The 72,089-nt window shown below is 35.2% G+C and overlaps 2 long non-coding RNA genes across 3 annotated transcripts; both read right to left on the bottom strand.

Moving 5' to 3' along the window:
- Positions 1-11,086: 11,086 nt before the first annotated feature.
- LOC146399826 (uncharacterized) lies at positions 11,087-26,569 on the bottom strand. Its single transcript, XR_014815103.1, has 2 exons — positions 26,443-26,569; positions 11,087-11,165 (listed from the first exon to the last, which is right to left on the bottom strand). It is a non-coding gene; the product is annotated as an uncharacterized LOC146399826 (long non-coding RNA).
- A 5,080-nt stretch (positions 26,570-31,649) lies between these two features.
- On the bottom strand, positions 31,650-71,641 carry LOC146399825 (uncharacterized). Of its 2 annotated transcripts, none has more exons than XR_014815105.1 (3): positions 66,012-66,148; positions 63,435-63,507; positions 31,650-31,704 (listed from the first exon to the last, which is right to left on the bottom strand). It is a non-coding gene; the product is annotated as an uncharacterized LOC146399825 (long non-coding RNA). The 2 variants fall into 2 exon arrangements; XR_014815104.1 differs by lacking the exon at positions 31,650-31,704 and adding an exon at positions 71,516-71,641 and having other exon boundaries at positions 63,372-63,507; positions 66,012-66,079.
- Positions 71,642-72,089: the final 448 nt, after the last annotated feature.

Below are 72,089 nucleotides of genomic sequence, written 5' to 3'. Positions count from 1 at the left end.
AGAACATCATATACATGGCATCACAAATATGGAAACTGTAAAGTGTGTTCCTTCACTTAGCTGCATTTAAGATCATCCATATTGTTGCATAAATCAGCAGCTCCTTGCTTTCTATTGCTGAGCATCCACTGTATGGATAAAATCACAATTTGTTTATCAGTTCACCTGTGGTAGGAGAGTCAGGTTGTTTTTAGTTTTTGACAATGCTGCTATAAGCATTTGACAGGTTTTTGTGTGAACATAAATTTTCATTTCTTTAGGAGTAGGTATGCTAGGTCATACAATAATTCATGGTAAACTTACAAGAAATTTCCCAAACAGGTTTTCAGAATGGCTGTTAGCATTCCACATTCCTAACAGAATGTTTCCAGTTGCTAGGCATCTTTGCTACTTAATATATATATGAAATATATATGTGAAATATATATGTGAAATATATATGCGAAATATATATATATGAAATATATATATTATTTTGTATATTATAAAAATATATTTTATATATAATATAAAACTATATAAAATATATATAGTATTTTTATTTCAGCCATTCTAATAGGTATATAGTGGTATTCTAATAGGTATATAGTAGTACTGGTGATTTAAACTGCATTTTACTAATGACCAATGATTTTGAACATCTTTTTTATGTGTTTATTTGATTTCTGTATATGCTCTTTGTGAAGTATCTGTTCAAATCTTTTGGGTTTTTTTAAAAGCTGAGTTTTCTTCTTATTCTTGAGTTTTATTGATTATTTTTACTAAAGTATACTTGATGAACAATGTAACATTAATTTCATATGTGCAATATAGTGATCCAACAATCAAATTCATTACAAAACGATCACCATGAGAGGTCCAGTAACCATCTTTCACCTTACAAAATTATTACAGTATTATCCTTTATGCTACATATTATATCCTGTGACATATATTTTTAAACTGGAATCTTCTATCTCTTAATAGCCTTACCTGTTTCACACAAACCTCACCCCCTCCCTCTGGCATCAAAAGGCTGTTTCTCTTTATTTGTTTGTTTGCTTAGATTCTACATACAAGTGAAATCATAAAGTAGTGATATCTTTCTTTGTCTGACATTTCCCTTAGCTTAATATTCTCTCAGCCCATCTATGTTGTCACAAATGACAAAACTTCATTATTTTTTATGACAAAATGATATCCTCTGGTGCATATATATATATATATATATATATATATATATATATATAAATACTTTTTTCATATCCGTTAGTTTATCTATTGATAACCTACCAGATTGCTTTCATAGTTTGGCTATTGTAAATAGTGTGGCAATAAACATAGAGATGCACACATATTTTTGAACTGGTGTGTTTTTTTAAATTCTTTGGCTAAATAGCCATAATTGCTGGATCATATGGTAATTCCATTTTTGATTTTTTGAGGAACCTCCATTTTTTTTTCATAGTGGCTGTAACAATTTACATTTTCACCAACAGTGTACAAGAGTTCCCCTTTTCTTCATGTCTTCTCCAATACTTCTTATTTGTTGTCTTTTTGATGATAGCTATTCTGACAGATGTGAAGTAGTATCTCATTGTGGTTCTGGGGAGGTTTTTGGGTTTTGTTTTTTGGTCCCTGACTATGGCATGTGTATGTTACTGGATCAAGGATAGAACCTGTGCCACAACAGAGACCCAAGGCACAGCACTGACAGTGGTAGATCCTTAACCCACTGAACCACAGAGGAACTCCTCATTATGGTTTTGATTTGCATTTTCTTGATGATTGGTGATGTTGAGTACATTTTCCTGTGTTTGTTGGCCATCTGTATGTCTTCTTCAGAAATTTCAATTCAGGTCTTCTGCTAATTTTTTAACTGTATTTTGTATATATAGAGAGAGTTGTGAGGTTTTTTATTTTTAAGAAAATTTGGATATTAACCCTTATCAAATATATTATTTGCAAATATTTTCTCCCATTTGGTAGGCTGCCTTTTAATTTTGTGGAAGCCTTCTTTCCATTTGCAAAAGCTTTTTAGATTATTCCCATTTATTTATGGTTTTGTTTCCCTTACCTGAGGAGACAGATCCAAAAAATATTGCAAAGACTAATGCTGAAGAGCATACACACTGCCTATGTTTTCTTATAGAGTTTTAGGGGTTTTAAATTTAAGTCTTTAATTCATTTTGTTTACTTTTGTATATAGAGTAAGAATGTAGTTCAGATTAAGTATTTTTCATGTAGCTGTCCAGTTTTTATAACAGCATTTGTTAGAGATTGTCTTTTCCCCATTGCATATTCTTGTCTCCATTGTGGATTAATTGACCATATAAGTGTGGGTATATTTCTGGGCTCTTGATTCTATTCCATTGATCTGTGTCTGTATTTGTGCCAGTACCATACTATTTTGATTACTATAGCTTTGCAGTATACTTATGATATCTCCAGTTTTGTTCTTCTTTTTCAAGATTGTTTTGATTATTTGGGAACACTTGTGTTTCCATACAAATTTTTGTATTATTTGTTCTAGTTTTGTAAATGCCCTTGATATTTTGAAAGTAACTGCACTGAATCTGTAGGTTGCCTTGAGTAATATAGTCCATTTTAACAATATTAATTCCTCCAGTCCATAGCATTATATATCTTTCCATTTGTTTGCATCATTTTCACTTTCTTTCATCAATGTCTTATAAGTGTTCAGAGTAAAATCTTTCATTTCTTGGTTATATTTATTTCCAGATATTGTATTCTTTTTGTTGCAATTGTAAATTTGATTGTTTTCTTAATTTCTCTTTCTTATACTTTATTGTTAGTGTGTAGAAATGCAACAGATTTCTGTATTTTTTTATCTTGCAACTTTACTGAATCTATTATTATTTCTAATAGGTTTTTTGTGTAGTCTATAGTGTAGTCTTTGTTTGTTCATATTTTCTATTTTTCCTGATTCAGCCTTGGGAAATCTTGTATTTTTAGCAATTTGTCCCTTTCTCCTAGCTTGTGCCTATCTCATGTTATCTGAAGAAGTGACAGATTTACTTCTTCCTTTCCAATTTGGATGTTTTTATTTTGTTTTCTTGTCTTATTGCTACGGCTAGGGATTTCAAAACTATGTTGAATAAACATGGCAAGAATGGGCATCATTGTCTTGTTCTTGATCTCAGAGGAAATACTTTCAGCTTTTCACTGGAGAATGATGTTGGTTATAGGCTTGCATATATGCCCTTTATTATATTAAGTACGTTGCCTCTGTACCCACATTGTGGAGGCTTTTTTTTTTATCATAAATGGATGTTGAATTCTATCAAAATATTTTTATGCATCTATTCAGATAATCATATGATTTTTATTCTTCAATTTATAATGTATCAGATTGATTAATTTGCAGACATAGAACCATCCTTGCATCCCTGGAATACATCCCACTTGATCAAGGTGAATGATCCTTCTAATATTTTGTTTTCTAATATTTTGTTGAGAATTGGCCTGTAATTTTTGTTGTGACATTTCTAATTTTTGGTATCAAGGTTATGTTGATTTTCTAGAATGAATTTGGAAGCATTACTTCCACTTTGATTTCTTTTTTTTTTAATTTTGGACAATTTGAGAAGAATTGGGGTTAACTCTATTAAATATTTGGCAGAATTCACCTGTGAAGCCATCTGACCTTGGGCTTTTATTTGCTGGGATTTTTTAAAATACTGACTTAATTTTATTACTGGAAATTTGTTTGTTCATATTTTCTATTTCTCCTGATTCAGTCTTGGGAAATCTTATATTTTTAGCAATTTATCCCTTTCTCCTGGGTTGTGCATTTATTGGCATATAATTATTTGCAAAAGTCTCTTATGACCCTTTGTTTTTCTATGGTATCAGTTTAACTGCCCCTCTTTCATTTTTGATTTAATTTATATGGGCCATTTTTTTCCTTTTTTGTGATTCTGAATAACATTTATTAATTCCATTTTCAAAGAAGCAGCTCTTAGTTTCACTGATCCTTTTCTGTTTCTGTAGTACCTATTTCACCTATTTCCAATAACATATTTATTATTTACTTCCTTTAAGCTTTATTTATTCTTTCTTTTCTAGTTCCTTTAGATATAAGATTAGATTTTTTTTGAGATTTTTTTTTTGTCCCAAGAGTTATGTCTGTATTTTTACAAACTTCCTTCTTAGTCCATTTACATTTAAAGTAAATATTAATAGGTATGTAGTTATTGCCATTTTGTTAATTATTTTCTTGTTATTTGAGGTGTTTTTATTGTTGTTGTTCCTTTCTTTTTCTATTGCTCTCTTCCCTTGTGATTTGATGACTTTCTTTAGTATTTTCTTTTTATTTTTTTGTGTATCTATTATTAGGTTTTGTTTTGTGGTTACCATGAGGTTTTTATATAACCACCTATGTATATATAAGCCTATTTTAAGTTAGTGGTCACTTAATATTGAGTACATTCCAAAAGCATTACATTTTTATCACACCCCCTTCATATTTTTTGTCTGTGACATTATCTTTTACATTCTTTTCATTTTGTGTATCTCTTAGCTAATTATTGTAGATATATATTATTTTACTAGTTTTGTCTTTTAACTTTAATGCCAGCTAGTTGATCCACTACATTCACTGTATTTTTGCCTTTACTGGAGATTTTTCTTTCATAATATTTTAATTTTTGGTTATAATGTTCTCTTTTCTGTTTAAAGAAATTAAATGTTCCTTATAAGGTATATTTAGTGATGATAAACTCCTTTAGCCTTTGCTTTTTGGGAAACTTTTTATTTCTCTTTCAATTCAGAATGATAATCTTGCTGGATATGGTATTCTTGGTTGTAAATTTTTTCCTTTCAGTATCTTGAATATGTTGTGCCACTCTCCTCTGGTTCGTAAAGTTTCAGCTGAAAAGTGAGCTGATAGTCTTATGGGTGCTCTCCCATATGGAAGCAACTTAAATGCCCATCAATTGATGAATGGATAAAGACTCTCTCTCTCTCTCCACACACACACACACACACACACACACACACACAATATGGTGTACATGTACACATACATATATACATATATTATATCTGATGAAATATTACTTGGCCATAAAAAAGAATGAAATCTTGCCATTCGTAATAACGTGGATGGAACTAGAGGGTATTAACCCAAGTAAAGTAAGTCAGACAGAGAAAGACAAATAACATATAATCTTGCTTATATGTAGAATCCAAAAAACAAAAGAAAGAAATGAACAAACATAACAAGACAAAAACAGACTCACAGATACAAAGAGCAAATGGGTGGCTGCTAGAGCAGTGGGGACTTTTGGGGAGATGAGTGAATTAGGTAAGATTAAGAGGTTCAAAATTCTGGTTACAGACTAAGTAAGTCATAGGGATGTAAAGTACAGCATAGAGGATATGATCAATACTATTTTAATAACATGATATGATGACAGATGGTAACTAAACATATAGTGATCATTTTGTAATGTATATTAATAGTGAATCAAATCAGCACATTGCAAGTTAACTATAATAAAAAATACTGAATCACTATGCTATACACTTATTGTAATATTGTCAATCAGTTATACTGCAATAAAAAATTAAAAATAAATAATAAAAATTAGTCAACTAATCTTCTTCACTCACTGGGTGCTTTTCAGACTGCTGCCTCTGTGCTGTGACTCAGCAAAAGAGTTTTTGCCCACGGCCTTTAAGAAAGATGTCTGGATTTCCCGTAGCCTTCTAGCTCTCCTTGCTGATTTGCAAAGCCAGATGTTTTAGGGGCTCTTGTTTCCAGTGTAGGTCCACCTGGGCTACGAAGCTCAATGTGGGGGTTCAGAGCCCTTGGTCTTCATGGGAAGCTACAAGTGATGTCCCTCCTGGAGTTCCCATTGTGGCAGTGGAAATGAACCTGACTAGTATCCATGAATTCAATCCTTGGCCTTACTCAATGGGTAAGGGATCCGGTGTTGCTGTGATATGTGGTGTATGTCACAGATGTGGCTCGGATCCCACATTGCTGTGGCTGTGGCATAGGCTGGCAGCTGTAGCTCTGATTCAACCCCTAGCCTGGGAACCTCCATATGCCACAGGTGTGGCCCTAAAAACCACACCAACAAAAAAAGTGCTATCCCTCCTCCTCTAGGTCACAGCATCAGGGGATGAGGGGTGAATCCTGGCCAACCTGTATTTCTTCCCCTCCGACCCATCTCAATATAGCTTTTCCTTTTTATCTTCAATTGTGTAAAGTCTTTTCTGATAGCCTACAGGATATTCTCAAGAGATAGTTTCTCTATACGTAATTAAAATTTTGGAGGATCTATGGGAGGAAGTGAGTCCTGGATCTTCCTACTCTGCCATGTTGTCCCATTCCTTTTTACCTTCATATTTTAAGTCTCATGATGTATCATCATATGGATGTAATAATTTAACTATTTTCTCATTGGTGCACACTTAGTTTTCTTTTTAGCTTTTTCTGTCACTATCACTGTTACAAAAACACGTATGCATGCCTTATTGCTATCTGTGCCTTACTGAAAGGTATATGGATTTTACTTCATTTTTTGCTTTTTAGGGCTGCACCTGTGGCATATGGAAGTTTCCAGGCTAGGGGTGGAATTGGAGCTGTAGCTGCTGGCCTATGACACAGTAAAGTGGGATCCAAGCCTTATCTGTGAACTACATCACAGCTCGGGGCAACACCAGATCCTTAACCCACTGAGTGAGGCTAGGGATTGAACCCACATCCTCATGGATACTAGTCAGATTCGTTTCTGCTGTGCCACAATGGGAACTCCTATAAAGATATATGGCTTTTAAATATGATATACTCAATTTGTAATTGGTGTCATTTTTTGGAGAGCAATTTGGTAGTATCTGTGAAACTAATTCACCATAGCCTTATCAACCCTAGATAGTATTAATCTTAAAATATTGCCAATATCCCACATTCCTCAACAGGTTAAGAATCTGGCATAATGTCCATGAAAATGCAGGTTGGATCCCTGGCCTTTGGCATTACCATAAGCTGCAGCATAAGTTGCAGATGCACCTTGGATCCGGCATTGCTGTGGCTGTAGTGTAGGCTGGCAGCTGCAGCTCCAATTTGACCCCTAGCCCTGAGAATTTTCACAGGCCACAGGTGTGGCAATAAAAAGAAAAAAAATTGCCAATATACAGGAAAAATATATCACACTGTTATTTTAATAAAGTTCCCTATATTATTAGTTGAGTAAGTTTTTTCATTAATTCAGCAAACTCTTTTTGGAGTACTTACAACATATAAGATGTCTCTTTTTAAAAATTTTATTGTCATATAGTTGACTTACAGTTTGTTTTAGTTTCATGTGTACAGCAAAGTGAATCAGATATATATATATATATGATATATATATCTCCATTCCTTTTCAGGTTATTTTCCCACATAGGTTATTACACAATATTGAGTAGATTTCCTTGTGCTACACAGTAAGTCCTGTTAGTAATCTATTTCATAAATAGTAGTGAGTATATGTTAATCCCAGCCTCCTAATTTATCCCTCCCCCCAACATTTCCCTTTTTGGCAACTGTATCTGCTTAGTGAATAAGTTCTTTTTTCTTATCATTCTATTATATTCCACATATTAGTGATCTCATATGGTATTTGTCTTTGTCAGACTTACTTCAATTAGTATGATAATCTCTAGTTGCATTCATGTTGCTGCAAGTGGCATTCTTTTGTTCTCTTCATGGCTGAGTAAAATCCCATTGCGTATATGTACTACATCTTTATCCATCCCTTTGTTGATGGGCATTTAGGTTGCTTCCATGTCTTGGCTATTGTTAATAGTGCCGCAATGAACATGCAGGTGCATGTATCTTTTTGAATTATGGTTTTCTCTGGATATATGCCCAGAAGTGGAATTTATGGATCCTATGGAATTTTTATATTTAGTTTTTCAAGGAACCTCCATGCTGTTCTCCATAGTGACTATATCATCTTATATTCCCACCAACAATGTAAGAGGGTTCCCTTTGCTCCACACCCTCTCCAGCATTTATTGTTTGTAGACTTTTCAATGATGGCCATCCTGTCTGGTGTGAGGTGATACCTCATTGTAGTTTTCATTAACATTTCTCTAATAAATAGCAATGTTGGGCATATTTTCATGTGTTTTTTTGCCATATGTTTATCTTTGGAAAAATGCCTATTTAGGTCCTTTACCCATTTTTTTAATTTTTTTCTAATATATATAAAGCTGTATGAGCTGTTTGTATACTTTGGAGATTCATCTCTTGTCAAGACCTTTTCTAAGCGCTGCTATTAGGCTAACTTATTAGATGGGTATTTCAATGGGTTTAAACTGGTATGTAAAACAGACGTCCCCATTCTCATGGAGCTTATATTCTCCTCCAGGGAAACATGCAATAAATAAACCAACACATATGTCAAGTGTTTATAAATTCTCTGAATCAAAATAAATAGAGGATGGAGATAGAGAATCATATGGGGGCGGGTATAGAAGGTATCTCTGAATAGAAGGAATTAAAACAGAGACCTGAAGGAAGTGAGAAGATGAGTCATGTGAATATCTGCAGGACATGGGGTTTTAAAAGGAAATAGAACATGAAAAACAATTAGGCAGAAATAAGCTTGGTATGTTCGATTTCCTGGCCATTTTTTCTTTCTTACATGAGTTACTTGTTCATACACTTTCTCTGTGTTCCCAGGGTTATTACTTTTTTGTTATTAATAAACAGGATGGTTAGTCATCCTTCATCTTTTATTTATGCTGCAAATATTTTCTCCCGGTTTGTTTTTTCACAAGACTTCCATGCACGATGCTTCTTTTATTGTTCTTTATAAACAGGAGTATTAAAGTTTTTGTCTTGTGGAAGAAGATTTTCCTGAACAAGTCATTTTTTATTTTTCCAGTGAAAATAAAGGTCATAATCATTTCAGATAAATTACCCTCGATTGCCGTATTTCTGACTGATCTTCTAACACTTCTGATAATCCTAAAAGAGCTCTTGACTTGTTACAGCCACATCCTAAGGAAGTTGCAGGACTCAGGAATCACCACTAGCAGCTATCAGCCCTTCCAAGACACGGGTATATGGGTATGCTCAATGAACCCCACAGATCTACACTGCTTATCTTTTTCTCTTGAGGCAGTGAAGAAATGAGATTTAGATTGATTTATTGGAGTTCAGAGATAACCTCAGAGTGGATGTATTTACAGGGTATCCTCAGCGTGGTTCTGGAAATGTTTTGGTGAGTGAGTTAATCATAAATTCTTCCCTACTCACATATTCCTAGAATTCCAGAAAGCTATATTACAGGGAAATGCAGAATACAATGAGGAACTGATCTCTTAAAGTTCTGTAGCTTGAGTTGATTACAAAACCCTTAGGTGCATTCTAGAAATGGCTTAGAGTAGCTCTGAGATAAGTCCCTATGATATGGTTCTCAGATCTGATTGGGCATCAGAATCATCTGTATGGCTTTCTGAAAACGAAAACTTGAAACCAAGACATTTTAATGCACTAGGTCTGGGGTGACCCTTGGAAACTATTTTCAAATCCAGATGGGTAGTTCTAGTGCCCATTTGGGAAGCCTTAATTGAAACATCAAGCTAATATCATGCCAATTTTCAATTCATATCCACTGCTTCTGTTCTATTTCTGAAACAACTTCAGAGCACTTGAATATTATGGGGTAATTAATCATTTTTATAAGAATGTTGAGTGGTAAATATTTTATAAAATTGAGTGTACATGCTTTTAGTCATTCAATTTTATGAAACACTAAGATTTGCCCCTCAAATAATTAAGGGTGTCTCGTGACAACTCACCTCACATTTGTAAGTTTTTCTTGTTTGTTCTTGAATATGGAGTATTTTAATTTGCTTTTGTCCCACTTCTTCCCACTAGCTTGTTATTTCCTCAGAGGTAGGAATCATTTCAATTTTTTTCCATTATAACATCCAAAAAGGTCAAGAACAATACTGAAAAGTGGATTATAAACACATCCATATCTGACCACATGCTCCAAAAATCAGGAAACTGAATATATCACTATTAACTTTTAAGAGTTGCTTGTCTAAACAACATAATTAGGTTCTCTATGTACTATCCATAAAAAAGATGTCTTATTAATTAACAATCATCATAAAAAGTAACCAACTCTAAGGACAAACAAAAGAACTTATCTTGAGTAAAGTTCTAACCTATAAAGAGGATATTCAACTAGTGTGGTTAGAAAATAAAAAACACATATGGATGCTCAAATATCAGAATACGTAAATAAAGTGATTTCTTTCTGAAAGATCAACTTTGAGGGAGTGAGGACCCCATAAGAGACATGTAGAGGACACAGTTCCAGGCAGCTTTCTCTATTTTTATGGCCCTACAATATCATTGTAGGAGTATGTCACTCTAACCCCAACCAAAGACAGAAAAATACTCTTCCTTGCCCTAACCTCCAGACAACTGCAAAACTAAGTTTATGGTTCTCTTAGGAATCCATGATTCACTTTGGAAGAATCAGAGGCCAATACAAACTCTCAAGTCTTTTGCTTCTGACTGAGACAGAGCAATCCACATTTTCAGATCTCCTTCTGAGAAACTCTGTTTTACTTGATTCATCCTGAGTCTAGCTGGTTGCTTTGCTATGGTCCCTATCACTCAGCTTCCTATTTACCTTTCCAGTCTTAGTTTCTCCCCAAGCCCCACCCCTCACACTCTGCCCTACACAAAGGATGACCAAGGCATCACAACATAAGCATCCTAGTTTTCTTTACCTCTCTACTTTCTAAGAAATCTGTATTTGTATTACTAAGCTTTTATATTACTTAGCTCTTGACACCATTGTGTGGTCAAGATAATGGAGAAAAAAGAAGAAGCTATACATATCATAACAAAAAATTATGCTCCCAACATTATGCCTGTGCCATGGACTGGGTGTTAGGGATACAAAAAACCAGCCTCTTTTTTCAGAGTGGGGAGTGGTTTATGTTACATAGATAGCCCTCTCCTAGTACATCAGGCCAAGGCTAGTACATCAAGGTTTCTTACCTGAAACCACATCCTTGCTCAGCTCTGTCTTCTTTGTTATCCTGTTTCCTTTATTGGTTCTTCCTGCAGAATGTTCTCTGAATGAATCACATACATCCCGGTCCTTGCCTCTGGTTCTGCTTTTCTGATTTTAAGGGATCTAAATAGAGACAATAAAAACTATTTTTTTAGGAAACTTGCTATATGTTGTGTGACTTAATATTTCCAACTCTTTGATATTAGCATTCTGTTTCTTTTGAATAATTATTCATATTATAATGAACCTCTATATAAATATTATATAAGGAGTTACCGTCATGGCTCAGCAAAATGAATATGACTAGTGTCCATGAGGTTGCAGGTTTGATCCCTGGCTTTGCTCAGTGGGCTAAGGATCTGGCAATGAAGTCAGCTGTGGTGTAGGTTGCCGATGCGGCTCAGATCTTGATTGCTGTGGCTGTAGCATAGGTCCGGTGGCTACAGATTCAATTCAACCCCTAGCCTGGGAACTTCCATATGCCACGGATGCAGACCTAAAAAGACTATATATATATATTTGACTTATAGTTCCACCAAATATACTTCACCTTTTCTTCAGATCTTCTTACATGTGGTTCCCTAGATTTAGTATAATTTTCGCCTCTTTTTTTTTTCCTAGAAAACTCCAATGGATCCTCAGTTGAGTTTCCTCCAGGAACCTTCCCAGATTTCTCCCTACACTGCCCCTCTAAATCTACTTATGTGTGTTTCTCTCTCATATACTTCTGTAACACTCTGAATATTTCTAGCCATGATATAAACTCAAGAAAGCTATGTAGTGAGTCTACCATGCTCATTTCTGAATCCTCAGAATCTAACATAATACCTGACACACAATAAGGATGCTATTTTAAATTAAAAATGGATGAATATGCAAATGCTAGCAAAATGGAAGATATGTTTTTTGACATTATTTATTACATGATACTTAGGATAGGCTTGGACATTATATAGGTTTGGGGCAATTTTTCTTAGCAGGTGGACAATTGCACTATACCCCTTATCTAGCCTCCTCCAAGTCCATTTTTGTCACCTTTCCAAAATAGGGTTTGGATGGGAGTAGAGGGTTGGGTAGAGGGTCTTGGCTCAACTAGACTGAAAGCTGCTTAATGGAATGGACTGTATCTCACTTACCCCTTTATGATAAAATTTTAGCACAGAGCTTAACAAACAGAAGATGTTCAGGAAATACTGAATAGGCAAATGAGTTTAGTTTCCTGAAGTGAAATGTAAATGTAGTGCCTTATAAATTGATTAAAAATAAAATTCTGAATCTGATTTCCTACACACTCTTTTCATGGCTAATTTTTTTTTTAACGTTTACACTATTTTTTTGTTTTTATTGTTTTTTTGAAAATCATTTATATATAAATAAATCATGGCTAATTCTTAATACTGTGCTTCTCTCCCTCTAGAATCCACTAACCCTCCTCTTCCATTGCTGTCACATCCCCATGCCTCCATGTGTGCTGTTCCCATTATGTAGCGATCCTTCCCTATCTCCTCTGTACATCTTAACCCCACAGAATCCACAGAAATCCTCAGTTAATTCATGAAGATTTCTTTCCCAGTCTCTTCCAGCTCTTGTTGATCTTCTACATTGGATTTCATAAATCTAAAAACCACAGAAATGTCATCTCCTCTAGGGCAGGAGCTCTGTTTTAGACACTGGGAATGCAGAGATAAATAACAGCACCCAAAGCATAGTTGGTATTCAACTTTTTTTTTTTTTTTTCAAGTAAGTCAGTACAGTGGAGTGGGGGTGAGCTAAATTTTTTTCATCATTTTCTAAAGTTCAGAGCTAAATTTAAGACAGAGAAAAGCAGCTTGGGCTCAGGGGCATTGTTGGCTGTTAACGTAAGTAAATTTACAAATATACCCAATGGAGTGAGAAGGTTAATGTATTCTTTTTTTTTTTTTTTTTGTCTTGTCTTTTTGTCTGTTGTTGTTGTTGTTGCTGTTGTTGCTATTTCTTGGGCCGCTCCCGCGGCATATGGAGGTTCCCAGGCTAGGGGTTGAATCGGAGCTGTAGCCACCGGCCTACGCCAGAGCCACAGCAACGCGGGATCCGAGCCGCGTCTGCGACCTACACCACAGCTCACGGCAACGCCGGATCGTTAACCCACTGAGCAAGGGCAGGGACCGAACCCGCGACCTCATGGTTCCTAGTCAGATTCATTAACCACTGCGCCACGACGGGAACTCCTAATGTATTCTTTAACACTAAAAAAACCCAGTTATTTCATTCCCAGAAGGGATGTCAACATTATACTACTTTTACTATTTTTTTTTAGGTTTTTAATTTTTTTAGGTAATTTTTTGGGTCATTCCTGTGGCATGTGAAAGTTCTGGGGGCAGGGATAGGACTTGCACCATAGCAGCAACCAGTCAATACTGGCTCCTTAGCCCACTGAACCACCAGGGAACTCCAAAAATTTTTAATTTTTTTATTGAAGTGTAGTTGATTTACAATATTGTGTTAGCTTCAGGTGTACAATAGAGTGGTTCAGTTTCTCAGTTTCTTTTCCCATATAGGTTATTACAAAACATTGAGTATAGTTTCCCTGTGCTATACACTAGGCCTTGTTGATTATCTATTTTCTATATGCTTGTGTGTATATTGTATATGTTAATCCTAAACTCCACCCCTAATTTATTCCATCCCTCTTTCCTTTGGTAACTGTGGCTTTTTTTTCTGTGTCTGTGCGTCTATTCCTATTTCATATATAAATGCATTTGTATCATTTTTTTAGATTACACATATAAGCAGCATAATGACATTTGTCTTTGCATGGCTTACTTCACTTAGTATGATAATCTCTAGGTCCTACCTGTTGCTGTAAATGGGATTATTTCATTTTTTATTGCTGAGTAGTATTTCATTGTGTGTATTCTACTTTTTTTTCTGAGAAAGTCTTTATTTTTGTTTAAAGTAGGGTTATTTACAATGCTGTGTTAATTTCTACTGTACTTCAAAGTGATTCCATTTATTTATATATAAAAATATATATAAAATATTTTCCATTATGGTGTACCATAGAACATTGACTATAGTTCTCTTTATTATTCAGTAGGATCTAGTTGTTTCTCCATCATTATACTAGCTTTAAAAATATGAATTCTTCAAATAAAATTGATGAAAATTTCAGAAAGGAAAAAATTTGTATTGTGGCCAAGTGTGTCTGATTTTAGATACTGAAGGACAAGTACAGTTGTAGTCCTGAGCTGAAATCGTCACACATTTTTTTTTTTTTTGGTTTTTTAGGGCCACACATGCAGCATATGGAAGTTCCCAGGCTAGGGGTTGAATCAGACCTGCACCTGCTGGCCTACACCACAGCCACAGCAACACAGGATCTGAGTCACATCTGCAACATATACCACAGCTCAGGGAAATGCCAGATCCTTAACCCATTGAGCACGGCCAGGGATCGAACCTGCAACCTCATGGTTCCTAGCAGGATTTATGTCTGCTGTGCCATTACAGAACTCCTTAAATCTTCACACAATTTTATACCCCTCTTGACTAGACACAGGACTCCCTATTCCTCAAAATAACAAGCATTGAGACCAGAACCCACTCTCTCCTCAGAAGCAATTTACATTCTGCAGTTGTCTGAAGCTGTAACATTTTTCAGAGAATAAAGGAAGTGACACATAGTTTGGAAAGAAATTATGCTTGCTGGGAGTAACAGGTGAGGATAGAAAAACTGACATGAGGAGTTTAAATTAATAAACACTACAAGTGAAGGAGAGTACCTGGAGATGAAGATACATCAATGTGGAACACCCTGGAGTTCTGTGTTAGGAATCACAAATGACTACAAGAAACAGACAGGTAGGATGTGCTGGAGTCTCAATCAGATTAAAGAAAACTTGCTTAAATTGCATAACCTACAGGCATTTAAATTAAAAAAAAATCTTGCCTTGGAGTTCCCATTGTGGGTCACTGGGTTAAGGACCTGACATAGTCTCTGTGAGGATGTGGGTTCAATCCCTGGCTTCATTCAGTGGGTTAAGGATCCAGTATTGCTGCAAGCTGAGGCTTAGGTCCCAGATGGGGCTCAGATCCAGCGTTGCTCTGGCTGTGGTACAGGTCACAGCTGCAGCTACAATTCAACGCCTAGCCTGGGAAATTCCATATGCCACAGGTATAGCCATTAAAAAAAAAGAAGAAGAAGAAGAAGAAGAAGAAGAGGAAGAGGAAGAGGAAGGAAGAAGAAGAAGAAAGAGAAGAGGAAGAAGAAGAAGAGGAAGAGGAAGAGGAAGAAGAAGAAGAAGAAGACGAAGACGAAGAAGACGACGAAGAAGAAGAAGACGAAGTTCCTGTCATTGCACAGTGGAAACAAATCCAGTTAGGAACTATGAGGTTGCAGGTTCGATCCCTGGCCTCGCTCAGTGGATTAAGGATCAGTGTTGCCGTGAGCTGTGGTGTAAGTTGCAGACTCAGCTCAGATCTGGTGTTGCTGCAGCTCTGGCATAGGCTGGCAGCAACAGCTCCGACTAGACCCCTAGCCTGGGAAACTCCATATGCCGCAGGTGCAGCCCTCGAAAAGACAAAAGACAAAAGACAAAAGACAAAAAGAGAGAGAGAGAGAGAAATTCTGACCACAATAGCCTAGATAGCAAAGTTTTATGCCTGTTAATCCAGGAAATATACTTGACCCGCAAATAAAATTTCTATGTAGCATCAGGAAAATTGTCTAAATTCCTTAGTGAGTACCACTGCTACTATTGGAGGCCAGATCAGATTTGAAATGGGAAGATGGGCAAGACAGTCCCTCAGTCCCTGAAATAAGAACAGGTAACCTCATTACCTTTGCCAGTATGGTCAGTCAATGGACATTAACAGCACCTTTGATTTTGGTAAGGAAATAGTCCCTTAGAGGGAGAAACACACAAGATCTATACCTTAACTTTCCTAATACTAGGAGGTAGCCTGAAACACACCTGGCATCAAAAATTTTTTTCAAACCTCAGCTATGTGGCAGACTAGCTGTGTGCCTGTGGGCTATTCATTGGACTTTCTTAACCTCAGTTTTTCAGCTATGATATGAACATTTGCTCTGAAAATTTTCTTTCGGGTAATTTCAACTCTAAAAGTTAATTATTTTATTTTTATTATTTATTAAATTTTTAATTTTATGGCTGCACCTGCAACATATGGAAGTTCCTGAGCCAGGGATTGAATCCAAGCCACAACTACAGCAACAGTGGATCCTTGAACCCACTGAGACAGGCTGGGGATCAAATCCACACCTCCACAGAGGCAGAGCCACCTACAGTTGGATTCTTAACCCACTGAACCATGGGGGGAAATCCCTAAAAGTTAATAATTTTAAAGAAAATTTTAATTAATATAAAGTTGTTTATAATGAGCAAAAATCTTAACTGTAAATTCTTCCAGTATTCTGTACAGTAGACTCTCCTCTCCTTAAAGGGAGAAAGTATACTAACTCATTTACTCTCTTAATATTTTATCCTCCTAGTTAAACATCTCTCACAAATGGACACCATCACTCTCTTTAGGAGGAGGGCAGCAAAGACTTTATCTGGAGGGTTTACTGTCATCCAAATTTATCTATGAAATGCCCTTGAATAGGAAATCTAAAAACTTTTTCCAAAAAAATTGAAAATGAGTTTGTAAAGTATGATTTATTCTTATTAGAGATCCCCTGGTGATATCACTTCCTTTTTAAGAGTGAATAATAATAATAATAATAATACCCAATCTGATAGATCACTTAGTATGTGGCTGCAATCTTCGACATGCCTTAAGAGAATTTAATCTTCAAGCATTCTTGTAAGATAGGTACTCTGATTTTACTTTTGGGGAGACTTAGGCACAGAGAGGTTCTATCACTTGTTGAAAGCCGTACAGCTGGAAATTGGTGAAGCCAGCACACAACTAAGTCAGACTGGCTTTGTTTAATATCCATTCTGAGATTCGGCTGAAAATTATCCAATTTGTATCTAGATTGTAATGTCTAGTACTCATTTTTTTTCCCAGTCACTGTTCAGTATTTTCCCATCTCCAGAAGTCTGGTACTTCTGTTTTCTGTGATTCTTCAAGCATTTCAGCATTTGTACCTTTCTCCCAAGACTTCTAAATTAGTGAAGTATTCTCATATTGGGTCTCCATTTACATGCGATTGTTTTTTACTTTCTGATTGTAAAGTCCTTGATAGAGATTAACCATCAAGGGAGAGGTAGTTTTCATTCTGTCATTTGTGAACCCAGGCATGAGTCTACCCCTCTTTGCCCTTCCCTATTCTCCAAGCCTTTTGGGCTTCCATTAAAAATTCTACTAAGCTCCAATTCTGATCTTTGTCACTTTTATGTATTTCATGTCACTTACTTGCCTCTGATCAGTCCATAAATATTTATTGAGCATGTATTATGTACCAGCCATTGTAATAATCCCTGAAAATGTTATAGCCCCTACCCTCGAGGAGCTTACAGTTTAGTCAGAGGAAAAGAAAGTCACTTGGAAAATAATAGTGAGACAGCAGAGAACTTGCTTCCTATTTCACAAAGTGAATAGAGGTCCTTCTCGTTCTACACAGAACTTTAACTTCCAAATCTGTCCTAACTTTCAGAAGAATGGTTCCCTCCTCTCTTCTAAGGCTTAGCCTTCTACCACTGGAAGCAGATTTTCTTATTTTACTTTTATCATAAACTAGTACTTTACTCAGAAGAAGAATCACAGAATGTTAGAGTTAGAAAGAACTTTGCAGATCTTCTTGGCCAAACTCTTGAGAAAACAAAGGCCCAATAAATTACTTGATGGAGTCAAAAGTATATCTGACTTCATATAGTCTTCTGCCCATTTCCCAGAGCACAAAGTACATATTCAGAGCCTGAGGATCTGCCCTTAGACTCCATGTTGACTAGAAGACTAGAGCTCATTAAATAAAAAGAAAGATAGTTTTCTACTGTCACCTCTATTTTTTCTTTTTAGGGCCACACCTGCGGCGCATGGAAGTTTGAGGCCCGGGGTCAAATCAGAGCTGCAACTGCCGGCCTACACCACAGCCATAGCAATGCCAGATTGGAGTCGTGTCTGCAAACCATTCCATAGTTCACAGCAAGGTCCTTAACACACCGAATAGGGCCAGGGATTGAACTTGCATCCTCCTGGATTCTAGTCGGGTTTATTACTGCTGAGCCCCAGTGGGAACTCCTATCTATTTTCATCTTTTATAAATATATTTGTGATAGAGTCATATAGACATATGTGCACACATATACATACACATGCACAAAAACATACCATTTTTTATACAAATTCCTTGAGCTTCGATGCCAATAAAATGTCAAACAGCTATTAATGGACTAAGAAGATAAAATTTTGAAAAAGTTTGAAGGAAGATATGGGAAAAGTCAAACTTATTGGAAGATACAGAAAAGCAGGAGGGAATAAACTGAAGAGAAGGTTATAAAGCAAGGAGACTGCAGGATTTAAGGAAGGGCAGCAGCTTCCAAAGCTTTTGCTCTTTTCTCAGACAATGCTATTAGATGCCATAAATTGCAAGGGAACAGTTTATCACAAAGAAGATTTAGGTGGAATTACTTTTTCTATGGATCCATTTATTTGATGCTCCATTTCATAGTATGGCATGGTGGAAAAAAGGACCAGAACTGTTCTTCAGTATGGAATCTGGCCCAGTAAAATCAGGCCTCACAATTATACATGTTAAATACACATGGAGAATAACACATCACTCTTCGCAGATCTTGATTTTAGGAGAAAGCTTTTAGTGGATGTTTGGTAGAAAGGGTTAGAGGTAAAAATGAAATGAAGGTCTTTTACAATTTTGTTACGATATTTGGAAGTCAGAATATAAACTGCCAACAATTTCTGCTAATAAAGATCAAGAAATGATAACTAGGAAGATTTTGGTCATCACCGTGCCTCCCTCCAGCCTCAGTTCCTCCTGCATATTTTCTTCTAAATCAATACAGAGGTGATACAGAAGTAACATAAACATCCTCAACGCTTTCATCTGTGTACAATTTCTGTGGTCTCAAAACCCCTAGTATTGTTATGGACTATATCATTACATCGGTACTTCTTAATTATTGTCTTATATTTCTTTGCCTCTACATTAGAGTCTAGAGAAGAAACAAACAAATTGAAAAATAAATAAATAAGTGTCAAATAACCTCCAAATTAATACATATTTTTCTCAGATCTTGCTTTTGGGTTTCATTATCCCAAATCCAAGTGTTTTCTCTACATCTCCATGTAAATATACCCTAGGAACTACAAATTCATTAGAGCTGAAACAAAATGTAAGGTTCGTCTCTATCCCCACTAACTCTGCCTGTGTCCCCTAACTTAATAAACGGTCCTGTATCTAACTAGTTATGAGAGAAGTCTGAAATGACACCCCTGACTTGTCCCTCCCACAATCACGCATCTATTCCATCTCCAATTCCTGTCCCTTCAATTTCTGAAACATTTCTTGAATCCATCCATGTTTTGCAGGCCCAGTACCATGGCACTGTCGTCTCTCTCCCAGGGTCCTACAGTAGCCTCCTAACCTGTTTTCTCATTCATTCTTGCTAGACGTTTTACCCCTCAACCTCTCTTCAGGCATGGATCAGAGATATCTAGTTAAAATAAAAATTTTGATGAAAATATTCCTCTGCTTAAAACCATTCTATAAATTCTTATTACTATTAGGATCAAAATTTTAATATTTTGCCTGGTTTTTAGTTCCTTGATGGTATGTTACTTAATCTCATTATAAAATATTATCTCTTAGTTTCCACATCTATAAAATGGGGATAATAATTGTACATATCTCTTAAAGGATTATTAAAAGGATTCAATGGATAAATATTTGTAAAGCACTTATAGCTCCTCCTGGAACAGAATCAATTCCATACAAATGTGTTTATTATATGAACAAATCAATATATCTAATTTTGAGCTATTCTCCCCTTATTTGATTTTCTTCATGATAGTATCCCCTTTAATTTCTAACTATTTCAGTCTTATTCCCCCCCGTGGCACTTATGCCCAATTAAATTTCTCTGCCAGGAATTTCCAACTCCCACCTCAATCTTGTTAGTGTCCACTTTAAAAAGGGAGGCTTTTCACGAGGAAATCTACTCACTATTCTGTAATAACCTATAAGGGAAAAGAATCTGAGAAAGAATGGATATATGTCTATGTACAACTGATTCATTTTGTTGTACACCTGAAACTAACACAACACTGTAAGTCAATTATACTGTAATAAAAATTAAAAAAAAAAAAGGCTTTCTGTTGACACCTCAGCCTTCCAGACTAAATTAAGTCCTCCAGTACATACTTTAAAGAAATTTATACTTTTCCTTCTTAGGTCTTATCAAAATTCTAATTACTTTTGAGATTTACCCCCTAAAGCCCATGTGCCTAACTGAACTAGAAACCCCAGGATGTTAGCGTTAGGACTGTGCTTGTGCTGTTTATGTTCTAACCCTGGCATTTATCACAGTATTGAGTACATGTTAGGCTCCCAATAAACACTTAGTGAATAAATGAATGAAGAAATGATACCCTAACTTTCCATCTATATATGCAATCCGGTTCTCCTTGAGTTTCACACACAACTTGGAACAAAATGGCAGGGTAGTCTTATCAGTTTATGAAAAACATATGTGCCAAAGCAGAGCTAAAGACTTTCAATTTGAGTGGCTTTGCGCAATGTGACTATTTGTTTAAAGATGTCTTAATATGAATATTAACTTTCAGTGTTACTTTCCTTAAACCTATGTCTCAAATGATGTAGAAAAAGTAATAAATCCCCAGCCAAATGATAAATTATTTCCTTAGTCACAGAGAAAGAGTTCAAATAATATTCTGCTTATAAGATGCTCTTCTGTTATCAGTACTTTACAATGAGTTGAACCACTCTTCCTCAAGAGGCAGGTTTATCTCAGGGTCTTCAACAGACCAACCCTCCCTTTCCCACATGTGTGGTCTCCAACAGCAAGCAGAGGAAGTGATCTTTATAACATCCAGCTGTGAAGCATGTGTAAGACTGAAGTGCAGTCCTATAGACCAGTGAGGAAAGCTTACTTAAAAAGCAAAAAACAAAAAAACAAAAAACAAAACAAAACAAAACAAAAAAACCATCTTAGAACGAAAAAAGAAGAAAGGAAAAGAAAAAAAAAAACTTTGTTTCCAAGGAAACAGTGCAGTCAAATTGCAACCACTGGAGGGGCTAAAAAACATAATTCTAGCTACCCCCTTTAAAAAATCATTCATTTGTACACTTGCTCTTATGCTCTGAAACATCTCAGCCTTGGATTGGGTGATTTATGAAGGGATCAGCTCAACTACGAGGCAAGCACGCTCCTTGTAGCAAGCTAGGGATATAACCACTTTTATGGCAGCAGGGTGTCTTGACATTATGAGGTAAATTACCTCCTCTTGGATACCAACTGGTACCAGGAAAAAATAATTTACTTTCTTCAGGTTACACACCCCCAGAAGATAAAGCACTCACCTAGATGAGCAAATTGCTTTTTCCTTATCATTATGAAAAGCCATCCTGACACAGTGTTCTCTTTGCCCAGGTCTATGAGAGGGCTGGCTTTTACCTTTTTTTTTTGGTTTGTTTTGCCTTCCTCCTCTTTTAGTATAGAGCCAGGGAAAGAACTCAGTGCTGTTTTCACTGAAAATAGAAGGCCACAACTCAATGGAGTAATACTGGTCTTGTTATTCTTCAGATTTGTGTCCCTAAAACACAAATGGTATCTATACTAAAGATGAAAGTGCATTTCCAAAAGTGAAGCAGAACAGCAAGGTACAAACGTGTTCAAGCAGGCTGATCAGCAGCCACAAAGAAGCAGCCTGAGAATAAACATTCTGAATGGTAGTTCATCACAACTACTTACAATTATTTTACTAAAGTCTATAGCACTATTTCTAGAGTTTAATTTGGCATTTAATGGCTCTGCAACCCTTTAGTGAGAATGAAGATATGACCTCTTTTAGGATATCCATGGGTTCTTTTTACTCATGAGGGCATCATGTTATGTCCTCAGAAACTCAATTTCATAAATTATCTTTTGTGTCTTCCAAGAGTTAATGTGACCGTGCTCCTCCCAAATGACTCACACTCTCTTTTCTTCTGCAGAGACAGGTGTGCCATGGGTTTGATTGCATCAAGATAAGCACTAACGGAAGATAGAATGTTTACAGAATTAAGGCAGGAGAAAATATTAGACATATATCAAGATGGGCAGGTATAAAAATACACAAGGCTGTCCTGACCCATCATGGTTTTCATGGAAGAATTAACTTTAAAAAGGCAATGATTTTTGTGGTTTATTTCATTTTGTTTTCTTGGAATACTGCTATATTAATTGAGGGAAATAAAACATAGACCCCAAATCTTCATGTGAACAGTTATAATTTTGGTAATGTGATTTTGCTCCTAAGCTTATTCAACTTTAAATATGGCCTCAGTTTGTAGCTATAGAAAATTAACATTTAAAAAGTAATAAATATAGCATTTAAAATATGAAATGCTTTTAAGCTAATGATATCTTAAAATAATTCTTTGGAAGAACACCAAGTTAAGGGAAAAACTGTGAAATTATGCTGCTTTAAGTAGTAAGTAATAAATGAATGTGACCTAGTATACTGCTCACTTATCTTTGGCTCCTCCAGATAAGAGAAACACAGAGCTAGAAGGACTTTAGAGGTGATCTGGTAATCTCCATTTTTTTTCTTTTCTCTTTTTTGGCCAACCCATGGCATATGGAATTCCCAGCTCTGGGATCAGATTGGAGCTGCAGTTTCAACCTACACCACAGCTGCGGCAATGCCCAACCCTTTAACCCACTGTGCAGGGCCATGATCTAACCTGAATCCTGATGCCGCAGATCCTTTTGCACCACAGTGGAAATTCCCATCCAGTTTTTAAATTATGTATAATACCCTCTTCTTTTATTAGATTTGTACTTAATCTAATTCCCACCAAACTCTATGTACGTAATTATTTGGCTGAATTGTAGGTTCCCTAAACATAGCATCTGTAATATTCAACATATGAGAGAGAGAAAGTGCAGATGGGTCTTCATATATTTGTTCATTTATTAATTTATTCAATCTATCATTTATAAAGTGAACATGATCTGCTAGTAATTGTGTTAGACAGTGGGGTTGCTACATTGGAGATGATATAGTTGTTCTTGCTCCAACATGTAAAGTTCTACAGACAGTTATGTGTTGTGAATGTGCAAATTAGCAAAGGGCACAAAAGCATGTGCTTATGAGAGAGAGAGAGTTTGTGTTTTTGATACTCGTTGACGAAAGAAAGCAATAAAAGAGTAAGAGACTTCTGCTTCTGGATAAGATAAAGTATTTGGGATTAGATTTACTTCTATGTCTGAAATAACTGTAAACTGGATAAAATATATGAAATAAACATTTCAATCAGACAAGTACTGAACTCCAGGCAACAAAGGACAGAGACTATGAATAAATAAGGTAAGCTCTAAAGATTCTTTACCTTACTATCTTGAGATAGTTTCCAAGCTACAACAGACAAAAGGGAACCCTAGGCAGAGCCTGGTCAGAGTTGAGAAGATGGACCTGACAGTTCAGAGAGATCAAAGTATCTTAGAGTAGGTAGGATAGAATACTGCAGAGGAGAAACTCTAGATGCTTCCCATAGGGTCCTTTTGAGCCTACAATGGAGTATCAATAGACACACGTGTATTCTAAAACACAAAACAGTGGTAGAAAAATCCCTAAAGACTTACTAGTTACAGTGATGAGCACTCACACAAGGATAGTAACAGTGCCTTTTTCTACCAGCCAGACTATAATTTATACACGTAATCCCCAATTTATGGGATATAAGATAGAATACCAGAATTGTCTTGCTTCAGTAGTTGGGGAATAATTAGGCTAGATAAATCACTGCCCTTATCCTACCTAACACATTTTAAAAGCAAGACCAAAAAGAGTCAGTCTTTCCAAGTAACTTAAGTGTATCCCAGAGCAAAGTTTGAGAATATTTATAGCAGTATAAAAATATCCAGCACCCAAAAAGGTAAAATTCACAATTCTAGGCATCCATTCAAAATCAGCAGGCATACAGAGAAATAAGAAGATATGAATCATGAAGAACAGAAAAAAGTCAATTAAAACAATCAAGAGGTAACACATATATTAGAATTATATTAGAATATTATATATTATATTAGAATATTAGATGTTAGAATTTGCAGAAACTACTTAAAAATATCAGTGAGCTATGGGGAAACTTCTAGCAGTCAACCATTGCTATCCATGAAGGGAAGGGAGGGACATAAAAAATATTCAAATATGAGTTCCTGTTTGTTCAGCTGGTTAAGGAACTAACATTGTCTCTGTGAGGATGTGGGTTTGATCCTTGGCCTTGCTCAGTGGGTTAGGGATCTGGTGTTGCCATAAACTGTGGTGTAGGTTGCAGAGGGAGCTTAGAGCTGGTGTTGGCATGGCTGTGGTGTAGGCCTCGGCTGCAGCTCTGACTGGACCCTTAGCCTAGGAACTTCCATGTGCTGATAATTCCTAAAAACGTACAATCTCCCAGGGGAAGAAACAGAAAAATTAACTGACCAAAATTACCAGTACTGAAATTGAAATGGTAATGAAAAACACTAACCAACAAATAGAAATCTTGGACTAGACAATTTCACAGGTGAATTTTAACAAACATTGAGAGAAGAGTTTGAGTTCATCTCAAACTATTCCAAAAATTGACAGGAAAGAATATTCACAAATGGAACTACCTCAAAGTAAAAAGGTTTTCCACAGTGAAAGAAATTATCAATAAAACAAAAGGCAGACTACTGAATGGGAGAAGATATTTGCAAGTGATATATACAAGAAAGGGTTAATATCCAAAATATACAAAGAACATACAACATCAAAAAATGAATAACAAGATTAAAAAATGGGTAGAGAATCTAAACAGATACTTACCCAAATAAGACATACAGATGGCCAATAGACACATGAAAGGATGCTTAACATCACTAATTATCAGGGAAATGCAAAAACCAAGATCATAATGAGAGAGCACCTCACACCTGTCAGAATGGCTATCATTAAAAAGATAACAAATAACAGGTGTTGGTGATAATGTGGAGAAAAGGGAACCCTCATGCACTGTTACTAGGATTGTAAATTGGTGCAGCCACAATGGAAACAGTGAGGAGGTTCTAAAAAAAATTATTAATAGAACTACCTAATGATCCAACAAATTCACTTCTAGATATTAATCTGAAGAAAACAAGATTACTAGTTTAACATACATATATGTGTTTGTCAAGTGTTCATCATGAATAAAGAAGATATGAGATATATATATGTGAAATTTTGTCATTTGCAAAAACATGAGTATATCAAAAGGGTCTTATGCTAAGTGAAATAGTGAAATAAAATAAGACAAATATAGTGCAATTTTACTTATTGTGGAATCTAAAAAAACAAAACAACCAAAAAAAGAAAAACAATAAGTTATTGTCAGACAGGCAGAGAGTGGCAGGGGTGGGAAAAATAAGTGAAGGGTATTAAGTATAACACACCTGAAAATAATATAATATTGTATATCAACCATATTTCAATTTTAAAATACTATACTTAAAAGTCCACATAACCCAACTTTGTACCCAATAATGAAATCTGCTCCACCATATTCAACTAGTTGTCTATTAGCCTCAGCATGTACACATCCAATGCCAGGAAATTTGGGAAATGTATAGTATGAGGAGTTGATAACTCTTCAATGAGTGCTTTTATGAATACGTTTATTACCATGGAAGACAACTGGCAGAGTAAGCTATAAAGGCAGGCTGTGGAATCTGACTGCCTGGGTTCAAATCCTGACCGCTACCATTTTAAAATTTCCTAAACCTTAAATCATTACTCTGTATCCTGAAGGCCATAAATAAAGAAGACTCAGGTCATCTCACATTTTGGTCTTAAAAGGCATTTGAGGCAGAAAGAGTGAAAACAGGTATACAAATATCAAATTTAACAAATAACACTGATATGAGTTTAAAAAACAAAAGCAAAAACAAAAAATCCCCAGGTAAACCAGCCATGATGGAAAAAATAAAAATCATTAAAAAAATAAAATAAAACAAAAACCTCCTACACTTATTCACCTCCTCATGCCCCACTGGTGATATAGAGTTGCTTTTCCTTTCTGAAAACTTAGAATTAGCCAAGCCAGATGCTGTGAGTTCTACTCCTTTGAGATTTTCCAGGCCATATAACCTTAAAAAAATACTGTAACCTCCCAAAGAGAGAATGTCATAGATGAAATGTTCTCCATATTCTTAATACCTATAAACACTAAACTTTTGTTTAACAAACAATGGATAAACAGGACATCACATACCATCAGTTGAGTGAACACAGGCTCCTATTTTATCAAGGCATGGCTGCAATCCTGATGCCCTGCAGTCAGAGATTGTGAAACTATTGTTAACTTGAAATTAGTAGTTAAATTGGAGAAATTTAATGATCCTCTCTTCCAATGTAGATTGGGAATAATAACATACCTATCTTGCAGTGTTTCTATAAATGATTAGCTGAGAACATAAATGTAAGATAATTGTCACAAAGTGTGTTCTTGATAAGAGAGAGGCATTATTTATCACTATAACTGCATGGTACATTTATGGGCATATAAAAGCCTATCAAAGAAAACTGAAGGCCATTTTTTTTCCCCAAAGACCATTTCAATTTAAAGACCTGAAGTAAATAACAGTGAATAGGCAATGAGGTTTTAAAATTTTTATTGAAATATAGTTGATTTATAATACTGGGTTAATTTCTGCTGTACAGCAAAGCAATTCAGTTTTGTACACATATATATTCTTTTTATATTCTTTGCCATTGTGGTTTATTGCAGGATATAGAATATTGTTCCCTGTGCTCTACAGTAGGACCTTGTTGTTGATTGTAAATTGGTACAACCTCTATGGAAAACAGTATGGAGGTACCTCAGAGCTAAATATAGAACTACTGCATGACCCAGCAATCCCACCCTTGGGCATATATCTGGACAAAACTTTCCTTGAAAAAGATACATGCACTCCTATGTTCATTGCGGTACTATTCACTATGCCCAAGACATGGAAACAACTTAAATGACCATCAACAGATGAAAGATTAGGAAGATGTGATAAAGATACACAATGGAATATAACTCAGCCATAAAAAAGAACAAAATAATGCCATTTGCAGCAATATGGATGGAACTAGAGACTCTCATACTGAGTAAGTCTGAAAGAGAAAGACAAATACCATATGATATCACTTATATCTGGAATCTAATATATGGCACAAATGAACCTTTCCATGGAAAAGAAACTCATGGACTTGGAGAACAGACTTGTGGTTGCCAAGGGGGAGGGAGAGGGACTAGAATGGACTGGGAGTTAGACGGTTAATAGATGCAAACTATTGCCTTTGGAGTGGATAAGCAATGGGATCCTGCTGTATAGCACAGGGAACTATATCTAGTCACTTATGAGGAACATGATGGATAATATGAGAAAAAGCATGTATACATATGTGTGACTGGATCACTTTGCTGTACAGTAGAAATTGACAGAACACTGTAAACCAATTATAATGGAAAAAATAAAAAGACATTAAAATAAAATAAAATAAAATGGTTCACCTCTGCCAAACTCCCAATCTATCCTTCCCTTACCTGCTTCTCCACTTGGCAACCACAAGTCTGTCCTCTACATCTGTGAGTTGTTTCTGTTTTGTAAACAGTTTTGTGAAGTTATCTACAAATCCTAATAATTCCTCCCTTCCTTTCCTCGTTTGTTTTTTCTTTCTTTTTTTTTTTTTTTGTCTTTTTAGGGCCTCACCTGAGGTACATGGAATTTCCTAGGCTAGGGGTCGGATCAGAGCTGTAGCCCCCAGCCTACACCACAGTCACAGCAAGGGGGGACCCAAGCCGCGTCTGCAACTTACACAGCAGCTCACAGCAACACCAGATCCTTAACTCACTGAGCAAGGCCAGGGATCAAACGAACCCACCTCCTCATGGATATTAATTGGGTTTGTTACCACTGAGCCACAATGGAAACTCCCCCTCCTTTCCTTTTTGGTAAACATAAACGTGTCTGTGGGTCTATTCATGTTTCATAAATAAGTTCTTTTGTATCATTTTTCAGCTTCCACATATAAGTGACATCACTTGATATTTGTCTTTCTCTGGCTAACTTCACTTAGGATGATAATCTCTAGGTCTATCCATGTTGCTGCAAATGACATTTATTTTCTTCTTTTTTTATGGCTTAGTATTCCTTTGTATATATTTACCATATCTTCTTTGGACATTCTTCTATCCATAACATTTAGGTTGCTTCCATATCTTTGATTATTGTAAATAGTGCTGCAATGAATATGGAGGTGCATGCATCTTTTGAAACCATTATTTCCTTTGGATATAGGCCCAGGAGTGGGATTGCTGCATCATATGGCAACTCTATTTGTAGTTTTTTAAAAAAATCTCCATACTGTTTTCTAGAGTGGCTATACCAATTTACATTCCCACTTACAGTGTAGGAGGGTTCCCTTTTCTCCAAACCCTCTCCAGAGTATGTGCTTTGTAGACTTTTTAATGTTGGCAATTCTGACTGATGGGAAGTGGTATCTCATTGTAGTTCTGATTTCCAGTTCTCTAATAATTTGTGATGATAAGCATCTTTTTATGTGCCTATGGGCCATCTGTAAGTCTTCTTTGGAGAAACGCCTATTTAGATATTCTGCCATTTTTTTTGTTGGGTTGTTTGTTTTTTGTTACTGAGTTGTTTTTTGTTATTGAGCTCTTTGTATGTTTTGGAAATTGAGCCCTTTTTGGCTGCATCATTTGCAAATATTTTCTCCCATTTTATTCATTTTATTAATTTTATTTTATTAATTCATTTTATTAATGCTTTCCTTTTATTAAATTAAATTAAATTAAAATGCATTCATTTTATTAATGCTTTCCTTTGCTTTGCTAAAGGTTGTAAGTTTTATTAGGTCCTATTTTTTTAATTTTTGCTTTTATTTTCATTGACTTGGGAGAATGACCCAAGAAAACATTGATATGACTTGTCAGCGAATGTTTAGGCAATGTGTTTTGAAGTGCCTTTGAGTATAATTTATTTCCAGGATGCTATAAGAAAATTATTTTCAATGCTTGATTCCATCCTAAATGAAGTATATTTTAAATACTTTATAAAAGCCTAGTAAACATTTCCTCAAAAGATATCCAAGTACACCAGAATGTTAGTTTAAGAAGGAAGACTAACTGGTTTGAGTGCAGATTTTAGGTTTGCTTTTTCAGCTTTAAATATCTGAAGAGTATCTATGATTTCAAGAAGAGAGCAAAGACATTAACTAGTATCATTTGAAATTACTTCTCTGTGAGAATAAGGACTGTTCCAAACTCTGAGCCAAGTGAAATACAGAAATAAATAATTTGATGATTCTGATATAAAATTTTAAAGTTGGCAAAATGATTCTCAACTGCAAATATTTGTTTTTATCAAAGAAAGTCTTAGTTGCCCTATTAGTTGATTTTGTAATGAGCTAAATATAAGTTTGAATTATTTTTATAACTCTGACCTTATAAGAATAAAATTCTATTTAGCATTTATCTTCAGGAAAAAGGAAAATTTTATTTATAAAACAAAGTTTAGAATCACTGTTTTAAAGTATAGAAATGAATATTGTTTACTCTATTTTACCCCTTCTGGAACACAGCTGCTTTGATAAAATGAACTGCATACCTATAAACTGTAAGCCTTATATGCTTATTTCTAAGATCTCATTCTTTAGGATGATCTTTAAAACTGAGGAAATATAAAAAGACAAAGGTTAAATAGAAAAAATAATCAAATGATTGAATATGTTAAATGAGAGATTAGAGCATTAATGGGAAAATAGCTAGGTTTCGTTAAAGGGAAGAATTTCCTTGTTATAAAAAGGGAGAGAGAAAGTTAATGTTAATTTATCTGGTGATACCTCACCTTAGCTTTGATTTACATTTCAATTAGAGATTTTTGAGCATCTTTTCATGTGCTTTTTCGCCATTTCTATGTCTTCTTTATAGACATGAATATTTATATCTTCTGCCCATGTTTTGATTAGGTTGTTTGTTTTTCTGATACTGAGCTTCAGGAGTTGATTAATTTTTGAGATTAATCCCTTATCAGTTGCTTCATTTGCAAATATTTTTTCTCATTCTGTGGGTTGTCTTTGTCTTTTCATTTTGGTTATGGTTTCCTTTGCTGTGCAAAAGCTTTTAAGGTTTTATTAAAAACTACTTATTTATGCTTTTATTTTTATTACTCTAAGAGGTAGATCCAAAAAGATATTGCTACAACTTTTGTCAAGGATCATTCTGCCTATGTTTTCCTCTAGGAGTTTTATAGTAGATTAGACACTGTATCTGGTCTTGCATTTAAGTCTTTAATCCATCTTGAGTTTATTTTTGTGTATGATGTTAGAATGGCCATCATAAAAAGCCTACAAACAATAAATGCTGGAGAGGATGTAGAGAAAAGGGAGCCCTCCTACACTGCTGGTGAGGATGTAAACTGGTTCAACCACTACGGAAAAAAGTATAGAGATTTCTCAAAAAACTAAAAACAGAGTTGCCATATGACCCAGTAATCCCACTCCCAGTCATATATCCAGAGAAAATTATAATTTGAAATGACACGTGCACAGCTATGTTCACTGCAGCACTATTTACAATAGCCAAGACATGGAAGCAACCTAAATGTCCACTAACAGAGAAAAAGATAAAGAAGATGTGATACATATGTATAATGAAATACTATTCAGCTGTAAAAAAGAAAAATAATACCATTTACAGCAACATGGATGCAACCAGAGATTATCATACTAAGTAAAATAAGTAAGACAAAGACAAATATCATATGATATCACATATGTGTGGAATCTAAAAATGATACAAATGGGGAGTTCCTGTTGTGGCAAAGTGGAAATGAATCCAACTAGTATCCATGAAGATGTGGGTTTGATCCTTGGCCGTGCTCAGTGGTTTGGGGATCTGGCGTTGCTGTGAGCTGTGGTATAAGTCTCTGACGTGGCTCAGGTTCCTCCTTGCTGTGATTGTGGTGTAGCCTGGCAGCTGCAGCTTTGATTCGACCCCTAGCCTGGGAACTTCCATATGCCACAGATGTGGCCCTAAAAAAAGTGAAAATAAATAAATAAAAATTATACAAATGAACTTATTTACAAAACAGATACAGACTCACAGACTTCAAAAACAGACTTAAAGTTACCAAAGGAAAAAAGGTGGAGAGAGGGATGCATTGGGAGCCTGGCATTAAAAGTAGCCTACTGACCAACAAAGGCACTGACTTCTCTAAAAAGTAAACAAACAAACAAACAAATAAATACTGGTAAAAATTTAATTTACCTGAGTCAGTAGCAGTGAAGTATAAGGTTGATGGAGAGGTAGTGGGAAGGGGATGAGGTGGGTTCTTACTCCAAAGCAGTTGACAAAGTCAGCAGCCCAGTGTCTAGTAGATGAGGCACTCAAAGACTATTTATGCTGTTACTCTTGATAATGATGATGGTTATCTGTTGTGAGTCAATCAACAGCCAGACATTATACCTATTGGAAAGAAAAACCTTATAGATTATGAATATTCACTAAGTAGTGAAATATGGGAGAAAAGAGAAAAAGAAAGGGCAGAAGAATGGAGGGCGGAATTATCATCTATTGAATGCCAGCTCTTCCAGTGTTTGTCAGACTTATTTACAGGTGGAGGTTCACTGAATCCTCTGAGTGGCAGCTCATATTATCACTTCATACTGATAAGTATGTTAATGTTCTGAAATGTTAAAATATGTATTTATTCAACATACATTGCATACAAGAATATATGGCATTATTGTGTTCTTCTCTGAGGATATAAAGATGAAAACAAACAAACTCGATTCCTTCTTTCAAGGAAACTTCTGTCCAAATATGTAGCAACCATTAATAAGTGACTCATCCAAGGTTACATAACTCATGAGTAGAAGGGGATTTGGATGCTGGTTTTCTAACTGTGGTACCTGCACTATAGAAACCATCATATCAGGGGAAAGCAATTTGCTGCTTCTCACCATTACATTCTTTCACAATGTCCATATTAAAGATGTGAGCAGGTCCAATAGCACATTTCTTTATACTTTCAGAGCCTAGTTTTGCAGGCCTTGCTTGGGCATCCATCAAGCTGCTAAATACAGCAGTAGGATCTGCTTAGAAATCTATCATAACAAATAATCACATGGGTCAGAAATTGTAACTGAAATCGATTTTGAGATATCAACTTACATATTATTTTTGTCTCTCTGAATTTTCCTTTTCCTTTCATTCCCCCATATTTAAGTTTGTTACTGACTCTGTATTCACTGATTTAGGAAACGTATGTGTCAGGGAAAAAAAAAGAAAGACCTGCAAGTTTTTACGGCTTTTGTGTCTCTAAATGAGCAAAGAGGTGAATGTTTAGACAAAATATTTTGAAAGAAGAATGTTGTTTCCCAACCAACCTAACCCCATTTGTTGACTAGAACGAGACCCTCTCGGGCTAGAAGAGGTAGGGGTAGGGATCGAGACTGCTGTAGGTTCACCTTCTACCCAGCTTTGTAGCAGCATTACTGATAGAAGACCTCCCCCAAAAGAAAAAAAATATTACAACATTGCAAAAGATTTCTGTTCCCTAAATGCAGCAATGAGGCAATGGAGACAGGAAAGCCTCGTGGATTAGGACAATGAAACCTATGCCTATAGGTATATGTTCTGGCAAGTAGAATGGCTGCCCGCTTCAGGAGGAACTTTCTTCGTCTGCACCAATGAGGTCTGCTTGTTCCCCAAATCTTACGAAGTTGCTCTGTTTTAGTTGTGTTACATTTTACTACAGGGCAGTTGCACTGATGCCACCTATTAAATATTTAATTCTTTCTCCTCCAGACTGTTCTTTCCGGATCAAGCCTTCACTCTCCCCATCCACACACACAATTTACCTGACAGAGAGCAGGGTAGTGGTACTGGTAGAGATATTGGTAGGGAAGTACCCTATTACTTGTATAGGTTTGCTTTAAATAATAAGTAAGGGAAAGGTACAACTTATAAGAAACTTCTGGTTTCTTTTCATATCCATTTATACTAGTGGACCTCACAGGTAAAGGACTCAAGATTTCTCTCTTGATTTCAAAATCTTTCATTATATTAAAATCTTAGGGGAACAAAATACTCTGGGTTTTGACCCAGGACACGTAACTCTGGATCATGGATTTATATTGATTAATTTTTTCTCTATTTTGTGTTTGATTTTTTCTATGTTTTTGTAGTAAGCAGCTTTAACTTTTATGATCTAAAAATACCTTAAGTAAGAAGAAACTGAATCTCCTTGGGCAACTGGTTCTTGACACTGTCTCTGTGACGTAGTCAAGGACACTGCTCTTCCTGTTGTAACACCCCCTGGAGTTCTGCACCATGTGTACTCCCGGCAAATATATTCACTGATTGATTTCATGAGACTTCTCAAGAGAACTGCTCCCATCCTGAGTTGTTCTGAATTAGCTGTTGGCATTTTCTAGAGGTTTAGAGTACTTCTCTATTTTTGCAGGCTTTCCCAATATTTCTTTTGCTTGCTCTTTTCAGGTTGCCTAATTCCAGCTCACCATACAGAAGTCTTTGAAAATTATTTGTCTCATCTCTGTGTTTGCTCTACAGGTGAATATGGACTGGCACATGTCAGAAGGATGTTAGGTGAAAAGTCTCTTAACCTTCCTATGCTGTGTACTACAAACTATAAATGTGCAAGATAATCTCTCATTTTGTCTTTCAAGTTGAGCTCACAATGGCTTCACATAAAATATGGCAGTGATGGGCCACATGGCCAATCATCTAATTTAATAGAGATTTTATCTCTTTAATAAAAGCAATTGGTTAAATGAATAGTCAAAGGTGGCTTAAAAGTCTATGCCTTGTCAGAATTTTCTGGAAATATCTGTGGTCACCATATGTCTCACTTTGAGGTTTGGAAGGCATGACCACCATGAGCCACACCTGTATGGAGTCCTGCCAGACCTGTCTCTCACATTTCTTTCACATGATTCCCAGGCTCCAGGCATTGGCAGGACCCTGAAGCACCCTTTTCATTCTCACTTTCCTTGTTCTTCCCTCTTCTTGGGACATATTCCTCTCCTTCCCTCTTCTGCCTGTTGAAGACATTGCAAGACAATTCTTTCTGTTATTTGCTCCCCAAATTTCATATAGTCCTCTCTGTCATAGCATTTACCACACTTTCATAATTTTAAAATATGTCCAACTGAGTTTTTATATAAAGTAATCCCTAAGAAAAGGAAGCATAATTTTGTATTTTAAGTCCTTAGAAAGTCTCTTGTTGCTGGGTAATACTGTTTTTATTTTAAATGACAAAGTATTCTTAGGTAAGAACACGCAAGTCTAAAATAATTCAAATGATGCTAATTTGGGATGTTTATCTGTCACCTGATAAGGAGAAAAAAAATAAGAGAAATAAATTTAACTCAGAATTACTAATTATACCTGGGGTGCAGGGATAGAACTTTGCAAATGCAAATATGAGAAGTTTTAAAATCCCTAAATTTATTCTTTAAAAAATTTACACTTTAATACCACTAGATAGTTGGTTGCAAGAAGAAAATCTCAAATATATATTTACATGATGAACGGGAGGGTGAACTTGTCCCTGTGTTAATGAAAAATGTTGAAATTTCTGCCTCACACATAAATTCCTCCAAAAATGATTTATCTCAAATAAATATACACTTCGAAAAATTGTGTTAGATCCCCGAAAATATTTACTAAAGACAAAAATACAAATGTTAAATAATCAGATGGATCGTCTAGATAAAGTTTGGTTAATAAAATGTTAAAATGGAAAATTCTGAATTAGTGCATTACACATAAGAAAATCTTAAACATGAATTCATAATTCAATTGCTAAATGCCAATAATATAGGTAGATATTTTGACTAATTTGTATTGTTAAAAGTTTATATATTCAAGTTTCATTTAGTAATTAGTCAGAATGGAGTTTCCATTGTTGATCAGCAGGTTAACAACCTGACGTAGTGTCCATGAGGATGCAGATTTAATCCTTGATTTCCCTCAGTTGGTTAAGGATCCGGTGTTGCCATAAGCTATAGCATAGGTTGCAGATGTGGCTTGGATCTGGCATTGCTATGGCTGAGGCATAGGCCAGCAGCTGCAGCTCCTACTCAACCCCTAGCCTGGAACTTCCATATGTTGCAGATGTGGCCATTTAAAAAAAAGAGAAGAGTAAAAAAAAAAAAAAAAAGAACGAAAGAAATTAGCCATGCTATTTAAGTTCAATTATGATAGTATCTATAATTTATTGTCCAAACAGTGACACATTTTAAAGTATAAAAATAACTATAAGTGGAGTTCCCATTGTGGCTCAGCAGAAATGAATCTGACTAGGAACCATGAGCTTGTGGGTTCCATCCCTGGCCTCTCTCAGTGGGTTAAGGATCTGGCATTGCCGTGAGCTGTGGTGTAGGTCGCAGGCGCAGCTCAGATCTGGCATTGCTGTGGCTGTGGCGTAGGCTGGCAGCTGTAGCTTTGTTTGGACCCCTAGCTTGGGAACCTCCATATGCCATGGGTGTGGCCCTAAAAAGACAAAAAAAAAAAAAAAAAAAGAACTGTAAATAAATAGATAAGGAAACATGTAAATAAACACTCAGGGACTCAACCAAATAACACATGTTTGTTCACAGTGTATACAGTGCTATTCACACATGTTTCTTCTTGGGAGCTGAGATTGTGTGTTATACATCTTTATATGCTCTGTCTAGTAAGGTATTTGACATAAATGCTTAAACTAATAGAGAAATAAAATAATTAACTAATTAAAATATAATATAGAGATTTACGATCCAAAAGAGGAAACACCAGAATTTCATCCATTCATTGCAGTCTATAAAAGTAGCCAAAATATCAAGAGATTGTGTTTAACTGCCTTTTTTCCCTTGAAGAATAGATATTTATATTTATAACAACAGATGAAAAAACAAGAATACCAAGCATAGGAAACTGTATATGACTAGACCTTTTAATATTACATGAAACATATTTAATAGTTTAAAAAATTATTTAGTAAATATACAAGAAATAAAAAGCTGTCCATGCTTGGTGCGTCAATTTAGCATAGTTGGACTAAATAACCCATTGTTACTTATCTCCTTAAGCCCTACAGAATATAGACTGAAGGTGAACATGGTTTCTTCAAATGATAGGGAAGACAGTTTAGACTGGAAAAAAGGGTGGAAATATTTAAAATTCAGAATAATAGAAATATATTAATAAGGTAATTAAATCTCAGAATACGTAGGAAAGAGCTTGAAGCTATGAAATGGGCAGAGGGCAACTGACAGGTAAAAGAACAATAAACAAGCAAATGTTTAGAAAAGTAGAGGTTAGTTCATGAAATGGTACTTAACTGGTAGCTAGGAGTATTTGACTCTCTTAATATTTGCTCTAAATTATATATCTTTCTCAAGAAGTAAAAAAATAGAAGATATACTTAATATATATATGTATATGTGAAATATGCACACATATGTATAAAAAATAAGACATAGGTAATTATAAGTATACTGAACAAAACTGTTTAAATTTCTATCCCAAAAGTAAATAAATCCATAGGGTTTCTGGATTTACTTTGGCATAATTATTAAACTGGTAGCTATATACAATCCAGAGAAATTTGTTTTTTCTACCAAATTTTCTACCAGAAATTTGAGTTTGCAGCAAGCTCAATTCTTTATAAGTAATACAAATATCAGGGTACTATTCTTAATTTCTATTAACTCAATGTAGTAACAGAGTCCTAACTGGACTCATTGACAATAAATATAGAAATACCTGACTCCCTAATAAAATTGCAAAAACCATCAGAGTTTGAAATTAAACTGTAAATTCAGTTCAGTCACCAAAAATTTAGTTCAACTACTAAAGTTTCCTACAGTCAACAAAATAGAGGCTTTAAAAATTTCTTAACTATATAGGATGTATAGCTATAACTTTAACATAAAATTGAATTTTTTCTGTATTTTTTTAAAAGAAATTCATTGAAAAGTTGTTAATTATTACCTAGGTATTCCATATTTTTAGGTTATGGACTCCCAGAAAGTCATAATTCTTCTCATAGAACAGAATAAAATATCAATATATTAAAGATAAAGCCAAAAAAGAAAAAAATCTGTGTGCAATTTTTGTATAAACCTAAATTGTCAATTAATTTGGGTAAATAACAAGGAATGCAATTGCTGGATTATATGATAAGATTATGCTTAGTTTTGTAAGAAAGCTCCAAATTGTCTTCCAAAGTGGCTTCAACACTTTGCATTCCCATCAGTGCAACAAGGAATGAGAGTCCCTGTTGCTCCACATCCTCACCAGCATTTGGTGTTGTCAGTATCTTGTAGTTTTAATTTGTATTTCTCTCATGATCATGACCTCTTTTTAAAATTAAATTTATAATGTGTCTCTGAACTCTTTTAAAAAAATAAAAAATAAAACCATAGTACGTGGAAGTCTTCAATATCTTAAATTCAACTGTATATAACTAGCAGCAGATCCCAAAGTACAGAGAAAAATAAGTAGTTTTTAAACATAAAATGTTGGAAATTCTATATGTGCTATTTTTCCTCAAATTTGGATGGGGAAAGATGTCTAACATTCTCTTCTACATGATGAAACTTAGTGTGCATCCTTGTAGAGATCATTTTATGCTTAAAAATACTAAATTACTATATGGTAACCTGAAACTAATATTATAATGTAAGTCAATTACACTTAAATTCTTTAAAATTTAAAAAAATACTGCACATTCTTAACACTGCTGTTTGCTTTTATATTCTCCAGTTACAAGCCATCTTATAAATTAGAATTGTTAACAGGCATCTGGGAAGATACATTTTCTCTAGATCTGAGAAGGATAGACACCAGATTAAGTCATAGCATCTGCAGTTCAGAATAGCATTTGGAGCACAGTAGAATCTGGTGTCTGGCAAAGAGCAGGGAAAGGAGGGTGTAAGGTAGAGGGAGTGCCAGGTAAGGCACGGCCAAGGAAGACTCAATTAGTGACAAAGAAAGGAACAATGGAAACATTTTTAAACCATACTAGGATAACTAGCCAAAAAAGATAAAGTCAAGGGGTGAGATTGATACATATATGTAATTATGAACTGGAGACTATAAGATTCTCAAAAGTCTTTAAGATGCGATCTCTTCTTTTTACAGAAAAAAAAAAAAAACAAAACTGAGGTACAAGTATCCTAATTGACCAACATCATAGTTAGTAGTAGATGCAACCATAGAATCCAGATTTCCAGAATTCCAACCCAGTATTTTTCCAAGAATTTACTACGGGAGAGAATACTGGCATAGACAGACATGTTCTAAGGTCCAAGGGAACAAATAATTTTATCAGTCAAAATTTTGGGCAAATATTCTCAACAGTGTATTGTTCTTTTTCTGTTATTTGAACTTTACTTCTCAGAAGACTCGTTCTCAAATTCACATATTCATACATACAAAATTCAAATTTATAATATTGAGATAAATATATTCAGAGAATACACTTTAGAGAATTTTAAAAAAACTGAATTTGAGAAGACTTTAAACAAATAGCCACCTTAATTGTGAAAAATTATTCTTAAAGTTTGTAATTTAGAAGTCAGTCAGACATTGGGTTCCACTTGTAGTAATGACAGAGTAGCATGCTGTAGCCACACACAATTAATAATTATAAACTGTAGACATTATATATAAAGACAACAATTTAAAGGCATTGGAGAGTCCCCTAAAGCAGGGGCAAAATGGAGAGGAGTTAAATCTTGACAGAGAGGAACTACACTGGGTAAGAAATGTATTTATGTAGCTTTTTACCTAAAAGTACTATCCAGTCTCCCTGGTGTGGAGCAGCTGCAACTTAAGCAGAAAGATGCAGTCTTAACATGTCGGGAAGTAAAAGGATGTATTTCAGGTCTGCAGGAGAGATTTGAAGTGGGGAAGCACAGAAAGTGGGTTGCTACAGATGAGGAGCACTTAAATCTGAGCAAAAATTTTCCAAACACTTTGGCTGAATCCCTGATCTTTGCATCCACAATGACCAAGAAGATGACAACAAAGAGAAGGCTGACAAGAGTGACCAGAGCTTTCAAACACTAAAGGAAAGATAGAGTTTAGATTCAGTCCAAGTAAAGTAAGTTTTCTGCGAAAGAAAGCCAACCATCTTCAGATGAAGACACAGAATCTAGAGCCTCTACAGTGTACAATTTACAATATCCAGAAGTCAATGAAAAATTACTAGACATGCAAAGAAACAGGAAAATGGGAACCACAGTCAAGAAAAAAAAAAAAAAAAGCAAAAGAAACTGAAGTCAAGGAGACCAAGATTTGTGAATTAGCAGAGAAAAGACTTAAAAATAATTGTCATGCATATATTTAAGAGATAAAGAAAATATGCTCACGAGATGAACAAATGATGTATATTAGTATGTACATGGTAAATATATGAAAGAACAAAATGGAAATTATAAAGCTTAAAATTACAGTATTGAAATAAAAAATTAACTGGGTGGATTTAATAACAGATTGGAGAGGTAATAAGATAAAAGAGATAATATGAAAAACGTATTAATGGAAAATTTCCAATCCAATGAGTTGAAAAATTGGAGAAAAAGGAATAGAGGTTCAATGACTTGAGGGATAATACAAATCATTTTAACATAACACAATTATATTTCTAATAAGAGGAAAAATTATCAGGGTAGAAAAGTACTTGCACAAATAATAGCCAAGTAATTCCACAATTTTGGTGAAATAATATAAACTAAATGGAGATTAAAAAATCAGCCATACTCAGTAAAATTACAAAGGAGGAAAATCAAACTCCTCCAAAACAAAAAAAGAAAACTTTGAGTCCAGAAGGAAAAAAGATGTATGATATATTTGGGATAATGATTTTATATATATAAACACATATATATAGACATAAAATATAAAATGTCATCAAAATGACTATGTACACACACACACACACACATCCATTTGTAAAGATGTAATAATCAAAGCAATGTGATAGCTGGCATAAGAATCAACAAATATAGCAGTAAAAAAGAATAGACAGCCTAAAAGTAGACCTGCATCTATGTAATGACTGGATTCCTGACAAAAGTACCAATACTACAATTCAATGGGGAAAGAAATTCTTTTCAATGAATGGTGTTGACACAACTGGAAAGACAAACAGAAAAAGATAAATCTTGACCCCCTAACTCACAGTACACAAAGATTAATTTGAGATGGATGGATCATGGATTTAAATACAAATGCTGAAACCATCAAGCTTAGGAGAAAACAGGAGACCATTGTTGTGACTTGAGGCTAGACAAAGATTTTTCAGTCTGGGCACATAAAGCAATAAGCATGAAAAAAAAACGATAAACTTTAGCAATATTTAAAGCTTTCTGTTCATCAAACATGCTCTAAGAAAGTGAAAAATCAACTGAAACACTGGGAGGATAGATAGAGTTACCATGCATATATTCAAGAAAGATGACAAAGGATTGGTATCTAGCATATGTAAAGAATAACTACAACTCAATTATAAATATACAAATAACACAATTTTTTAAATGTGCAAAAAATTTGGAGATTCTTCAGAAAAGAAGATACGTAAATGGCAAAAAAAAACCATTAAGAAGTTTTCAACATAATTAATTATCAGGGAACTGAAAATTAAGACTACCATGAGAAATCACAACACACGCACAGAATGGTTAAAACTAACAGCAGAAAATATTGATGAGCATGTAGATAATTGGACTTTTCATACAAGTTGATGGGAAAAAAAGTGTTACTTGTGATGGTACCATGGAAAGTGTTAAATTCTTTAAAAAAACAAACAAAAAAAAACCCTAAACCTATACTTTGTGACCAAAGTATTTACCCAAAAGAAATAATAAAAAAGTCTAAAAAGGAAAAAAAAAGACTTGTACAAGATTTTCCATAGAAACTTTATTAATAATAGCTAAAATCACTACATAAATTAGATGCCCATCAATAAAAATACATTTTTGAATTATCTTCATTGCAATGAAAACCACTACAAATTAATGGCCATTAAAAAAAAATACGTACAACCTGATTGCTAAACCATAAAGACATATTGTTCATTTTAAAGAATAAAGCCATCAGCTAGTCCACAGACCACATTTTAAGTTCCACTGCTCTCAAAAGCAGGGGCTATTGAGATTTCTTTCTTTCTTCATTAATTTCCTGTAAAGCCATCTGGGTCTACAAATTTATTAGTGGGCATGTTCTTAAAAGACATTTAATTTCCTTCTTTAGTAGGTATAGAACTATACATATCTTATTTTTCAACTTTTGGCAAGCTTTAGTTTTAAAGGTAGTTGAAGCAAGATGAATTTGTTGGCATAAAACTGTTCCTTCATTATCCTTTAGCTGTTTGTAGAGTCTGTAGTGATTGGCAAATTTTAATTCTCAAGATTTGTAATTCTTTATTTTTTTCTTATTTTTCTTGATTAACCTTGCTAGTAATTTGTCAATTCTATTAACTTTTTAGAGGAACCATTTTTTGCTTTTTTCAGTTTTCTCCATTTTCTACATCATTGATATCTATGCTAGTCCTTCTTCCTATTTAGTGTTTAATTTGCACATATTTTTTAGCTTTTAACTTGGGCCCAATTTTTTTAATAATATAAATATTTAAAGCTATAACTTAACTGATATGTCCTAGGTGGCTAGAATATGCCCCAACATATTACACGGAAATAGTGAGTAAATACATATTGAACTGTATAAATGGTGATATACATATGTGTGTATACGTACATAATGTTAAATTACTTAAACAAGAAGGCTATTAGACTGAGGGGGCTATAATTCCATGGCAGTCTATGTAAGCAAACCAAAATCTAAGCCTACAAATTCTTCAAGATTACAAAATCAAAACACTAAGTATAAACAATCACAAGCAGCCAAAACAGCCAACTAGCCTTAATCTGCAGCCAAATAAATAGTTTCTTTCTTTGTTTCTGCACTTTCTCTATACGTCTTTCCCTTGCTCCTGTCTGCCAAGTGCTCCTAACCACCTCCAGTTTTGTGCTCCCCAAATGAAACTGATTCCTGCTCAAACTCTTATATTTTTGTTTAATACACCTCTGTTTATAGGGTGGAGAGAGGGAGGTAGGGAGAGAGAGGGGCTGGAGGCCCCCTACATAATTTTCTTCATGATTTTGCACCAAGTCAACTCCATCATTAACAACAAAACAAAGCTGGAAAAGATGAAGATCATTTTACCATTAACTGTGTGCATGAGGCCAAACCTACAATTATTGGGAGATCTGCTCAACTCAATGGTTCTATATCCTCTCCTCCTTCTTAAAAAGATCTTCTCCCCGTAAATGTGTTACGACTTTTGCGGGCGCTGGGCATCTTTGTTTTTGCAGCCTCTTCCTCCATCAAACATTAAAATTATATTTTATGACCATGTTGTTATGAAGACAAATATACTCCTTCCTGACCAGATTTATTGGCATATGCTTATTATTTTCATTTTTCTTCAAATTTAAATGATATTAAAAGCATTTTTATTTTCATGCACCATTATTAGTATCATGGGCCCTGGGCACTGTCCCTTCTGTGGCCAATGGACAAGTTGGGCCTGTTAGGTTTCCCTTTTGAATAATAATTTTTGATAGTTTTCTAAAACAAAATGCCCTTTCTTCAGCAGGCAACCTTTAATTTCTCTCTCCAAGAGTAGAGAAGTCAGCCAGTGTTACATTTATCTTTTTTTCAAGCAGAGCCTGGCTTGATCATAGAGCTTCTTTTGAATTGAGAGTGCAGTCTAATATGCTCTGGGGTTTTGAATGAGAGTAGTGTTAATATGCTCCCTGTCCTGTTACCTAATACAAATGAAAAGACTGCTTTTCTTCCTGCAGTCCTGAAATGAATTTAAAAATAAATATGAGTAGCAATCTTTTCTTACATTAAAAAAGACACATCAGGGAGTCCAGTAATTTTGGAAAATACTAACTTGTATTACCTTTTTCTAGTTCTAAGACCAAAGAACATAGAAGCTGATCATTATTCCAGGAGAAGCATAGACTAAAACCATTCAGTCCAACATATCTATTTTGAGAACCTATACATTCTGCACTGTATCCTGGGCACTGAGGTTATAAAAAATAATGGTAAAGCACTATGTCTACTCTTACGGAACTTGAAGTAAATAAATGCATACGGAAATAAATCTATCAATAAAAAATGATAAAATTTTTTAAAATCCTATGATAGAAAATACATAGGGAACAAGGGTTGCTAAGGAAGCTTCAGGGACTATCCCCAACTATCTTTTCACTTCATATGAGGATTATTTATATCCACATCTACATCAAGGTATGTAACTTGGAGTACATGCCTGTAGCTAGAGTATATTTTTCCATTCCATTATCAGGCTTAGCTATATGGGTCAATGGAATATGAACAGAAGTGCTACTGTGCCAATTACAAGCAGAAGCTTTAAAATGAACTGCTCATTTTGGCTTGGTCTCTTGTAGTTCTTCCCTTTGCCACAAAAATTGCATGTCCCAGAGAGGGACTATTTCTTCTTCCTATATCTTATAATGAGAATGTATATCCTTTCAAACAGATCATACCAGGCTGAGCTGCACCAAAACCATTTCATGTATCATGAGCAAAAAGCAAATACTTGTGATTATAAGCTTTTGAGATTTCTTTTTAATTACAGCAAAGGCTGATCATACAGATATATTTAGCCATCATAGTTTATCACAGATTTTCTATGACCATCCATACATCTGAAGAAGAAAATGCACTATTTGACTGTCATTGATACAATTACTTGGAAAAGAGAGCCAAAAAATGTGATGGTTTACCATAGTTCTTTAAAAAGATCCAGATGATCATATTATAAAAATATGTGGATAAAAATCTGATTTGTGAACTTCTTGTGAAATTTGTACATGAATTCTTTTCTGATGGCATTGCATTTGGTCCCAAGTCTTAAGGAACGTAATTACATAAACTGTAAAAATGTTTCTGTTTTGCCCGAATAATACCATTCCTGGAAATGTGTATTAACAGAATTTTTTAATGAGGAAAAAAGCATCTCATTGAAGGATTTTTCCCAAAATTATCCACGATGATAGAAAATTATAAAATTATTCATAAGTATACAGAGCAATATGGACATATTAGGGAAATTATGGAAAACCAGTTTTAAATTTTAAATCTAAAATTAAAATTGTTATGAAATTTAAAATTTTTACTTATGAACTCCATATAGCAACAGAAGAAAGACTTATGAATAAATGTTAATTGAAAACAACAGATTAAGTTGGAGTACACATTATAAGTGTGCAAAATATGTAAGGATATGGACTAAAATAAAGATTGGAAGAAATATTCATATTAAATACTTCCAATCTTTATTTTAGTCCATTTGCTTACATATTTTACTCCAACTTAGTCAGTTGTTTACACACTATAACTCTGTTGTTTCCCATCACCCTAATTCAACTAATTTTAATACTTCCTTTGATGTGTCTGAGATGAAACTGAAAAAGACAAAATCAAACTATTACAGCAAAGAGGAAACACTCTCAAAGCAGCAGTCCTCCTATAATCATGTTTAGTCTCTCACTGTCAAAAATTCTCCAAAGTTTTGGTTGCAAATCTGTGTCTAGTCTACAGAATCATCTTTGCTTATCCTACTCAGAAGCTTAATACAGTTCTCTTGTGGCACAGCAGGTTAAGGATCTGACATTGTCACTGCAGCCACTTGGATCACAGCTGTGGTGTTGCAGGTTCAGTTCCCGGCCAGCGAAAAAAAAAAAAAAAGAAAAGAAAGAAAGGAAGAAACTTAATCCAAAGTATTTTTAAAAACTGGAATATGTATTTTAAAAGATGAAGAATCAAAATAAAAATATGACATATTAGACACAGTTAAGTGTGTTAAAACAGCTAAGAATAGTTAGCCTGGAGTAAAGGATATTAAGGAGTTGGAAGACCTTTCAAGCAGTGCATGAAGATTTTAATTATTCTCCAGGAAGTATAGGCAGAAATGTGAGCAATAGTTTGAAAATAGGAAAAAAAAAAAAAGCTATCGAATTCATAAAAGGGAAAGGCCAAAGAATCATTCCAGATTGAAATAAAGTAAAGGGAAATGAAATATGTCATTCTGGAGTGGATCCTGGATCAGAAAGAAAAAGCCTATTAATACAGGTGGAACATTTTCAGTGGAGTCTGTGGAATAGATGGTACTGTTACATTAATAGTTATTTCCTTTTTGGACAGTTGTATGGTGGTAATTTTGGAAAGGGTCCTTGTTCTTGGGAAATGTACACTGGTGGATTTACAAGGGATGACACAGTATGTCTAAAGCTTGTTCAAATGGTTCTTAAAAAGATTAATAATTAGATAAATAAAGGCCATATGTGGTAAAATACTAAGAATTCAGAAATCTTGGTGAAAGACAGATGTGGCAACTTTTATAGAATCTTGAAATTATTTTAACATAAATTATATCAAAAATTACACTGCAGAAAGAATCAGAAAAAATTCAGTATATGTTAAACTTAACTTGTCCCAGTTTAGCAATTTCCCCTTATCACTGGCAGAAATAAGTCAAACCCTCTCTAGATAAAAGAATCTTCAGCCAAGTTTCTGAAGATTCCCAAAGATGAAGTTCAACTAATTATGATCACACTGTAAAAATTTACCAAATACATGAATAAATAATCCACTGAGTCAAAAGAAATAATGAAAAATAAATTTGGAACACTTAAGATGCTAGATATTGAGATTTTCAGATGAAGAACATGAAATGATTATACTTAATGCATTTAAATAAAGGCTAGAATTTTAAAAATGAGGAAGAAATAATGCACCTTCAAAATAACCAGGCATAAATGACAGTGTGCCAAAAAATCCTACAGTAATAAAAATATAATTATTGTATGTGTTTGTAGGCTAACTAATGAAAAACTCATTAACTGGAAAACAGATCTAAAATTTTGTTACTCAGAATGCAGCCCAAAGATAGGAAAAGATAAAGGAATATGAAAAATCACTAAGCAATCTAAACAATAGAACAAGGTCTAACATTTCCAACTGCAGTTCCAGAAAAGATGACAACAATGAATGGGAGAAAGGCAATATTGGAAAAGATAGTGGCTGAGAATAAATGCACTGGCACAAAGTTTATCAAGAAATATAAATAAAACCATACCTAGGCACACCAAAATCAAATTTCAGGTCGATGAAGACAAAGAAAAGATCATCAAAGCATATATAGATAAAATATAAATCTGAAAGAAAAGATAGGCTCTCTTTTTCAACAGCAAGGATGGTAGCTCAAAATAGGAAAATAATATCTTTATAAAGACTGAGAGAAAATCAACATTAATCTAGATGGTGCAATTTACTGGACATCACACATTTATGCTTCATGGTACTTTAACAATAAATTTACAATCATATCTTTAATTTGACCCTTACTGAAAGGCCTCGTTTTTACCAGACTTTATTGTTTCAAGCTTTTCTCAATTTTGTCTGTTAATGTTTGAGACTGAGAGGCAGTTGCCTCTTCTAATTCTGTTAATCCAAGAACTTTGGGCTCTATTTCTTTTCATTCCTGCTTGTAAACTGACCTTTTTTTTTTTTTTTTTTTTTTTTTTTCTGAGCACATGTCTTATGATAATTTACCAAAGTCACCAAAGACAGACATAGTAACCAACACACCACAATTTTTTTCTTTCTGATCCCATTTCTATAACAAAAAGTTTAATATGTAGAAAGTCTTCATCCCAAAAACCAAAGAGGCTAATTTCACTGAATGTTCTGCCACTACACAAAATGGATTGTCCTCTTTCCAGCTTCTAATAGCAATTTTCTCACTGTATACACTCTGATTATTACACTGGTGCCAAATGCTTTATATATTTTAGGTTTCCGTTAGGCATTCTACTTTGAGTAACAATTTATGTACAGGTCAAGTTGGCCTAGGTAATAAATGACTCCCCAGATTTCTGGGTCTTAAAATAATAAAGATTTATGCCTCACTCTACAGATTGGCTAGAGATTCTGTTTCATGTCATACTAACTTAATGATGCAGAGTGAGATAGAATCCACCATTGGGAATCACTCTTTTTAGGTGGTAGAAACTAAAATGCACTGCCCAGAAACCCCTTGGAGGAAGCGCTTTTTGCTTAGCTTCAGGGAGTAGAGTCACGGGACAGCTTCTCAGCTGCCAGGACCAGGATTAAATTGAGGTCAATCAGGCAAACGAGGCACTTGCCTAAGGTGCAAAATTTAAAGGGGCACCAAAACACTCCCCAATAAAGAAAGCATATTTTAATAAAATCTTTAAAAAATAAAAAGTAATGAAAAAATTCATTATAAAAATAACAAATTTTAAATGAAGCCTGACTCCTTCAGGGTCAGCTTCAGCTTTAGAAAGCCCCTTTGCCCAAGATCACAGTCTTCCCAGGGCAGCCAGCATCTGGTGACTGAGTGAAGTTGGGGTACAAAGGACTAGGCATTGGATCCCAAACTAAAATGTTGAATGGACAAAGTAAGTTGCAGAAAAGCAAATAGTATGATACCAATTATTTTAAATTTTAAAGTAAATAAATAATAATAGGTATACAAACACATATACTAACATAACAAAACATTATATACACACACACACACATATATATATACATATGAAACACAAAACTGAAAATAGTGATCAGCCTTCAACATTAGATAAAGGACACAATATGGAGTGGGAAACACGTTAATGGCTTCTTGAGTTAGGTGGTTTGTTTGTTTTAGGGTTCTTTTCTAACACATTTTAAACTAATATAGATAGATAAGCACTATGAATGACTTCATAACTAAACATCTAGATCAATATACATTTTATAACCTTATTTAGATTAAAATATTTTTATGTATAATACTAGAGAAAATACATGAAAACACAAGTGTATATTGAAAATATTTGTCCTTTTTCTTCAATCATTTTAAGGCATCTGGCTCCCCAATTTTTTCAATTAATGTCACAACAAATTTAATGATTACTATTTTAAAATAATTGTGATTATAATTCTATAACCTAAAGATATAGCACCACTGGTTAGACAGAACTTGAGAAATATTTAACCAAAACCTCAGAAACTGTAGGAAAACACATTCCCTTTGTTTCCCCAGGCTTGAAGTTAAATGCCCAAAACTTAAAATTGTCAAATAGATGAGTGTAAAAGCTCAAACATCACTCCTTTCTCTCCAATCAGTTAAATGTGCTCTTGGCATAATAAGCTTTTGACATCTACAGTGTACAAGACAGTTGATTAGATATTTCTCAGGTCGTTCTGGCTTTTTGATTCACTCCCATTTATACATTTTGACCTGATGTGTGGTAACAAAAGTGGGTCTTGACAATCTATTCTTCAAATCAAACGAGAGAGTAAATTTAAGAAGAAAATATTCCTTAGGAATTTCTATTATATCAGATTGTAGTGCTCCTACAATCTGTATCTGTACTTAAACTGTATTAAGTACTTAAAGTATATTCAGGGTTACAGAGAAAAGACTACTTCCCAGACCTAGTTGATGCACAGGCTTCTTTGAGAGTCTCTGGGAAGAAGAGGTGGGTTGGAGTGGGCCAGGTGTTATTTTTGTAGCCAAACACCATAATACGGAAGTAGGTATTATGAGGGCTGCTCATATGACATGGAAGAAACAGGTCAGGCTAGTCAACTCTGAAAAACGTCTGTTTAGAGGTTAATGTCAGTATGACCCAGTCAGTATCTGCAGCAGGTAAATGCAACAATACTGTAGGAAAGGCCAACACAGTGTAAGCTCTGCAATAGCCATTAATTTGCTTAACAGTCTTCTAACTTCTGGCATCTGTTTTCCGCCTGGTATTACCCCTCAGTCAAAGCTGATTCTTAGTGCCATTATGCTCTTCCTTCCCTCTTCCAACCCTCCAAACTTTTTCTCAGATAATTATCTTTTTGGAAAGAATTAGACAAGTAAAATCACACCCATATATGTAACTGAACTAACATATTAATTATTTTTAATAAAAGAATCTATAGTCCCCTTGCCCTCAGCTATACAGTTCTTGTTTTTATTGGTTTATATATAAAAGTACTAAGAGGCACCCTAAATAACCCCTTGGATTCTAGATAACAGATCTTCCTAAACTATTGGTTTATGAAAATAAGATGGTTCTGATGGTCAGGTAACACTGCGGTATCCCTAATGAAAGCATTTTTTCTCTTAGATACTAATAATTTTAAGCCAGAAAGACACAAAATTGTGGAGATGGAAGCAAAACTGTTATGTAAATGATATAAAATATCTGACTATTATTTCAACTTCTTGATTCCTGGACTCAATCATTCTCACTGTGAGTAAAATAAAACCATATATTGATTGCTAACCACAAGCAACCAGACTTTATCAAGAGATAGCTCTCAGATGGTATCTTAACTCAGTCCCCCATGTGCCACTTGATAAGGTAAAAAAAAATGGCACATGGAAATGAATATAAGCCAATTACATTTCTTTTACTATAAAATGAATTTTGTGGTAGAAAAAGTATAACATAAAATACTATGATAGTGAATAAGCTTAAGGATTATATAAGTATAAAATAAAATACTATGATAGTAATAAGCTTATGGATTACATAATGATAAAAGGATCAATAAAAGAGAATATAACATTTGTAAGTATATATTCACCACTATAGAAACATCTAAATATATAAAGCAAATGTTAACAGACAAAAAAGGAGAAATTGATCATACACAATAACAGTAAGGGAATTTAATACCCTTCTCATGTCACTGGACAGATCATCCAGACAGATAATCAATAAAGAAAGAGTGGAACAGTGGCCTTAAATGACACATTAGACTGATCTGGCTTAATATCTACAGGAAATTTCATCCAAAAACAGCAGGACAAACATTCCTAACAAGTGCACATGGAAACTTTCCCAGTATATATCACATGTTAGGTCACAAAATGAAGTTTCAACAAATTTAAAACTATAGAAATTATATCAATGGAGTTCCCATTGTGGCTCAGCAGAAATGAATCTGAATAGTATCCATTAGGATGCAGGTTCGATCCCTGGCCTCGCTCAGTGTGTAAAGGATCCAGCATTGCTGTGAGCTATTGTGTAGCTCACAGACATGGCTCAGATCTGGCATTGCTGTGGCTGTGCCATAGGCCAGCAGCTGTAGCTCCGATTCAACTCCTAGCCTGAGAATCTCCACATGCTGCAGGTGTGGCCCTAAAAAGACAAAAAAAAAAAAAAGAAGAAATTACATCAAGAATTTTTTTAACTGTAATGGTATAAAGATATAAATCAATGACAGCAAGAAAAACGAGAAAAACATGAACAAGTGGAGATTAAACATGCTACTAAAAAAAAGTAAATGAAGAAATCAAAGAGGAAATCAGAAAATACCTTGAAAAAAATGTAAATAAAAACATAATTTTCCAAAATCTCTGGGATGCAGCAAAGGCAGTTCTAAGAGGGAAGTATATAGTGATACAGGTGTACCTCAAATAAGCAACACAACCTACCATCTAAAAGAATTAGAACAAAGTCAGCAGTAGGAAGGAAATAATAAAGATCAGAGAAAAAAGAAAATAGAAACCGAAAAAGCAATAGAAACATCACTGAAACCAAGAGCTGTGTTTTAAAAAAGATAAACAAATTAATAAATCTTAAGCAAGCCCCATTAAGAAAAATGAGAGCTCAGAGGAAAACAAAATAAGAAATAAAAGAAGAGAAACAACAACTGATGCCATGGAGATAAAAAAAATAAGAGAATACTCTGAACAGTTTTATGCCAAAGAAATTGGACAACATAAGAGGGATGGGTGAATTTTTAGAAACATACAAATTTATGAGAATGAATCAGAAAGAAACATGTGATCTGAAGAGACTGGCTATTGGTACTTGAATTAGTATACAAAAAACTCCCAGCAAACATATAAAGAACTAATACCTATCCTCCTCAAACTATCCCTCAAAAAATGAGGAGAGAAGACTCTCAAATGAATTCTACAAGGCCACCATTGCCTAGATTCTAAAACCAAAGACACTACAAAAAGAAAATGAAAATTATGGGCCAATATCTGTGATTTATTGATGGAATAAAATATTAGCAAACTTAATTCAGGAATATATAAAAAGAATCATACACCACAATCAAGCAAGATTTGTTCCAGGGATGTAAGAATATTTCAGCATCCACAAATCAATGTTTAAAAATCACACTGACATATTAACAAAAGGAAGTATAAAAATCACATTACCATCTAAATAAATGCATAAAAACATTTAACAAAATTCAATATTCATTCATGATAAAATCTCTCACCAAAATTAGTATAAAGGGAACATATCTCAAAATAATAAAGGCCATTCTTGAATAAGCTACAGATAACATCACATGGAATGGTGAAAAGTTGAAAGCTTTTCTTTTCTAAAATGAGCAACAAGATAAGGATGCACACTTTCACCACTTCTATTTAATATGGTATTAGAAGTCTTAGTCACAGTAATCAGACAAGATATATAAATAAAAGGCATCCAAACTTGAAGAAAAGAATAAAACTCTTTTTATTTGCAGATGACATGATAGTATGTACAGAAAACCCTGAAGTCTCTCCGCTGGAAAAAACCATTAGAACTAATAAAGGATTTTATCAAGGCCGAAGGATACAAGATTAATATACAGAATCTGCTGTGTTTTTATACACAAAATTTGAAACATCAGAATGAGAAAGTTTAAAAAATGCCATTTAAAATTACACCACAAAGAATAAACAAAACAAAAGGCTAAGAATAAATTGAGCCAAGGAAGTGAAGCCTATACCCTGAAAAGTATAATATATTGATGAGGAAAACTGAAGATAATCCAAAAAAAATATCCTGTGGGTTATATCATGGATTGGAAGAATTAATATTGTTAAAATGCTCATACTATGCAAAGCAGTGTACAGATTTGATACTATTTCTATCAAAAAAAATCCATTACATTTTTCACAGAAATGGAATGCATAATTCTAAAATTTATATGGAACAATAAAAGTCCTTGATTAGCAATCTTGAGAAAAAAGAACAAAGCTAGAAGTATCATACTCCATGACTTTGGACTATACTACAGAAGTAATCAAAACAGCATGGTACTGGCACAAAAACAAACACATAGATTAATGGAACAGAATAGAGAGTCCAGAAATAAACCTTTTCACTTAGTCAATCAATGACAAAGGAAGCATGAATATACAATAGAGAAAAGACTGTCTCTTCAATAAGTAGTGATGGGAACACTGGAGAGATACATGTAAAAGAATGAAATAAGGCAATTTTCTCACATACAAAAATAAACTAAACATAGATTTAAGACCTAATTTTAAGGCTGGAAACTATAAAACTCCTAGAAGAAAACATTGGCTGAGCAATCTTTGACATAAATTGTAGCAATATTTTGTTTTGGATTTATCTCCTAAGGCAAAGGAAACAAAAGCAAAAATGAATAAATGGGACCTAGTTAAACTTAAGTTTTTGTACAGCAAAGGAAGCCATCAACAACAAGAAAAAACAACCTATAGAATGGGAGAAATGTTTGCAAACGGTATGACTGACAAGGGATTAATATCCAAAATATATAAAAAGCTTATACAATTCAATATAAAAAAATAACTCAGAGTTCCCTGGTGGCACAGTGGGTTAAGGATCTAGCATTGTCACTGCCGTGGCTGGTTTGATCCCTAGCCTGGGAACTTCTGCATGCCATTGGTGTGGCAAAAAAACAACAACCAAAAACCAAAAAACAAAAAAACTCAAAAACTCAATCAAAAAATGGTCAGAAGACCTGAATAGACTTGCTCTATGTGTGTCTTTTTAGGGTTGCAGGCATGGCATATGGAGGTTCCAGGCTAAGGGTTGAATCGGAGTTGTAGCTACTAAACTACAGAATAGCTACAGCAATGCCAGATCTGAGCCACGTCTGTGATCTACACACAGCTCACGGCAACACCAGATCCTTAACCCACTGAGTGAGGCCAGGTATTGAACCTACTTTCTCATGGATATTATTCAGATTCGTATCTGCTGAGCCACAACAGGGAACTCCTGAATAGACTTTTTTTTCAAAGAAGACGTACAGATGGCTAACAGGCACATGAAAAGATGTCCATCAACACAAATAATTAGAAAAATGTATATCAAAACAACAACATATCACTTCACACTTGTCAGAATGGCTCTAATCAAAAAGTCTACAAATAGCTAATGTTAATGATGATGTGTGGAGAAAAATGAACCCTAGAATACTGTTAATGGGAATGTAAATTTGTGCAATCACTATGACAAACAGTATGGAGGTTCTTTTAAAAATTAAGAATGAAACTACCATATGACCCAGCCACTCCATTCTCATGCACATATCTTTTTTAAAAAGCACTAATTCAAAAAGATATATACAACCCAATGTTCACAGCAGCACTATTTACAACAGCCAAGACGCAGAAGCAATCAAGTGCTCATCAAGACATGAATGGATAAAGACAATGGTATACACACACACAATGAAATATTAGCCATAAAAAAGGATGAAAGTTGGCCTTTTGCAACAACAAGGATGGACCTGGATGGTATTATGCTAGTGAAATAAGTGAGACAGAGAAAAATAAATACTTTGTGTTATCACTTACATGTGGAATATAAAAACTAAAACAAACAATTGAATATAATAAAACCGAAACAAACTCATTTATATAAAGAACAAATTAGTGGTTTAAATAAGTTATGAGGATATATTGTAAGTACAGGGAATATAAAAAATATTTCAGTAACTTTAAATGGAGTATAATCTATAAAAATTTTGAATCACTCTATTGCACACCTGAAATTAATAGTATACATTGACTATTCTTCAATTAAAAAAACCCTAAAAAACCACCTTTCAAAATTGCTCATAGGAGTCCCCATTGTGGCTCAGCAGGTTAAGAGCCAGACATAGTGTCTGTGAGGATGTGGGTTCAATCCCTGGGCTTTCTCAGTGGGTTAAGGATCCAGTGTTGCCACAAGTTGTGGCATTGGGTCACAGATGCAACTTGGATCCCACACTGCCATGGCTGTGGCATAGGCTTGGGTCACACATGTACCGAATGTGTGTTCTAACAAACCTATCTGAATGGTAGAACTAGTTAAGAAAATATAAACCAGAGACTTGTAGACTCATGAAACTAACTACCTTTTATGAAAAAGTGAAAGTTTGGAGAAAGTTATATATACAAAAGTGCACTCACAAAAACATTAAAAAGGAAAACCAATGGATTATTAATTTGTGTGACTGAGTAAAGTGTAAAGCATGAATTTAAATAATTCTATGCTATCATTAAAACTAATGATCTGGACCTAACATTACTGATCTGGAAATGTGATATAAAATTACCAAAAGTAAATATTAGATTTAAATGATTTCAATCTCATCAAAAGGAAAGAATTTTCTGTGCATGAATAAAGATAAAAGTAAGAAATGAAATGCAGCCAAGAGTTAAGACTGATTATCACTGAGGAGAGAGATTCACAGGAGCAGAGGAGATGAGTGACTCTCTCTTTAGGTGGTTTCAAGGGGTAGAATTGTGGTTGACTTTTTCATGTATGTTTGTGTTTCTCTACATTAAAAAATAAAGTATAATAAAAATGACTAAATCACCTCATTTTTATTCACCAACTTGTGAGTTTGGCAATATTTTATTTACAAAAAATTAATAATTTAAAACAAAATAAGAAGACATAGGTTAACATGATAATTGATTAGATATTACCTCTCTTAAGATTCTCTTTAAAATAGTCAAAAATATATGAAAGTACTAAATCTAGTAATTCTCTTACTTGTTAAATATTTATTAACTGTCAGGTTTATGGAGATGGATTGAGAAGTAATCTTTGCAAGTAAGTTCTATGTGTCCTACAACTCTCAGACATCTTTTCAGAAGTTAGACAGAGATACATGGCAGCTCACTGCATTCTGAAGTGATTGGTTGCCAGTTGAGACGGTGGGTTGGATTGTAAACAGAATCTGAGACAAGGTGGCCTTCATCAGTTACTTGTTTAGTATATCCAATATATGCCAAAATCCTATGCTCTGCAGAGGTGATAAATCAGTGAACAATACAATGGCCAAGGACCTGATTAGATTTCTTTACTGTTATGCTTCCAGCACCTAAATTAGCACTTGCCCTATGGTAAACACTGTATTACTGGCAGGCAGGTAGAGAGGGAGAGAGAGAGGAAGGGAGAAAGGAAACTTAGAATCTAATCAGATATACAGGAATTAACAATACAAACAAGCAAATCACCTTTACTAATGGCAGAATGAGCACCTCAGTGAACTCCTCAACTCCTCAAAAATAAGGAAAATACAAATGAAATGACTTAAATTAATGACTTCAGAACTCTGGCAATTAACCTAAACTACAAAAGGAACAGCAAATTGTCTAAGAATCTACTAAACATTGGTAAAATAGTGAGGTTTGTGACATTTTTACCTTGGGGCTATTCCTATCCATCTTTCCTTTTTGGTTCAGTGGCATAATAGACAAAAACTGACAGCATTTCTGACAATGGAAAAATCTGACTATAGTAATTTTCTATCCTCAGAGCACCATCAATATTTTGTCCAAACTTTCATTTCTCTGAAAAATCTCTATTCAGAGAGTGTTGTCTATCTGATTTGACTCAGACCTCAACTCATGACTGGGGGAGGAAAGGAGGTGACCCTAAAGGCATTACCAAAACAATAGCAAACTGCAGGCAACATCCAAGGGCCTAAGGTTGTGATTTCATTTGGGGCCAACCGGAACCTGGCTAGGGACCCAGGAGAACTAGATTACCCTAAGGAACTTCAAAGCTCCAATGTATTAATGTATATCTAAAAGGCTGTGTACACATGAAAATGCCCAATAAAGCTGTGAAAAAATAAATATAAGCATAATGAATATTAATAAAAGAACAGATGCCAAAGGAGAACATTAGACAGGGTCCTAATCTAGAATGGTGGAAGTGGGTGAAGTGAGAGAGCTTATCAGAAAAAAAACATTCCCAGGCACATAACCTACAACAGAAGACTTGGAGAATAAGAGGTAGCTAATCACCTATGTGAAAAGGGGAAGGAAGAGTAGGGGCTGAAGATTACATCACCTCAATGGAAAAGTATATTTGAAATCTGAGGACAAAATAAAAAAATATGGTGCATTCTACCTGGAACAGCAAGACCAAAGGGGAAACTGGTTTGAGAGGAGGCAAGAGGCAAACAGGAGACAGGATACAGTCTCATAAGCCATGTTAATCTTAAACATGATCCCAGGGGAAAATGAGAAGTCATTGAAGCATTTTAAGCAGGAAAGTTACATGATCAAATCTGCACTTTAGAGAGATCATTCTGACTTCTGAGTGGGACATAGATGTATCTGGGCATGAATAACCAAAAGGAGACATTTATGAGGTTACTGCACTAGTCAAGATAAAGAGAAGAAAGTGATGAAGACAGTTTGGGTGGATATAAATGGATGATTTAAAAGATATTTTAAAGGTAAAATTTGTCAGAATTTGGTGATGCTTACTAAGATTCTGGCTACAGCTGTTGGGTATGTGGTAGTTTTATTTAATGAGATAGGAAACACTAAAGAGAAGGGTAGATGAAACAAGAGTTTAATTTGGGGCAGGTTGAGTTGGTCTTCCTTTCTAATTCAGAAGTTAAATGTGAGAAGATAGAAGGATTTGGGAAGAGAGAATCTACTTAAGGGATGAGCAGAGAAAGGAGAGAAGAAAAGTAGGACCAAGAAGGAATAGTCAGGAAGGAGGGAGGAATACTAGGAGAATGGGTGTCATACAACTCTGAAGTTTTCAAAAAGGAACAAATGACCAATGGCGTCTTTTTTTCTTTCAGATGAAAAATTACCCATTTAATTCAAACAAGATTATGTAAATTATTTAGTTTATTTTTTTATTAAAGTGTAGTTGACTTACAGTGTTGTATCAGTTTCTGCTGTACAGCATAATGACCGAGTCATACATACATACATACACACACATACATATATATATATACATATACATTATTTTTCTCATTCTATCTTCCATCATGTTCAATCCAGAGAGATTGGATATAGTTTCCTGTGCTATAGGGTAGAACCTCATTGCTCATCTATTCTAAATGTAATAGTTTGTATCTACTAACCCCAAACTCCCTGTCCATCCCACACCCTTCCCCCTCCAGTTGAGGTCAAGTGAGATAAAAACAAAAAAGTGTTCTTTCAATTAGCACAAGGAAGTTATTGCAGACTTGAGGGAGAATCCCCATGAAGACGTGGGAGGTGGTAAACTGGGAGTAGATTTATGAGGAGGGAGTGGGAAAGAAAGCAAATAGGCAAATAGAAATAGCATAGTTTATGTTGAAACCCCTTTCAGGATTTCAACTCTTGGAACAGAAAAGGGGAATTAAGAGAAGCAGTTTCTTTATTATCGAAGTAGAGTGACTGAAGCATGTTTAAATGTTGATGCAAAAGACCAGGATGGAGAGAAGCTGACTGGACGAAGAAAACACTCAGTAGTGAAATTTCCTTGAGAGGGCAAGAAGACAAACGTTTAAGAGCTTAAGTACTCATCACTTATCTATTAACCCCAGATTCCCAATCCATCCCCCTCCCTCCCCCAAGATCCTACTGTATAGCACTGGGAACTAAATCTGGTCACTTATGATGGAGCACGATAATGTGAGAAAAAAGAATGTATACATGTATGTGTCACTGGGTCACCTTTCTGTATAGGTAGAAAATTGACAGAACACTGTAAACCAGCCTATAATGGAAAAAAATAAATTATAAAATAAAAAAAGATCTGAGTAAATATGAAAAATAATTTTTAAAAAAGAGCTAAGGTAAAGAAATAGATCTTATGTAACAGATGTTGATATTCATCCTTCCAGTTAGAATGGAAGTGGAGAGGAAATGGATGAGGTCTGTATTTGGTGATAGTATAAAATTGAGGAATATTCTCAGTGAAAGTTTCTCTTTTATATGCAAGGTAGATGTGGAGTCTTCCATGGAAAATGAAAAGTATGTGTGAGGAGTGTCAGAGTCTGAGAAAAATGAAAAAGGTTTGGGATAGCCAGTCTGAAATGAAAGAATGAGGTACTTGAATAAACTGCTAGTGGCCTTGAGGGCCTAGATGAGACTTGAGACCTATGTCTGATAATGTGGGCACTTGCTGTCCAGTTGCCATGATTTTCTGCAGAAGTGTCCAGCTGCCCAGATGCTCACAAGGAGATGGAGAGTTGGATAATCAGAAGTGGTGAGTTCACCACATGGATATAGTAGAATAATATATCAAATAAGGGATGAAATTAGTGTGTAAAGGGGGATTCTAAGCTAGATAGGAAGGAAAGCTGGGACCAGAAAAGGCTGATGGATAAGAGAACTCGAAGGAACAAAGGACTGTAGGTCCTGGAAATTCTGAGAATAAGTGAGAGGGGGATATTTTAATTATTGATCACAGGAATAGAGGAGGAAAGCAGAGTTGAATTTTGGCTTGGGTAAAAGGGAGTCACAAGTTACTGTTTCATTCATTTTTTTGACATCAAGTTTAAACAAACTTATACACAGATGCCATTTTTTACTTCAAACTTGCAGAGATTAAAATATTTGCAACTATGTGGAGAAATAGGCATTCTCTTATACACATGACTAGTAACTGTGTAAATTGATACAATCTCTATGAAGGGAAATTTCACAAATTTAGTCAAAATTTTTAAATATGAATGTCCCATGATGTAGCAGTTCCACTCATAACGATTTTACCTAAAATTAGTTTGCATATATGAAAAATGTCAGATGTATAAATTTATTTACTGAAAATTAGTTTCTTTCTTTCCCTTCCTTCCCTCCCGCCTCCCTTCCTCCTTCCTCCCTCCCTTCTTCCTTCCTTCCTTCTTTTCTTTCTTTCTTTCTGACACCCCACAGTATATGGTGTTCCCAGACCAGAGGTCAGATCCAAGCCACAGTCACAGCCTCGCCACAGCTGCCACAAATCCAGGTCTTTAATCAGCTGCACTGAGCTGGATATTGAACCTGCGACTTAGCATTCCAGAGAAGCCTCCAATCCCATTGTGCCACAATGGGAACTCCTAAAATTAGTTTGTATAAGGGAAAGGTTGGAATCAACCTAAAAGTCCTTAAATAAGCAAGTAAACAAGCTATGATTAATCCATATGATAGAATTCAGAGAATTCATTAAAAATGACTCAAGGATTTTATGTTAATATGCAACGAATTCTAACATATGGTTAAATAAAGCAATATGTGGTTATTTGTGTAAAAGGAGGGAAAGAAGATAAATTGATATATATATATAATTAAAATATGGAAGGTAATATAATATAAAAACCACAAAATATGTAACTTCAAATGCATAAAATAATGTATTGGATGATACTTAAGAAAACTGAAAAATTAGTTGCCTTTGTGAAAAGGAATTAAGTGGCCAGAAAACAGGGTGGAAATTTTCTCACTATATCTTTTTAAATTTAGACCCATATTATTAAATTTCTAATTCAATTAATTAATTAAAATACATTCATTTAATTGTTTTTATACTTTATTAATTACATATGTTTTACAGGTAATCCACTGGTAGGCTTAACTCAGAATTTGTTCCTATAAATCTCTGTGTCTGTTTAAACAAGGATAGAAAACATATCAAAAAATATTTTTAAAGGTAAAAAATATGATAGAATTAAAGGAAATATATCAATTACAAAAGTGTAAAGGGGTTAATCTTTTTTATAATTAAAAAAATGATGGTCATAACAACAGAGATTAGGAGTTCCCGTTGTGGCTCAGTCGTTAATGAATCCGACTAAGAACGATGAGGTTGCGGGTTCAACTCCTAGCTTTGCTCAGTGGGTTAAGGATCCCATGTTTCTGTGAGCTGTGGTGTAGGTTGCAGATGTGGCTCGGTTCCTGTATTGCTGTAGTTCTGGCGTAGGCTGGAGGCTACAGCTCCAATTGGACCCCTAGCTTGGGAACCTCCATATGCCGGGGGTATGACCCTAAAAAGACAAAAAGACAAAAAAAAAAAAAATAACAACAGAGATTAAATATGTCGACCTTACAAATAAAGGAAATATATCAATGACAATAAGTGTAAAGGAGTTAATCTTTTTTATAATTAAAAAAATGATGGTCATAATAACAGAGATTAAATATGTTGACCTTACAAAATATTTAAATATACTATTTTGTTTAACTCAAAGAAACCCTATTAATAAATCAATTTTATTATGTTTACTAAAGAAATGAAGAAAATGAGAGTGAAGAGGTTTAATTAATTTGCCCAAGAACACAGAGCTAAGACTGAAGAACTGTCTGCCTCCAAATTCAGCAAAGTATTATGATATTAAATATAAAATTATAAACCCTTTACAGAAAAATATAGCCAATACTAGGTTAAAAATAATAATCCATATGCTATTTACAACCGCAAAAACAAAATCACAAAAATGTTAAAAATAAAAGAAACTATGAATATATATGTCAGATAAATATAAACAATAATACAAGAAAGGACCTAGAATAGTAGATTCTAAATATACATTTTTTAAAAAAGGAAAAGGATGGAAAAAATGAAAAGAAAGGGTTGGAAGGAAAGAAAAACAGAGGGAGGAATGGAGAAAAAGAAGGGTTTATAATAGAAAAGTAGGATTTTAATTTCTAGTAATAGTGATATAGGCAATTTGAGACAACCATCTCACTGAAGGCAACTGAAAAAAAGAAAAAGAAAAAAATTATCTTAAAAGTATTAATGATTAATGACACAGTAAGGAATGATTTTCCCCAAATCTGGAAGCTTCATTTTCTAAGTCACTTTTTCCCCAAGGGCATTTGCCAAACGGATTTTGATGGATTTGTAGGGCAGGAGTACAAAAGCCAGAGTTGGCCCAAGGTAACTGATCTCTTCAAACAGCCAAGGTCTGGTACGACACCCTTACTCTGAGGATGGAAGGGCTCCACACTCAGAATAAGGGTGAACTGAAAATAAAACAGCTCTCATGTAGATTTGTGGCTGACACACATATTATCACCTGAATGGCCCAGAGGGTAGCACACAAGGACCAAGAGCCAGCAGAAATAAGAGACATCTAAAACCAGCTCACAAAGACTTGAGATAGTGGGGTTATCAGAATTTATAGTTGTAAAACAACTAGGCACTATGTTTAATACTAGAGAAAACATGCTTGGAAATATCTACAAGGAAGAAAAAGCCTCTAAAAACAAACTAAGCAAGAGATAATAAAACTAGAAATAAGAACTTAACATTTTAAAAAAATACTCATAAACAAGGTTTAAAATACTCTACTCTGTTTAGATCAAAGAGTGAATAAAGACATTGAATTAAAGCCTAAGAAAATATGAAATACTGGTTTAAAACAGCATCTGGCTGGCATCTCTTAGCGTAGCTTTTCCAAACTTTCCCATAATATAGTTTTTGAAGTGTCACAAAAAGACAAGATAAAAGAGAAAACTTAGACTGATAATGATAATGTCAGAATATGTAAGGAATATCCACAAACTATCCAGCTGATAGAACTAGGAAAAAATCCACTAGGCTTTTTTTTTTCACTTATCTACATAGAACGGACACACCTTCAAAAGAGATACTTAGGAAACATTTTGTATCTTCACCACTGCCTTTTTTTTTTTTTTTTGCTTTTTAGGGCTACACTTGCAACATATGGAAGTCCCTGGCTAGGGGTCAAATTGGAAGTACAGCTGCCAGCCACAGCCATGGCCACAGCAACTCAGGATCTGAGCCACTTTTGCAACCTATACAGCTCACAGCAACACCGGATCCTTAACCCACTGAGCAGCGCCAGGGATCAAACCCGCATTCTCACGGATACTAGTCAGGCTCGTTGTTACCACTGAACCACAATGGGAACTTTCACCACTGCCTTTTGATTCAAACATTCAATGAGAAGGCATTCATATTTAATACATATGATATATATTTAATATATATGATAAGAACAGAACAACTGTTCTTCAAGAACAACTTTCAGTTTTGCTGTTGGTAGCAACTTGTCCAGCTAAAGCTGTCACTTCAAGCTAATCTTGCAACCTCAGTCAAGCAAGTTAATGTGAGCAGTGATTAAGTGGGTACAATTTCTAGGAAAAAGCATTTTTAAGTCTCAGATTCTCATATTTGCACATGTTTTTTGTTTTTGTTTTTAACCCATTTCATTTGCCCTTTCTCCTTTTCCTTGTTTGTTTGGCAACATGGCTGCTACGTTGTCACCTCATGGTAAGGATGGAAAGCCTCATGGTAGAGATGGAAGAATAGTAAGGCGCAGCCAAGTCTTCATACCTGCCCTGTGTATGTTTCCTTGTGGCCTTTTGTTACATAAAAACGAGCAAGCAAAAACAGGAGCCTATGTATATAAAGCCACTGTCAGTTATTTCTGATTACTCTTTGTAATTTTTATGTTTGGGGTTTACAGCTCACAGAAAACCAGTGTGACCTTCTACCATTGAAGGCTGCTTTCTGCGTAGATAGAGGGACTCTTGTTCCTCTACCCTCCTGCCACTCAGAATACATATCAAGGCTCCTTAGCCTACATTCAGAGCTAGGTATAGTCAAATATTTCTACCTATTGAGTCATTTGGCTACATGTTCCTTTTCATTAATCCACCATGTTTCTGCCAAGGAAACTGAAAAGCCAAAGACATTCCTGACAGCCAGCCTTTGTTATCCCTCTTGTAAGATTTCCCAGGCTGTCTTGTTCATGCCAATTATGCGCATCTGTGAACTCTTTGTATTTACCAGCTGTATCACTTGCTTTGTCACCTAATGATATACCCTTCTGATATTTATGTCACATGTATATATCCTGTATGTTCAACCCGGCTGAATGCTTCTAGCTACATCTCCTTCAATACCTCATGCAGTGCAATAGGCAGAACTTGTCTAAAGTTATTGAAAAAATTCAACGAAAAAATGACGAATAAATATTTTCACATTCCTGATCAGAGTGATGATGCAAGTTTGTTTTCCAAAGGCTTAATCTCCATGTTTAACATCTTTCCCATTTCTACTCACTGGAAAAGAATATGAGGCATAACATGATAATACATCCTAGTGAATCACCTAGGCAACACCATAACGGCATCCTTCAGAATGTTGGATACATGTTGTTTCTCATCCTCTCTTATGAAACAACCTAAAAGAAAAAGAAGAGGGTATTATTGTGTGGCATCATTCTTTGTTTTTATCCAAGTGAATTTTGCAATCTTAAAATGGTTCTAGAAATTTGGACATTAAAAATATTTTAAAATTAGCTATATGTTACATACTAAAGCACAATTAAATAATATGCTTCTTTTTTTCAAATAGAATGGAGAAAAATATTTTAATTCTTATTTCAATTTTAGACTTTTAAAAATAATGTATAATTATACTCATTTACTAATGGCAACTAATGTTGGTGAAGCATTTACATTTATAAGGTGCTTTCACATCTGTTTCATTCACACCTCTTCATAAGATGGTGATTATTTTCTTTCATATATGAATAAACTCAAATATGTCAAGTGACTTGCAATAAATGTCCAAACTAGACAATGTTCATAGGTCTTATGATTTCAATCCAAAGTGTATTTCAATATTCTCTTTGAGCTTCAAAGGAAAATCTTCCATTGAATGATAAACTTAAGACCAGGAATAATAAAGTATTTCTATGGGTTTAAAGTCCTTAGATAATTTAACCTCTTTCTACTTTTTTTGTGAAAGAAGAGTCCTTACTATCTGGCATGGGGTTTAATAGCATAAGCTCTAGAGGCAGAATCCCTGGGTTTGAAATCTTACTAGTTATGGGATGCTAGGAAAATTTATTTAACTCCTCTTGTGCCTTAAATTCCTAGTCTGTGAAATTGATGCAATAACAGTACTTATCTCATGGAGTTTATGTGAATTGCAAAGTGCTCACCCCAATACCTATCATATAGTCAATTTTCAAAATGTTATTATCACTAATATTATTTTCTTAAAGATGATTACCATTTAATTATGAGTAAATTTACTTGATATATACTATGAACTGTGCTTGACACATTATCTTTGTGTCTCATTTACTTCTGCAAATATTCAATCCTGCAAGATAAAATGTGATTATTCTCATTTTACAAATAAAGATGCTGAGGTTGAGAATGCAAAGGTAGGCAGAAAGTCCAAGGATTCCCCACTAGGTTTTCTACCTAGGTTCATCTAATCTCAACCCTGGTTCTATCCATCTCTCTCTGCTGCCTCTATGATTGGGCAAATGGCTGGAATTTCACGCATGCCTTAGTTTGGTAGCCTTAGAGATGGTGTGTCCAGTGTTCCCAGAGGACAGAGAGCTGTGCTCACCCAGCATGGGATCAGAGCATCTGTTCTCAGTCAACACACGGACTGAAACAGGACTGCCTGTGCTGCCCAAGTATAGTCCTGGGAGGAAGGATGCTGTTCAACCCAGGTTTTCTGATCATTTTATGCAACTCCAATAAGCCACTGCGTTTGACAATGATTCTCTTACTCTGGCTGAAAGGAAGATCAGTCTGGGAGTGGGATTAATGCAAAGAGAATAATGAGCTTAATCTCTCCCTCCCACCATCACCTCCATCCAGTACACACAATTCTGGGAAATCTAACAGATTCAAAATAATAATATACTTAGTTTAATTTAGGTATCTCATCTTTTGTTTAAGAATAAAAATCTTTACCATACAGTTTTCTTGTGAAGAACTGTGAAGTGGTTGAGAGAAATAGAACCTACAGACCAGGAGAAATGAGTAAACATTTTTCAAGGTATGGGAACAGACTGAAGGTAGCAGGAGGTTTCTAAAGTAGGACCTTGGTTTAGGAGGTAGCAGGATTGGTTTAGGGATTAAGAGACAGTGGGTATAAATCCTGGTCTCTAAATGCAAGTTTGCAAGATAGGTCCCTTTATTGTCTTTTAGTTAAAATAAATCTGATTTTCTCAAATCATTTATTTGGAAGGGGAAGGGCCTCTAGCCTCTTGTCCATTATGGCCACCATGGACACCCTACAAGTCTACAGTATCTGAAAGGCCAGAGGGTCTTTGCTCTGGACTGTATGTTTGAAATAGGAATCTTTCCCAAGGCTAAGAATGGTAAAACACAGAGCTCAGCATCTCTAAGTACCTTATATGACTATCCCAATACTTTCATGTCTTTCCTCCTCAAGGCATCAGTACTAAGTAGGACATTATTTGCTCTATTCCAATATTTATCTATTTTCCAATTTGTTTTGTGGTGTTAAAATATCTTTTCCTTTCTCTTCTAATAACTCTTGTTCCTTTTCAAAGTCATGCCCTTCACTTCAAAGGCAATAATAACAACTCCAATTTTTTTTTTAATTTGAAGACAAACAACATTTAACAGCAAAATGTTCACTATCTGAAGTTAAGAGAAAACAAGTATGGCACAAAACTTTAAATATCAGGTGAAAAATATTTATTTAATATCTGTGTACAAATTCATACATAGATAATAAGAAAACTAGAAAAATAGCTCAAAATTCAAAGACTGGAAAAACACAAAAATCTTAAAAATAGTTATTTTTATCTTTATATAGCTTTTTCTCATATTTTCTGGATTGTTGCTCTGCGTATAGTAACAGAGGAAACTAGAAGTTACAATAGAAGAACAGAAGAAGCATGTTAACTACCTGAGGAGATTATGGAATGACGTAGTTGTGATCTCCCCAGCATGCTCAGTCACTGGATAGAAGCTTCCCTGGGAAGGATATGACTCAGTTTGAATGCTGCTGAGGATGGGAAGGTAAGGCAGGTGGAGACTGCTATCCAAAAATCTTCTTTGCTGTAGGCTCTTTTAGAGATCTTAGCAATGCACCTTCACTGGCTTCCATAGTCCATCCCTTACGCTACAAAGATACATACATCTATACAGGTTCAGAAGAAGCTCCTTTATGGTTCTGGTAGACCCCTCTACCTAAGGGGAAACTTAGAAGAGAGATGTTAACAGAGTGAACCACAGCACACATTGGTTCAGTTGGTTTCAGGACCACACAGGTACTCATCTTCCCCCTCCTCCACTATCCATTCTAAATTCCTCTCTCAACTATCCCCTCTACAGGTCTTGGGGTCCACCAGGTGGTGTGACCCAAACTCTCATTCTTAAGTGGTCTGGGCCCTAGGTAATTTACCCTTCCTAGGCCAGGGTTGTTACAATTACAACTGATATGGGTTTATAATTGGTAGGGGAGGTTACAATTGGTGTGGGAGAACCAAGAGATGTCCAACTGGATCCTTTAAACCCCATATATATTATTTTACCTCTTTTATATACAAGCAACCCTACCTCCTCCTGTTTATTAGAAGCAATCATTTCTCCAAAAATAGTGACTCTTCTTATCTGATGATTATTATGCACAAAGAACCCAAAATGGAGTCATGTCTTGTATTTCAATGAGATCCTTGTGTTCCCTGGTAAGAGCATGCTACTTCACAGATCAGGATCACTAAACCAACATACCCTAGAATTGTCAGAACAGGAAACATAAATTCCTTCTCTGGGGTGGGAATTGAGAGGATGGGCACCATTTCACTTTATTCTTTTCTGGGGGGCCATGCCCACGGCATGGAAGTTCCCAGCCAGGCAGCAAACCCAAACCTATGCCACAGCAGCAACCCAAGCCACTGCAGTAATAATGCCAGAACCTTAACCTAGTTCACCACAAGAGAACTCCTCATTTCATTCTTATGATGGACTGATGCTGGGCCAAACTGATCCTTATGACTTAATTTCAGCAAAACTCTGTTACAAGTCAGCAGTTCTGGACACAGAGTCACATGGTACTTTAGAGCCAAGTATTCTGTTGTCACTGGATGCCTAGTGATATCCCAGAAGGTATTACTAAAAAAGTGTCTGCTGCAGATAGCATAGTTCTGCTCTAGAAGCAGAGCCTCCATTGCAGGTCTCCCACTAAGGCTTGCCATTAATTATGCCCTGCATCTCTTTTCTAATCTGGAAACCTTAACATCAAAAAGTCTGCAGGATTGCACTTGCAGTTAAACCTGCTACAAAGCCTTTACCAGTTCTTGCTCCATTCAATACTGGTAAGAGGTGTTTGGATCATAACAGTGGTCCTAGGTTTGGAATGCATTGCCGTCACAACTCAAAGAAGCCTATAGAGTGCTATGTTTACTTATTTGCAATAGGAAATTGTTATGTTTCCCAGTATACAGTCACTGAGTAAATGGCTATAGACAGTGATGTATGGGTAGATACTTTCATAATTAGCCCTCTGGGATTGGGTAGTGGGGAGGGGGGAACATTCTCTTTTGTAATGTTTGCTGATTTCCAGAGCATCAATATGCCCACCATGGCCAATTCCAAGCTTCCACCAAAGATCTGCAAAGAGATGCATCTTTCAACTCATTGGACATGGTAAGAATAAACTCCAGCACACCTCTGGCTGCAGGCCCTTTTAGGGTAGAATTGTCACAGTGCTATAATATCTTACCCCTGACAACCCAGCCATGTGTTTATTTAATGGATTCCAGATCTGAAAATTGACTCAGGTTCAGGAAGTGAGCCTAGCTCTCAACTTCCTATTTCTCTAGTCTTGCCTTCTGATTGTACATATTAGGTAGCATCCTTGTTAGGTGCCCATCTATTTGTCCCTAGGGACACCATGTTCTATCAAGCAACTCCACAACTCTGTGGTCAAGCCTCCTGGGGAGCCCCAGTGACATAATCAGTTGTTATGGTAGTTGTAGCTGACTGCCTTCTGCAATGCCAATTGTCCTCTATTATTTTGGGGCTCTATCATCCCTATGGCCATTAAGGAATCCAGCTCTATGACTGCATCTTTACCATTATCCCTAGTCTTTAGGGAAATGTACCATTGAATTTATTAGTGAAGTTTGTCCCTTTGCACCCGATTCCTGATGGCCTTAGTGTCCATGTCAGGGGGTCCTCTGAACCTAGGCATAGTCCTTTGGTGAGTCCTCTGGCCTCACAAAATATATCCATGTCAGAATGCTCACTCCCTAGCCTTTCCATTTCTTCCTATACCACCTGCCATGACAACTCAGGCAATTCTATTTCACCCCTGTGGACCATCACTTTCTCCAAGTTTTAAAAGCCATGCTTAAAATTCACCCTGTCTAACATCCTTATCAAGAAGTTAAATTCTATGTCTTGAGAAAGTGCTTTCAAGTTAGTGAATTCTTGCTTATATTCAATATTATTTGCGATCCCTTGACCAAGCACCCTTAAAATACCAGGCATAATTCCTTATCTCCTGCTAATAAACCTGCTAGCTTTTCTTGCAGATCCTTTGTGGGTATAATTTTCCCTTCCGTATTTAGGCTTAGCCCATTTCCATCCAGGTTATGTTGGGATTCAGTCCTAACTACTGGCATGGAAGCCAGGAAAGAGATGAGGTTAATGCTCTGAGGAGTCATCTGTTATGAGGGAGATAAACCCACACTGTCTTTCCATACTGGGGAAGTTCTAACTCATTAGGAAGAGTTGGTTACTATATCATGCTCTGGGTTCTAAGCCAAATTTTTAGGATGGTAGCCCCCATATAACCCTCTCCTGTACTTCAGTGGTCTTAGATTTTTCCCAACTAGGATCCTGACCTTAGCATAACAGATCTCTTTGGACTGAGAATTAAAATTCCCTGAAGTTATTATTTTAAGGTCGGATTTCACTCCTAAGCTGTTTCTACTCTTCCACTACATGAAATAAGGGCCAAGAGTCCTGTGGCTCTCATATATAATCTTGTTAACTGTTCTCATTTTTTTCATTATACCTCTGCTAAGCATCCATACAAGTTACTAATAACCAGCCAACTTCCTTGTCCCTCTAGATGTTGTTCCAGCCACACTTTTGAAATGCCTGAATCATCTCACCATCAAGGTCTTTTACATCCACCAGGACTTTTTATCAGATCAGTATTGGTGAAAGTTTTAGCCATTGACCAGTCATCTTGTGCCATGGTTTTTCCATGCTCAGTGTTCTGCCTGGGATGGAGTCCCTCTTGCCAGCAAGGGGAGTGAGTGAGTCAGTCCTCAAACTTCATCTTACAACCTGGTTTCCTAGGCCATTGCTGATATCACTGATATAGTTCTCCAGGAAAAAAGATGCCAGTAGGGAATTAGGCACACAAGACATTTATTGCATGTAAAATTTCTGTGAAAAGTAAAGGAGAGAGGTAGCAGAAGAAGGGTAGGAAGTGAAAGCAATGATAAACATATACTGGGGTAGGCATTGTGAGGACCCCTGCCCTGACAGTGGAGGAAGTTCTGTCTTCCACTTCTATCCTTCTGGGAAGATTAAACCCCAGTTCTGCTTTCTGGTAAGAACTCTCACATCCATTGTTTTCCATGGTCATTGATGTAATTCTCTGATAGGGATAGGGTTTTTAAATACTACCTCCTATGTCATACCTCTTATGACTACAAGGGACTTTGCCTCCTCTGAGGAATACTCATCTTTGTTGCAAATTTGGAAACCCAAAGTGTATGGCTTGATTAATCACAAACTTTTTCAGACTAGGCTCATGGTTTCTTTGGCAAAATGACTTCTTCAAAAATTTAGAAAGCTCCAGATGTATTTGTTTGCTATCAACTTCATATGCCAGCAGCTCTACCCATAAGTTCTTTTCTAGACATAGCACATAGGCTAACATTGTTTCCTCACTCTCTTGCTCCTATGCATCTATTTTACCTTAATTTACCTCCATTGAGGCTATCTGAATATAGGCTTGACTGAGAAGTCCATACCTCAATCTGCTCTTTTATAGCAGGGCTAGGTTCTTTTGCTTAAAAAAAATCTTCATGAGAGACATTTGAGCAAGAAAAGCCTTCTCTTTTGCTATTTGAGGTACAAAGACTTTTCTATACCTCCAAAGTCCCCAAAGAAATTTCTCCTCCTTTTAATCTCTGCTGGAAAACCTTACTGATTCTCAACTAAGTTCATTTTTTAACGCTGCTAGACCTTGTTAAAAACATCAAGGAGTAGCCAACACAGGAAATTTTTGCATTCTCCAAGTATTTCCCTTGAAGTTTTAGGCCTAGTAAGTATTCATCCTGCCTTCCAATTTATCAGAGGGAACTGACTTACTAAATATTTTACCACAATGTTCAAGGATGGCAGATTTCAAGCTCAACTGCTAAGACAATGCCACATAGTTTGGGTTTCTCTTATGAGCAGAATATGACTTCAGGGTACCAATTCAAGGTAGTAGTAAGAGTGACCTAATGAAAAAATCAAAACAATTCAGTGGCTTAATAATTACAGAAGTTTATATCTTTCTCATGAAACATTCTAGAGAAGGTGCTTCACATGGATTAGCAATTTGATAGCAGCTCTACCATCATCAACATGGTGGCTCTGATCATCATTTTTTTTCAAGTCTAAAGAGCATGGAGGAGTTTCTATTGTGGCTCACAATGGATTAAGGATCTGGCACTGTCACAAGCTGTGGTGTATACTGCAGATACAACTCGGATCTGGTGTTGCTGTGTCTGTGGTGCAGGCCTCAGCTGAAGCTCCAATTCAACCCCTGACCCAGGAACTTCCACACACTGCAGATGCAATTTCAAAACAAAAAAACACAAAAAAAACAAAACAAACAACAACAACAAAAAACAAACATGAAGGCACATGTATACAAGCCTAAAGAGGCATGGATTTCTTCTGCTCACATATTTAGAGGAATTTTTTAAACTTATTTTTTAAATTTTTTTATTATTTTATTATTCATGTGAGATAATTCGCAAGGGCTTGGGGAATGCTTGGCTACAATCATAGCCTAGTTACACTTCCATGAGTATGATAGAAAGTAGGAAAGTGTTCTACTTGATATTGATTCTACCCTTTCTTATCAGTGTCAGGTATCTGAAATTGTTTTATCCTCAAACTCAGCATGTTCAGAACTCAACAGAACAGACTTATTATTTTCCCCCATATTCAACTCTTCATCCTGCTTTTTCAACATTTGTTAATGTCATCACCATTCTTCTAGTTGTTCCTTCTCAATATACTGGAGTAACGGTTGCCTCTTTCCTCTCTTTCATTACCCATATCCAACTGGATGACAATATATTATGCTCTTCTTGATTGTTGCCCTCCACATCTTTCTCCTTCTTTCTGCTTCCACATCACCAATTTAGACCATTCTTCATTACTGCTTACCTCAATTATTGTGATGACTTTCTGAGCTGTCTGCACAGCTCCAAATATTTCCCAATTTTCCATATAACTTGACAAAGTAGTCTTTCCGAAGCATATCTCTGAACTATTACTTTTATAATCAATGATTCCTCAGAGTCTACACAAAAATAAACACAAGTTAGCCTGCTGTCCAATCTGAGTATTCTTGTATTCTATGTTTTTTGCTTTTATTCCAAACTTTCCAAAAAACATGAGCTGCCAATACCCAAATAAATAAATCCTGTGTTTTCCCACTTCTTGGTAATCCTATTCTGCAGTTTTAAATTAACTTTTACCTTATTTTTAGAGATAACATAGGCTCTGGAGAACTTATTTCTAATCTCAGCCCCACTACTAGCTTGTTGACCTTGACAAATCATCTAATATCTCTAAGACTCTGTTTCATCACTTCTAAAATGAAGATAAAAACACCCGCTTCACAAGGCTGTTTATAGGAATAAGTACGGTTGACCTTAATAAAGTGCCTATGGATAATAAGTATTCAATTAAGGTCAATTTGTCTTTTATCTATTGAAATTTTGCCTATTTATGGTAA

This window comes from Sus scrofa, chromosome 9, assembly GCF_054392235.1.
Source record: "Sus scrofa isolate SSC_HxYL_T2T_F1_AM1 chromosome 9, Sscrofa_HxYL_maternal_Yorkshire_Landrace_v2.0, whole genome shotgun sequence".
Lineage (NCBI taxonomy): Eukaryota > Metazoa > Chordata > Mammalia > Artiodactyla > Suidae > Sus > Sus scrofa.
The sequence above is the reverse complement of the archived record's forward strand: the minus strand, read 5'-3'. Positions and strand labels throughout refer to the sequence as shown.